Here is a 72,089-nt window from a genome sequence, read left to right as displayed (position 1 = left end):
CACCCCTTTTCTCTCTCTTTATAGCCATACTTCTTAGAAGGAGGCTGATGGCTCCCAGAGTGAATGTCCCAAGAAAAATTGGTTGAACTCGCATGGCTTTTTCAACCCATCCTTGGAAGTCACACAGAATCTCTGAAAATATTTTATTCCTTGAGATGATCACAAACACTGTTCAAGGAGAAGGGAGACCGACTCCACTTTGCAATGGAGGATGAATCAAAGAATACAAAAACTGGTTTGAAAACCACCATATCATGTGTGCAAACTATTGTGTAATTTTCTATCTTCTCTTTCTATAGAGAGTCCATTTTGATTTAATAATGATGAATTTATGAGGTACTGAAAACCATACCTCACTGTGTTTTATCAGTTATGATTACCACAGGTAACTGAAGGCACTTTTCATTCTGACCAATAATTCCACAAAACAATAGGAAAAAAGTTAAATTCAACAAAATGTGACTTTCAGTTAACTGATGGAATCAGTAAATAGGATAATTGATTTCCAATGTCTGTTCAGTAAATATTTGTTCAGCACCTGGTATATGCTCACTGATCAAGTGAGTGGAACTATCAAAAAAAAAAAAAAAAAAAAAGTACGCCCGAAACAACAGTGTTTTTTTTCTAGGAAAACACTATAAACTACATCAATTGTTAACCTCAGTTTGCATTTTAAAAACTGAGTATTATTGCTAAACTAAAACAAACAAACAAAAAACAACTAGAAATATGTAAATATATTAATAAAGGAAAGACAAGTACACTTTTTCAAGTCCATGAAAAGTTCTTTTACAGAGTAGAACTACTAATGACCGACAAATGGGTTGGTTAATAAAATATGAGCTCAGATAAGATAAGTGGGGAAACCTAATAAAGACTGATTTCAAATAAGAAATTGGAGTTGATTCTGCAAAGAAAAACGGACAAATGTGGATAGGCTGAAGAGATAAAAGAAATCAAAATCAGGGTAGTAAATCTAACACAGTCTCCATTGTGGCCCTTAGTTAACTCTTATTATTCCATTTCACATCAATCTTTCTCTTTTCTGAATTGTTAGCACATTCACCCTAAGTGCCAAATCCTTTAGCACATGTTTTCTAATTATTTTTGTTTCTTTTGTTTGTTAAATGGTTAGTACTCTAAGGACAAAAGCGATATCATTTTTTTTTTTTTTTGGAATGTCTTCTTTAGTATCTTTCATTGCATGGTGCTGGGTGCATGGGACCTGTAAATGTATATAATTTAAGAGTTTGTTGATTGAGCAAACACCTAACGAGGTTCAGTACATGAAATACTCCATTCGTATATAGGCAGCACATCCACACCAAAAAAAATTTTTTTATCTCACAGACTGCAAAATTGTCTACTTTTTTGCTCTTACTTTTTATTTTGCTTTTAATAGTCTGGTTAATATAAATTAAATTACAGATCATAAAAAAGCACTTAATAAAAATAAGCATTATTGCCTAAAAATGCATATTTTCCAATTTTCAGCATGGAACTGGGAAGACCTAATTTTAATATCCTAATATTAAGTATTTGTAAAACACTTCAAAAGTGAAAACTATTAAAGCAATATTTTGTTTGAATAATATTTCCTTTTTAGTCACACATACGAGATACAGAGAGAGAAGTCCTACTATTTGTCAGTCTATTTCCATATGTATATTTAAAATGATACTATGATTCATCGCACTATTAATGTTTAGAAATAACTTATTTGTCACATTTCCAGATGTGAGAAGATACCAAAAATCCCTATTTTTTAATTTTATAAACTGTCCAGAATAATTTTATGAACAAAGGAATCATAGTTATAACAACCAGTTGATTACAGTGGGTGAATCGTTTATCCACATTGTTTATTTCCTTTCATGTGTGAAAGTAATTGCTTCTTACTTTTACAGTATATATAAACTTATGATACAAAACCAGATACTCTCAGCAAGAAGGCAAGAACATTCGTTTTACGATGGGAAAGATTTACATTTTGTGGAAGGCAGTAGTGGGGGAAAAATGTGCATACCAGTTATATTAAAGAAAACAGAAAGTGGGACAGGTTTATGCACGTATTCAGTGCACCGTGGAAAAAGCTGCATATCCATATATTTTGCTTATTTAATCATTTGCATCTCATGTTACATTAGGAAATAGAGTGTCCTATGTGGATTCAGTACTAATCTCAGGAAGGACTTTTTCCTGCCACTTTGTATGGGGAAAGATGAAGAGCTCAATTAAAAGTCGATAAGGAAATGAAATTGTATTTCTGAATGGGAAACAAGCACTTGACACGCATCTACATTCTAGTTGTTTTCTTTGTTTTTTGTTTTTGCAATGAAATACAAAACCACTACGATGAGATGTAAGATAAATTAGAAACTAGTTTGGAGGAACAAATCTTGTCACAATTTCACTGAATTGCCCAGTAATTAAACATATCCAATAGTTTGTCAGAAACGTGTAAAGTAAAATAATCCAAAACATAAATTTCCATCTCATGGGAAATCTTCCTTCAACCTGAAGGAATAATCATTTTTTTTCTTCTCGGACACTAACAGAACAATAGTTTTCTCTACTGAACTCCGTCAGTTGGGCTAAATGAGCACAGAGCGAATAAGAAAGACTGCACAAATTAACAACTTCTAAAGCTATCCGTCCTGACAGGTGTGAGTTAATATCTCATTTTGGTTTTCATTTGCTTTTCTCTAATGATTAGTGATGTTGAGAAGTCACTTCCAGTTTGCCGTTTGTATGTTTTCTTTGGAGAAATGTCTCTTCAAGTCCTTACTCATTTTTTAATGGGGTAGAAGTGTGGGATTTATCAGGACCCTAAAATATTTCTTTAGAAAAATGAATGATTGGTTGCTACAAGAAGCTTTCAAAACATATATTTTATAATAGAATATTTTAGCGCTGTTTATGTTATAATTAAGGTACCTTGAAAAACACAGATATCCAACTATTTAATAACTATTAACTCTTTAATGATAACTATTTAATAACTATTTAATAATCAAACAAAAAAAACTATTTAATGATCCAACAAAAATTATACAGAAGCATAAGTGTATGGCATTTATAGAGAGAAATAGGTAAATCAAGAATTGTTAACACAAAAGATCCAGTCTTAGAAAAATCCTTTAATGTTTTAACATAGTGATTTGCTCCTAGATCATTGCTTAAAAATATTACTCATACATTTAGTGAGTTTTCAGGCATTTGGGAAATGTAGGTGGAAACAATAGATTCTCCAGTTTTCTGGGTGATGGAAAAATAACATAAACAAGTAAAATAGAGAAGCACACTAGACACATGCTCCTACAACAATCTCTTAAGTGTATTTGCCATATTTGCTGACTTGATATTCAAAAGTATGTGCTAGACCAAACCTTCTAGGCCATTCATTTGTTCTTTCATTCATTCAATGAACCTGTATCTAGTAGTTACTATGCGTAGGCATACACGGGAGACGGTATGATACAGAAATTAAGATAGAGGGGAACACCATTGAAGCAAATTAGGACAATATAATGCTCAATGTGCTACTGGTGTTGATAAACACAGCGGTGAAAACACAGAACCGGCTGTGCTTGATCTTGCCTGAGGAAGCTGGAGACAGATTTGCAAACGTGAGAGCTCCAAGGTGCTTTGCAAAGAAGGAGACTATTGGCAGCTATAGGCAGAAGGGGAAAATAGAAAAAAGTGTGAAAAATAGAGATTAGTCCAAGGCCACCATTGCTTTGGGCATGAAAACATCCAGAAACACTGTGGCACAAGGACCAAGAGCCATAGGACAGGAGAGGCCAATGGAGGAACATCTATGATGGACGGATGTAGGTAATTAGAGCCAAGAAAGTTGTCTTTGGGGTCTGCCATGGAAACAAGATGACAAAGGGGACGTTATCGTTCAGAAAGTGTAATAAGATGCTTGTGCCGCCGCTGTGGCTCTAAGGCCTACCACCTTCAGAAATCCACCTGCGGCAAGTGTGGCCACCCTGCCAAGCAAAAGAGAACGTATAACTGGAGTCCCAAGGCTGAAAGGCGAAATACCACTGGCCCCGGTCGAATGGGTCGAATGGGGCACCTGAAAATTGTACATTTTTTGCAGATTCAGGCGTGGATTCTGTGAAGGAACGACACTTAAGCCCAAGAGGGCAGCTGTTGCAGCATCCAGTTCCTAAAATCCTAAGGATTTCAACGATTAGTCAAAACAAACGTTCTGGTTTAAAAAAAAAAAAAAAAAAAAAAAAACCAAGAAAGTTATTTAAATAAATTATATTTGGGATTCTGAAAAAAAAAATCTGTCGGTTGTGTGTTCGGGAATGAGTGGGTTAGAGCTCGTGGCCAGAGGGGTTAGAGAGAGTGACAGAGAGCTTGCTGTTTCATGTAGGGTTTGGTCAGTTACAGAGAGAGCGTATCGGGCGGGAGGGTGAGAAGCCCAGATGGCCCTTGCTGGGGCAAGCAGCCCAGCTCAGTCCCAGCTCCCGGCAGCACGATATCGCTCTCCCTTGACCAGAAGAGCTTCTTCGTGCAAAATTACGTACCCTTAGTGCAGGCAGCTGGGTGGCCCACGTCAAACTGCCGGTGTGTTCAGGATTGCAGAGACACGGTCCTCTTGCCTCAATCCAGGACGACCTTTAAGGGCCAGCCCAGCTCCATGTATCTGGGCAATGAATAGGGTTATTTGGACATCTGAAATAGAAACGTCGGCCTTCATCTTCTAAGCCGCTACTCTGGCCAAACAGTGGTTTTTACATTCTCTGTGGCCATTATATCGGTGATTCGAGGGAAAATCCAGTGTTGGGGGGGGGGGGGGATGAGGAGGTGGGGGGGTTGGGGGGTGAGAATCACTCATGATTAGAATAATTGGGCACTTTTTTCTCTAGAGGACAACATATCTATAGAGGGAATAGACATAGGTTGACCTCGTTCATAGGAAGACAGGATAATTGCCTTGTTGGAGAGGAGAGACTGGAAGGCCATGGCCCGCGGTTCGGTCCAGTCCTATAGACCATGAGGCGGCCTCATAAGGCCATCGCTGAGGTTGCCGCTGGCGGGAGAGCCTCGGTCGCTCAGGAGAAACCCTACTATTTCAGGGCGTACAGATGGATTTGTGGGTCAAGGCAAGGGCTCTCAGAAGCTTGTCTCAGACTATTTTCATAGATGAGTTGTCACTCATCATCTTTTTGAAGGCATTAAAATAAAATATAGCCAAGTGCCCAACTGCTACAGTTATGCCCCCCTCCCCAGTGTGTACCTCAAAAATCACTCCCCTGTAAAATGATCATTGAAGTCTTGGAGGCGGGAAGGAAACCAGGGGAGCCAGCTGGCGTGACCCATGAAACTTGGAAGTGCTGCCTCGACAGCAGCAGGCCTGCCCGCGTCCACGTGGGGAGAGAGCACGCGCAGGACCAGGACCAGCCTAACTCTGCGAGATGCTAACTGGTCGCCGTGGAAGCAGCTCACCTCGCAGGCCTTACACGCTCGTGCACTGACAGGTTGAGCTGAGTGTGCGGCGGGGTCAGCTCCCTCAGTGACTAGATGGCATCAGTCGCAGGAAGCGGCATGAATGGAAACCAGTGAGTTCCCAGGACAGACAGCCGTAAGCACACATGTGCACACATGCACACGCACATGCACACGTTAAGAGCGTACTGAGCTCTTGCACCCTTAAGTCTTCCGTTTCCCTGTCCTCGTCCGTGTGGCCTGCTGTCCAGAACGCCAGCAGCCAAGCGGCTCCCGTCACAACACACATCCCGGGTGGGGACACCGGGATGCCCAAGACCAAGGTGCCAGCAGACTCTGGCTTCCTGATTCATACATCGTCACCTTAGTGCTGCGTCCCCACGTGGTAGGAGGCTCAAGAAGCTCGGTGACCTGGACGTGGGCTCCACCTCATGACCCGATCACCCCCAGGGCCCACGTCCTAGTAACATCACCCTGGATGTTAGCACCTCAGCAGAAGGGCTGGGACAGCACAAGCACCCAGCGCATGGTCCACCTCACTCGGGCTTCCTGTCATTTCCGACGGCAAATCCTCACTTTCCTGGCATTTGTGATGTTCTGACGTTTTCTTCTTTATTTATTCTAACAGTAGTGAGAGATGGTCTTCGTCTGTCTCTCATCAACAATCCTACCAATGTCTTGTACATAAACCATGGAGGCCTTAATCCAGCTGCATTTTAAAATTATTTTTTTATGTTGTTTCTATTTTTTTGTTTCTATTTTTTTAATAAATTTATGTTTTATTGGTGTTCAATTTACCAACATACAGAATAACACCCAGTGCTCATCCTGTCAAGTGCCCCCCTCAGTGCCCGCCACCCATTCACCCCCACCCCCCGCCCTCCTCCCCTTCCACCACCCCTAGTTCCTTTCCCAGAGTTTGCTTCAACGTGGATGGAACTGGAGGGTGAGTGAAGTGAGTCAATCGGAGAAGGACAAACATTAAAATTATTTTTAAATAATTTTACGCCCACGGATAATATTGGGCATATGTGGAGTGGGAAATACACAGATGCCCCGAGGAGAAAGTGCGATCCCTTACGGGCCGAGTCTGGGAGCAAAGGGAGCAAAGTACACATAACGTCTTTATATCCCAGGATGAGAGAGCGCATAGGCCCGAGATAGTTCATGCAAATCATTTACCTAATCTCTCTGACATTTCTCTACAACAGCTGTGTCCTCGGCATTTCCCAGTGTGACCCGCATAGGAAAAGGACAAACCGGGGAATATGGGGCTCATAGACGTGCTCTCTGAGTGCCCCAGTCCCGAGCACTGTCTTACGGGAACCACGCCACCCAACAAGCCCCATGTCCCTCCTTTCTCTGATTGGAGCTTCCCAGTCATCAAACCACAGCCACAGCCCTCCCCTGATCCCACGGATGCCTCCCTCCCCACCTCCCTGTGCCCTGTGCTGCCCTCTCTGCAGGTGTCACTGGCTCACCCTGATGCCAACCCCGATGGTGGCTCCAGACGTCTGGTCAATCATCCCGTTGACTCAGGGCCGACACCATATCATGAAAGCCTTTTTTTTTTTTTTAATTTACCATGCTATTATTCCTATTGAACTTCCAGTCTCTCTTCCATTTCTTGAGTCACTGCACTGAAGTCAGATAAAACCTCCCTCCATATCTATCCACAGCAAACAATTCTTTAATTAAATGCTCAAATAGGGATCATGATTTCTTTTCCTATGAGTAATCTACATTTTTTTGTGTGCTTTAATACTTTGATTTATTATTTCAATTTAATCATCCCGCTCTATCCTTTCTCGGACCTGCACAAAACCTCCAGGACATGAACAGAAAAATAATATAAAATGAATTCTCAGTGCAGTGTTCAAAATCATTCGGCCTCATGGTGAGCAGTGGGCCAACGTTCAGCGTGGGTCCCCACTCCGAGCAGCACCAGCAGGAGCGGGTCTTAGACACACGCTGCTCTGGGCCCTGGACTTACATCAGCATTGGCTCAGCACCAACACATCAATCCCTATTTGATAGATGAGGAAACAGAGGTGCAAATTGCTAACAACTTGCCCAAGTTCTCACAGCCCACGAGGGGCAGAGCTGTGATTCTCTAGCAGGCAGCATGCTCCCGAGTCTGGGCTCTGATTACCCTGCTCCTTCATACTGGAGGTCGGGGCAGTCGCACTTACCGGTAGGATGTCCTGAAAGTTGAGGAGAAGCCCTAGCAAATTTTCTAATTCCAACCCCCAGTGAGTCACCACCAGCTCCAACAACACATTATTCATAATTTGGGAAAAAAAACCCAAAGCCTTCCTTGACGCCCATGCTGGGAAGCAGGTAGTTCCAAAGGGAATGTGAAAATGAGAGGTCTCCCCCTGGAGACTCCACTACAGTGGAATTTGATTGAAAAACTCTTTAACACGCTTAATTAAAATGGCACTTTTTAATGCAGCGCTACACAAATCTTTGGCAGTATGCATGTTTCCATCGACCCAAACATTAGCAAATGTTAAATAACGTGGAGGCCACTTCTCAAGTCTTTAAGGTTTCTTTTTTTTTCTTTTTTTTTTTTTAAGTCTTTAAGTTTTCTTTACATACTTACAAGAGTAGCATTGATTAGACTGCCTTGAATAGATCTTCAGCTTTAGTTGTTCCTCCATATGACCATGAAACAGGACCGTTCTACGTGCCGCCTCCCGATCGGCTGCTGCTCCCCTCAGTCTTCCGTTATGCCGTCTGGGTCTGGAACCCCAGTTTGGATCATTCAGCAGCCAGTGTTTGCGTTACCACAACTCTGTTGTACCAAAGCCATGGATTAGACTACGGTTCCTCTTTCTTGCTTTCAACATGTTACCGGTTTCCCCTCTATATGCATTAATTATCTTTTTTTTTTCTTTTTTCTTGACTTCCATGTACTGTTTCTTAAATTAGTTCAACACTTTCTCCCAGAATTGCAGAATTCATTCAAACTCCTTATATACATTGTGTGAGTTTATCAATTTGCTCTGTGACTCCGCGTCTGCCTCTGCGGCCTTTCTAAGACTGTGGTCTAGAGTCATCCTAGGTTGCCAACATCCTGGGGGTGCTCTTCACCTCTTTCAGAACCCTTTTCTTCACTCCCATGTTTTCTTTTTCTTGGATTACTTATTTATTTATTTATTTATTTATTTATTTATTTATTTATTTATTTTACAATATATCTTCCAAAGATTTCCTGAAAAACAGCCTATGTAGGAAATGAATGTTGAGAATCTTTGTTGCTCCGTCACACCTGACTTGAAATGGGTTAGGTAATAATCACCAGTGGTTCTCACCTGTAATTTGGAAAGGTGTGCCCATTCTCCGTTACCTTTGGGAAACCACTTCCAGTCTGTTGGTTCTCTGGGCCTGAAATACCCATGTGCTCCTGCTCAGGTGCCAGGGGTAACCCCGCCGAGCAGGCTCGTCACTTAGGGTACTACACACCCGCGGTCACGGTGGCTGATTCTGCAATGAGCTTGCAGCCCCTCGGCACCTGGTCTGTATCAGTCTCTGTGTCCTGCATTTGTTTGTCTAGTTAACTGTCACGTTAGAGCATCAAATAATGGTGAAGGGCATACATATGCTGACCTCATACCAGGTGCTGGTCTACCTACATCTCCGTAGTCCTGATGAGCATAGTGCTCATCCTCAGACAACCTGAGGACGACTTCAGGCTCCCGCACCCCTGCCAGTTTCCACCTCACCGTCACTGTGCCAGGCACTCTGTGAGGTTTTCACATGCTCTTAGCTTTTGCACAACATCTTTCTTTGGTTTAGGTCAGGAAAAGTCATTTAAAAGTTTCAGATTTTATATATGTTTCGTAAATATTAAAAATAAATAATAGCATTTTGCAGTTGAACTCGACAAATTTCCTTAAGCTAAAATCCCGGTGGTTGTTTTTCATAGGCTTGTACCGAGTTTTTGTAAAATATTTATTTTGTAAGGTTATTAAGTACCTCGATAAATTTTAATAAAATGACAGTCAGAAACCTAAAATACTACATGACAATACTTACAACTTGCCCACTTCTTTATAGTTCCTGTAGACAATCTCAACTCTATGATCTTGTCCAAAGAGATAAAGCAGGACTGAACAGAGAAAGAAATCTGCTAAAACTGGCCAAAGAGGGGATAATTTGGTGTCAATGATGTCAAAGAATGTTTATTTTTGTATTCTTTGATGGATGCTTCTTCATCATTGTTGTCACCATCATGATTTCAACCTATAGTTTTGTTAAAATTACATAAAATATCTTATTTGAATTATCCAATGCATGACCGTAGTTTTCCATTTTCAAGTTGGAGATTGTCTCCTTAAATATGTAACAGTTTTGCTTACAAAGTATTTTCAAGTCCTGGAGTTGAAAGTCCCTTAAGAATCTTTTGTTTTATGGTCTAATATAGTGAATACTAACAATATCTGTAAGAACCGGCCTAAATTTTAGGCAGTGCTAATTCCACTGTCGACATATGTTTATTTGCAAATGAGACACTTTCAGTCTATAATGGATGTATATTACTAGATTCCAAATTTGTATAATCTTCCTCCACAGTCTGCTTCTCAGTTTTAAAAATAATCATCTCTATAATGCTATGAAGATATATAGCTTGGATTCCATCCTTTCTCTCCCTGCTGGTTGTTTGTACGGTAGGTCCCTGACATTCCCGGCATCGATGCTCTGAAATAAGGGAGCATCAGTAGTGTATACCATGCACTTAGCGAAGGAGTTTTGGGAAGGTAGAAACTCATACCAGGACATCTGCATTCTTTGGCCTGGGTTATCTTGGAATATTAGAATGGGTGGTTTATGATGGACTAAATGTTTGTATCCCTATGAAAATCATATGCTAAAGCCCTAACTCCCAAGGCAATTAGATTAGGAGGTGAGACCTTTGAGAGTTCATTAGGTTTAGATGAGGTCACGAGGGTGAGGTTCTCATTGATGGTGGTAGGGCCCTGTAAGAGGAGACCAGAGAGCTTTCTCTGTCCCCCTTTCTCTCTTCCTGCCTTGTGAGGTCGCAGCGAGAAGAGAGCCATCTGTTAGCCAAGGGCCTCCCCAGCCACTGAATCTTAACCTCAGTAGTCAGTCCTCACCTTAAAAGGCTCGTGATCAATAACACATTATCTGTGTGACTTTGCAAATGTTATTTAACCTATAGCTCATTGTCCTTATGTATGAAATAAGTATCATGATAATACAGTTGAGATCAGATGGCTTGAGGTTTGCAAAGTGCTTAAAAAACAGTGCTTGGCTCATCCTAAGTGTCAGTTGTGTCATTGCTGTAGTTGTAGAAAGGATTCTCATTTAAAATATTGAGTCTTAAAAAAAATAAAAATAATTAAAAAAATAAAATAAAATACTTAGTCTTATCACCCCCTTTATGTAACGCTGATGCTCTAAAAATATGACCCCTAGTTTTAAATTAAGAAAATAAGGGCATTGCTGTAAGCGAGACACTTTTGGCTGGAGGTGACGGTAATTAGCTCAATGGGTTGATTAGATAAATAGTTTATGATCTTATAAAACTGAGCCCTGCTGAATCCAGGGTCCAAAGATTCATGGGTTGGAGAATATCATCAGCCTATATCAGTCTTCCTCTGTTTCTCTCCTTTTCAATCTTGCTTTCTTTCATGTCGATTTTACTCAAGATAAGCATGTCCTGCTAAGACCTCCAGAACTGCACTGTCTTTTCCATTTGAGGTCCCAGCACTTGCCCCCACCAAGCCCATCCTGGTTCCTTGTCTGTCCCTGAACAGTCCCCAGGGGTGTTCCAATCCCCCTGCCTCAGTCATAGCCCTCCTCTGGAGCTGCCCCCAGTGTCAGCCTGGCCAGAATCCTGTGCAACAGGAAAAGAGCTTTATGCTTTCACAAAACATCTTTAAAAGGAAAGGAAATAAAAGAGCCTTAAGACACATAAAACCGTACAAGTGTGTGCACAGCCACACCGGGCATCCCCCAAAACGTCCGGGGCAAGTGACAAAGCCTGTCCGACTGTTGGGTTTCCTTGGCCTCCCCGCTGCTGCTGCCCCCCCAGCTTTACCTCTTGGAATAGCTGCTGTTTCTTCTGCAGTCCGTGCACTCACCCCTGGCTGCAGGAATTCTGGACTCCAGGGTCCAAGTTCCTGCTGCAGCACTACTGTGATGAATAAGTTCCACTTCTTTTTTTTTTCTTTTTTTTTTTTTAAGTTCCACTTCTATGACTTGAAAATGGGGATGGTTATAGGACCGTCTCAAAATTTGGTAAGGCGTGAATAGGCTAATCCGTGTAAGATCTCCCACTTTGCTAATTGTGATAAACTGATCACTTTTCCTGGGCTAGGGAGTCCGTGTGGATAAGTGGAACACCCGTTTCCTTACGATGAAGAGAAAACATTGAGGAGGAGTAGAATTTAGAGGGTGGTAGTGAGAGCAATTAACCGTGTTCACAGGAGCAAGAATAACTCCATGCCTTACGTTTCATCTTAGGACATAGTGTGATCACTGCCTGCATTTTTCTTTTTCTTTTTTTTTTTTTTAATTTTCTGTTATTCATGGCCAAGCTTAATATCTGATGTATTCCGAGCATGTAATTCTTGTTTGATTTCAGAGACTGTCAAATGAATAAATAATATGTTCATACTTCAGGCTTCATCTGGTTTTATTCAGTGTTGCTATTTTTGCTCATTTGCTGTACCTCTTTGTGTCCTACTTCCTCCTCTACCTTCTTACAGATAAAATCTTAGATGATTTCCTTTAATCTTAAAAAGCTTTTCATAATTTTATATATATATATATACAGCTCAGAGGCCAGGTGCACTTTTTAGTTCTCAATAGTGACAAAAATGCTTTCCCAAATGCTTTCATTGTGTTGAAATCCCTTCAGCAGCCCTGTTCTTGCTTTGGCAAACCCCACAGAGAGGTCACCCACTTCATTCAAATTCTCTGCCTTCTCTGAATTTGCAAAGTATGTTTAAAAGGCTTTACTCTAAAAAATAAAAATAAATAAAAATAAAGGCTTTACTCTCCCTCGTTCAAGTGAGTCTTGGTATAGAGATATTTTATCAAAACCTTTCGTGCGTTTTTGTTGTTGTTGTTATTCACCTCCTATTTTACCCGTATCTTCATTAATTTCTCATTCTGTCACGAGGTAAAAGATTTAAAATAGGCATCTACAAAGCATATAACCTAATATTGTAAATGTCTTTGACAATACTCCCTTCATTTTTATTAATGTGTTTTTTTTTTTCTTCAATATGTGCTTTTAGAGTAGGAGGGCAGGGTATCCACAGCAGCTGGTTGTTTATTATCTGTCTTTGCAAAAGCTGAGAGACAAGATCAGATAATTCTCCTTGAGAGGCAATTGCAGGAGTAATTATCAGGCGAAGCTGTCTGATTCACACGGGCACTCTGAATAGCCCTCTTACCACATGACATTGAGGGTCACCTTAAAAGTAGATGATAGTTGACCAAGGAAATAATGGCTCATGGTAAATATAAATTGTGGGTTTTCAAGCTAGAAACGCTGGCCTTGAAAAGGAAAGGACTCTGAGATTCTGTGAAGTTTTCTTTATCCCACATTTTGCAAGGTGAAGAGTGATAAAAGATAAAAATCTCAAGCTACAGGAGGCCTGAAGCCCATTCCCAGAATGGCTTTAATAAATCTCCAACTAGAGGGGCCTGAGTTTTGGGGGAGAGTGTGATTCATCCCCCCATTATTTAAGATAAAAGTATTAGCCCCAGGCCCCCATCTGCTGTGTTGTGAAGATGAAACATTAATTAGGATTTTTGAAGAGACTCAGTAAATACTATTTTTCCATCTATACATCTTCATTTTCTGTTATTTCAACATTTTTCAATGTCATATATATTAGTTGTAGGTCAGACCAAATGCATTCCATGCCTCACCTTTCTTCCACCATAAAAACCCTGACCTAGTATTCACTTTATAACTTAAAAATTGCAAGGTTTTCCAGAGAGGTTTCTAATATATATTCATGTGAATGGTCATGTTTCCTTTATCTTTGGGGAGGAAAACTGATGCATCAGAAAAATTGCTAGCTAATGGATTTGGGTGGTGACTACATGAAGTCATTCATCACATACTCTCATTCATAATGCACAGTGGTTCTCAAAGTGCGGTCTCTAGACCAGCAGTATCAGCATTGCTGGCAACTTGTTAGAAATGCAGATTTTCAAAACTTACCTTAACCCATTGATTTGGAGAATCTGACGGGTAGAGCCTGGCAACGAGGGAAGCAAGCTCTCCTGATAAACTCTACAGTTTGGGAATCCCTAGTCTAGTGGACCAGTAGTTCCTTAGCTTTAGTATCCTTGAGGTATTTGCAGATTGTTAAAAATGAAGATTCTGGCAACACTCAAAATATAATAATTCTGACTCAAGCTATGTGATTTGGGCCACAGATAATGGCATGATAAGGAGCAGGTCAGTAAACCTGGTGTTGATGGTCCTTGGGGTTGCCTGGGTTAGATAATACTGTTCAACATTACAGTTATTTAGCTTTCTACATGTGCAAAATCAAGACCTGTTCTTTGGATGGTACTTAAACTCCATATTGGGCTCGTGCAGACCAATTTATCCCATCCTCAAAAGTATAGTTTTCAAGTTAGCAGATGAATTTTTGCAGTGTGACTATAATAATCCATACTGACTGTTCAATGTTCTTTTTTTTTTTTTGGAACATTTACTGTTCTTTATGATGTACTTGCACTTCAAATATTTGCTATATGTGACCAACTAGTTGTGTTACATCAAGTCAGTCTAGTTTTCTTGCATTTGTTAAAGATCATTCTTTTAAGGTTTGAAGTCATGCTTTTTTAACCTAAGACAGAATTTTTGGTAATTCTGCTTTAGTTAGCTTTCAAAATCGGAGATTAGTTTATATAACTATGTTAATATTTTTATTTGATGGGTTGATGTTGGAAGACTATGAAGTGTTTGTTGCTTTATCATATAGGACTAGTCCACGGATGGTATTGCAAGTGTTTCATTAGTATGGTAGCTGCCAGCCGAAATGCCCGTTTTAATGAAGCTCTGCACAGGCTCTTATCTCTTGTTGTGACTGACTGTGTTATAAATAGCTCGGCCACTGACTCATCATTAGACTCAGATCAGGAATCAGCCTAAGCTCCTTTAGCTCCCTCAGAGGCCTGCCCTGCTTTATGGTTCGTAATTTTATATTCATATAGAGCAGATAATGCTCACTTCATGGTCTTATTTTTCTCTGCTACTTTATATTGTCAAGTAGAGGTGGGATCATTTTGTAATTTCTGGGTGGCTGAATTTTTGAGACATGCTTTTGCTGTGTGAGCTACTCACCAAGTGTAAGTGGTGTTTTTCTAGTCCCTGACCATCAGATAAGACTGCCTGAGACAATGAACAGCTCTGTGTGTGGACGTGTGTGTGGACGTGTGTGTGGACATGTCTGTGGACGTGTGTGTGGACGTGTGGAGGACAGAAGAGGAGAGGATAACTTGAATTTATCAGAGTTTTCCCAGCAGGGCGGGGTGGTTTGGGAGGAAATGCCAATGTCCTCTCACTGTAGATTTAGAGGAACTATTTTACCTGCCACTCGCTTTATATAAGCCTGACACCCTTTTCTTCTAGAACATTAAGGAATTGGCATTGGTCAATAACCATGAGCAAAAGAGCAAAAGTTTGGTAAATCATATCTGGATGTATGAGTCATATATGAAGTCTAGTAGTACTGATAACAGCCCTCAAATCAAAGTTCTTTAAGTGCATATTTTTTTTTCCCCATGTTATTAACACGGGTCCCTTGGAAATCTTTTTTTTTTTTTTTTTTTTTTTTTTTTAAGGAGTGACTTAAGGATTGAGGCTCCTTCTGTAGTGTGGCTCTACTCTCCTGAAGTCATTTGCTTGTAGTTATGGAGATAGGGGAGACACACATACACACACAGAGGAAAACCTGAAATTTTAGGGTTCACCCTTGAAAGTGGAGTGCCTCATTTCTTTCTGTATTTTATTGGCCCAAACTAACCCCAGTCACAGTGTCACTGCAAGAAAGACTGGTATAAAAAAAAAAAAAAGAAAGGCTGGTATATGTCCCAACATATGCTCCAAAACAGTGGGTAGAGTTGGCAAGAATGCACACAGTCCCTCTGGTTACCCATATCCTGTCCACCGCTCCTCCCATACAGAGGACATTCAGCCTTTCCCGACTGTCCATCCCCAAATTCCATCAGGCACTGAAGCCACCACAAAAACTAGGATATTTATGTGATATTCATTCTTCCTGATTGTGTCCAAATATTACTCTTTTTGGTCTAGAGACCTATTGTCAAAAAGATGTATTATTTGCACACCCTCCTCCTAACACCTACCCAGTTATTTAATGGTGAAACAAGGAAGAACATAAATGCAAAACATTGTTATTCTGAAAGTAAAAAAGAAACCCATTAATGGTCTGTAGTAATTCAAAGTCCTCCCAGTCAGACTATGTGAAAACCCTTTTCCTAGGATGGGGAAGTTGCTTGACTGGACATCAAGTAAGCTATCTGGGAGGAATTCCTTTCTTAATTTTTTCCCATATTCCTTTTGATCAGATTTCTGGGATGTTTCTCCTTATCCAAGCTGCCCGTAGCTGTAGTGAAAGCAGGCCTTTGGAGACTTGTTTCTTCTCATTGAAAGTTATGGGCCCAAGAATTCATCTTAAGTAATTTTCAAACCTCCCTCTCAATCAACTTTTTTTAAAACTTTTTTTATTTATTCATGAGAGACACACACACACACAGAGAAGCAGGCTCCATGCAGGAAGCCTGATGTGGGACTCGATTCCAGGTCTCCAGGATCACACTCTGGGCTGAAGGCAGCGCTAAACCACTGAGCCCCCCGGGCTGCCCTCAACTTTTTTTTAATAGTTAATTTTTTATGCTACATTTCCTTCAAAACTTCATAGATTTCTGCGCTGTTCTTTTTGAGCTGTTCCACGTGTTGGAAATCATGTCCAATGTTTTCCACTAGACATTATTCTCCAATCTGTTTTATTTCTTTTCTTTGCAGTCTCCATATCTTTCTGGATCTATTTGTGGTCAGGTTTTGCCAAAGTAAATGATAAAAATAAATCCAGACTATATGAACAATATTACTAAAAACTGAACAGAATATTTTTTCAGCTATGAATAGTTGACCAAAACACCTGCTTTTAATTGCTGTTCTCTTTACATAAAAAATTGAATTAATTTTAACCTAATGTTTTATCCAAGAAGTTTGGGTGAGACTCTGAGTATCATTGTTATGTCTGGTGATACTTAGCTTAGCCATCATTCTTTCTTATAGTCACTGACACCTATGTCTCCTGGACATATTACTCAATCTCTCTAAATCTTACCTCTAGGGCAGCCTGGGTGGCTCAGTGGTTTAGCACCGCCTTCAGCCCAGGGCCTGATCCTGGAGACCCAGAACAAGTCCCGCGTCGGGCTCCCTACATGGAGCCTGCTTTTCCCTCTGCCTGTGTCTCTGCCTCTCTCTCTCTCTCTCTCTCTCTGTCTCTCATGAATAAAGAAATAAAATCTTTTAAAAAAAATAAATCTTACCTCTAATATGAGGATAATAAGTATATTCTCTCCGTAATGTCACTTTGAAGATTGAGTAAATAACATTAAATTTCTTGTATAGTGTGTAAGATTTCAGCATATAATTATTATCATTATAATATTATATGATAATACTATTATATAGTAATAATAATGTCATAATAATATACTTTCATGACTGTTGTGTGGCTGCTTTTATTCCAACCGCCATCCATACTTTGGGTTTTACTTAAATACAGTATCAGTTGCATATTTCATACTACCAATGTTTATTGACCTGGATATAAAAGAATGATTAAGACATGACTCCAGAAAGTTCTGAGCTTTGCGATTCCTTTATGCGATTCCTTTATTCCTTTATAATCCACACAATTTGAGAAAATTCAATTCTTATGTTCAGCATTGCTTTCTTTCACCTGATCACTTACGAATGTCCACAGATTAAATCACTACTTACTAAAAAAAAAAAAAAAAAAAAAAAAAAATTAAATCACTACTTACTGATTCAATAAGCAGAATTTGGAATAGCAGATGGCTTTGAATTGTGTCCATATTATTTCTTTGGGCCTTAGTGATGTATTGAGCAATTGTTTGCTATGTAGTTGTTGTTTCAGGAAACAGCAAAATTCCAAAGTATGAGGCAGACACATGGTGCGTGGCACCATGGTGTACACAGATGCACGTGGTGATGACATGGGTACAGCCTAAGTACCGGCCATAGATTCTAACCACCGACCTGCCTTTGGGCTACAACAGACACCACCAATGTGATCATTCTCAATTTGTTTTAAGGAGATATATACTTTTATTTTTACTTCTTGCTATAGATTTAGGAAGCCGAGTCAAGGTACTGAATAGTGCGTTATAGTTAGCCTAATTCTCCAACTTCTATTCCACATGATGCTGGATTCACCAGACAATTCAAGTAAGAAAATATACCTTCTAATATATTTGTCACTCTGTATACAAGGCACACTTCTTTTCTAGATGAGACTCTGGACAGATACCAATAATAGAATCTACGTAAAATGTGTTTCCTGGAATATATCTGGCCCCGATATGGAAGCACAGTGCCCAGCATAGTGCTTGTAATTGCCAAATTTGCTGAGATTTCGGGTAGGTGTTTGGCATTGTCAGCACCTGACAGATCTACGGCTGTGATGTAATCCTATCCCCAACTCCAAAGCCCCTTTCTAACTACTTGCTGTTCTCAAAATAAACCTGGTCTCCGTCTCTTGACTTTCATGGGACCCAAGATTGTACAATTGCATAAAAAATACTGACAAGTTAAGAATAATGTCTTCTTCAATTACTGTGTTTCTCTCTTTTAATTCTTTTGATTTTAGTAAGTCAAGACACACCATTGTTGTGCTCCAGGAGAGGAACAAAAGCAATTCCAGCTCGAAAAGTGTATCTTGAATTATCTGTGGGACCAGGGTCAGAAATCACACTCTCACATTCATTATTCTGCTGGTATTTTTCCTTAATATTTAACCTGGCAACTTGTAATAACCTAAAAAGAAAGATTGAATGACATCAGAGGTGGTTTTTTAAAGTACTCACAAACTTTTTTTTTTTTTTTTTTGGTAAATTAAATCTTTTCATCTAGAGGCCAGTGTATGTTGTTGGGTGGGGAGAAGGAACAACAGACTTGCTCAGGGGTAAGAGGAGCTTGTAAACTTATCACTCAGATTGGATCAGTATTCTGATATTTTCCTAGGTTTGTAATTTGGTCTCAAGAAACTCCTACTATTATGGCTTTGGTGCTATTGTTTTATTAGCATCAAACATACTATATTTTTTTCTTTTTAAACATTCCCCTGCCCACTCATTTTCATCTCACCAATGATGTTGACATTAGGGCAAAACATTCTGGGGATTGGGGTCCTATCCTTGGCTTCCCCACATTGTGTCCTCTCTGGTGTTCATATATCCCTTTCCACCCGAGATTACTTTATGGGGATCACCGCTCACCTACCACTGTCTGAAAATCCGGTGGAGCGTGCCCTATCCTCCTCGCCTCTGGCTCTCAGAAACATCTGACACAAATAAGCTCTTTCTTCTTCTGAAAGAATTCTCTTTCTCAGTTTCTGAGAAGTCATATTCTCTAGTTTGCTTTTTCTTTCTAATTTCCCTCTCAGCTTTTTAGTTTTTCTTGATATTCCTCCACTATTCTTCCTCTTGTGCTAGAATAATCCCAGACTCACTTCTGTCCTTATTACCCTTTCCCCACTGTCATGGTCAAAGATGTAGCTTATGAAATCAGGCTTCCAGAATCTGTCTGAATCCCAGATTCATCAATTATTATCCACTGTCTTTAGTCACGTTATGAGGCTCTGGGTGGTTCAATTTCTTGAGTTGTAAAATGAGATAAAATCTGTCTTAAACTCAAGTTATTAGGATCAGATGAATTAATCTAAATAAAATGTAAAATAGTGTCTAAACCACTACTAGACATGTGTGTGCATAACACACATATGTAGACAATATGTTAATTTTTGTTATTATTATTATTGTAATCAGCACATGTAACGTCTGTATGTTTGTTTCTGTGATTCTACCCTTGAGTTTACCACTGACATCCAGAGTTGGCAACCACTTGACAACCTGATGCTTCTGCCTGAAGGTTCATATTCTAGTAGCAATAAGAAAATATGAGCCAACCAAAATTCTTGATTCCTTTCGTCCAATAGCGTTCTTCCCCCTTCAGTCTTTAGTTTCCTTAAATGATACCACTCATTTGGCTCAAGTTAAAAATTTAGGAAACATCCCTGAGCTCTCTCTCTCTCTTCCTTATCATCTAACCACGTATTCATCTATTTTTTTTACTCATCTATTTATTAATTAAACAAATAGTCGTTGAACAGTAACTACTGGCCTGTTTTTCTGAGCCCTACAGATACAGCAGCAAACATAATAATTAAGCCCTCTGCTTAAGTTTACATTTAAGTAGGAAAGACAAACAAATGGATAAAATATTCACTAGTAATAAGCACTATGAGCCTCATGGGAACACAGTTCTGTAGAAAGGCAAGCATGATTACATTGAACTAGAGTCTGAAGAGTTCTCCTTAAGAGATGACATTCAATCTTGGATCTAAATGACCGAAGAAGAGGGGCACCTGGGCGGCTCAGTTGGTTAGGCGCCTGACTCTTGGCTTCAGCTCAGGTCATGATCTCCCAGTCGCTTCAGATTCTCTCTCCCTTCCCCTTGCACCTCCCCCCACTCACATGCATGTGTGCGTGCTCACTATCTCTCAAATAAATAAAACCAATCTAAAATAATAAATGACAGAAGAAGAAGAGGGGGATGAAGAATAAATTTAGGATGCAGCTTGATTTGAGGAAAATAAAATGGCTGGATGGTTTTACAGTGGATGATGGTAAGAGTCATTTGAAATGAAGACAAAACAGGTAGTGAGTGGTCAGGTCATGTGGAAATAGATGAAAAAACAGCTTAAAGAGCTTGTAAATCATTCTAAATGCCACCAGAAACTGTTGGGTTCTGAGCAGGATGATGATATAGAATGATTATCTTATAAAAAGTTTAGAAGTCTCATATTTAATACAAATCCTGTTCCTTTTTTTTTTTTTGCTTAAAATCCTCTAAATGAAATTCGCCATTAATTAAATAACCAAGTGTTTTGCATATAGCAAATGCATGATGAAAACCATCGAATGAACAATTAAGCAAAATAAATTTTACATAACTTTATGTCTTTGTGAAATTAGCAATATTTTAAAATAAAACTGCTGAGTTTTCCGTTTTATCTAAATTAGTAAATCTTGGATAAATTTAATAAAATTCAACTCAACAAATACGTATTGGATGTTACACATCTTCTTTATAAACATGCTCCAACGAAACGAGGAAAGCATAGCACAGAGCTCAAACCCTCGTAAGACATGTTATAGTCTAATAGAAGAGTGAATCACAGCACTTTCTCAAGACAAAAACAAACATAGGTTTTGATGATTTTCTTTCTTCTGCTCTTTGTTCAGTCTCTCTTTCTATAGGAAGGCTATATTACACCAGTTGTAGAAGCTGGGAGGGAAAATGAGAAAACTTGTAAGTAGTCCAATAGAAGGTAAAGGACATTGATACTTTAAGGGCATCAGATGACTTTGGTTCTGTTGGCACCAGAGACTAATGTATCACTAAATGCAGCTACAAATTCTCCAGAGCTTGACTGTAGAACTGCTCGTTATTGGTCAGTTTGGGTTCCCATGACAAAATTCCACAGGCTGGGCTACCCAAGGAATGGAGAGTTATTTTCTCATAGTTCTGGAAGTTGGAAGTTCCAGATCAAGTATGAGCAGAACTGGTTGGCATACAGACGGCCAACTTCCTCCTGTGTCCTCACGGGATCTTTTCTCATCACATGCAGAGATTGAGACAGAGAGAGAGAGAGAGAGAGAGAAAGAGAGAGAAATTCTAGCATTTCTTTCTTCTCTTATAAGCACACCAACCTATCAGATCAGGGTCCTACCCTTATAACCTCATCCTTCACTACCCCCTTACAGGCCCCATCTCCAAAAACAGTCACACTGGGGGTTAGGGCTTCAATACATAAATTTTGGTGGTGGCGCACTTACAATTAGATGCTATGTCATCTATTAAATTTCCCCTGAATCTCACAGTTTAAAATAACAAAAGTTTCTGTGGTATAAGACTTGGGAAGAGGCTTCGTTAGGTGTTTGTGGCTCAGAGTCTCCGGTGAATTTGTGGCCAACACATCAGCTGGTGTCTGGTGTTCTGAAGGCGAGGCTAGTCCTGGAGGATTTACTTAAAAGATGGCTCACTCACGTGGTTATAATTCCAAACCATCACAGCCCCCTGATAGTATTCCTAGCTCTATGATCTTTATAGATACACAGCAGTGCCTTAAAACTTAAAGAAAAAAGAGAGGAGGATCAATAAGAAATAGATGAGTTGGATTATTTACTCTGAAATTCAGAAAGAAGTCTCAGAGGACTCAACTCCTGGTATAGTAGGGATGACAAAAAAGGGAAAAGACCAGCATTTTATCAGCATAACCTACAGAAGCCTGGTTCTTACTAGTTCACAACAGTTTGCATGTCAGCAAAGAAAAAATTCTGGTAATTGTTTGTATTTTAATGTCATATATTAAATAATTTATTTTTTTACCAGAATATCTCTTGAGTTATCGTGTAACAAAGACATTGGCCTTCACAGAAGATAGGCAGATATGATTACTGCAGTTCTTTTCCGGTGTATGTTCATTGGTCCAGAGAGTGTCATTTTCCGAGGCTGTGGATATGTGCTTCAGTTTGGGTCTTGCACAGCAAGATACAGCACATTGGTCTCCTTTCGCTTTAGCATAGTCAATGGATTTTTTTTTCCCTGTTGACTGGATAAGCTATTTCAAGAACCAAGAAGAAAACAACAGCTCAAAGACGTTTTAGATGCTGTCACAGGAAATGTTTCCTGAACAGATAGATATTCAGGGGCCAGAAAGACCTCTACCTTGCGATATTGAAGCCAGGATTATAATGGCTTTTAAAATGGTAGTGTGAAAAAAAAATGGTAGTGTGGTCGGCACGGAACTTTCACCAAGGATAGCGCTGCAACTTCTGGCCTTGCTTCAGAATTGCGAAGACTCTCTGGCCTTGTAACAGAATTCCAGGGGAAAGCCCTAAGGAAGAGACTGCACATCCGAGTCCCAGAAACTTGAGCAGGGGTCAGCCCTCTGACTCCTTTTCCTCTACTACAACATGAGAAGTTAGGGTTCGTTGCTTTCTGAGGCCTCCTGAAGCTCCACAGTTCTGTGATTATTATTTTGAGGTAGAAAATATAGAATGTCACTTACTTGATTGGAATGTGCACATCAATGAAAGCAATGAGCTGTAAAAGATGCAAGTTAATCTCCTACACGACCAAACCAATTTAACATTTAATATTTACAAGAACTTTTTAATGAAATGAAAACTACCTGGGGTATAATGTACATCAATGTTAACATTCTGTGATAACAGTGAGGAAAGCCTAGAGCTTTACAGGCACTGCGATGACCAAAGAAGTTGCCTATGTTTAACGAAAAATTCAGGAATCCTCCAATATACAACACTTTCTCTATAACATCTGGTATCAGCAAATTAGATAAGACCAGACATATGATCTTAGGATAAATGTCATCATGTTCATCGTCTCCAATGGGGTGATGATAGATAAAACATTTCTAAGCACATTATCACACCGGAGAGATTAGGGCAGGGAGGGAACTAGAATATTTTGAGTAATCTAGGTTGAAGCCACAGTGCTCAGCTATTTATAGATTTCATTTAATAAAGCTGTTTTTTTAAAAAATTACTTAAACAAAGATGAGACATTGTTAGCCCAGGTAAAGTCTTGCTGTAGGCCCAGGGACCTGAGAGTGACCTTTGGCTAATCATCTAATGTGGATTCACCGTGATGCTCTCATCTGCAAAATTAAGGGTTTGGAGTGCTGGGTCTCCCTGTGCAGATTTAAAGACACACCTGTAATTGATTATCTCTCTTTCTTCTACTAATTAAAAAAAATATATTCATGAGAGACACACACACACACACACACACACACACACACACAGAGGCAGAGACATAGGCAGAGGGAGAAGCAGGCTCTATGCAGGGAGCCTGAGGCAGGACTCGATCCTGGGACCCCAGATCACGATCTGAGCAGATGCTCAACCTCTGAGCCCCCCAGGCACCACTTTCTTACTAACATTAATCAAATTAAACATATTTAGTTTCTTTAGCTGCAAAATGAGAAATGCATCTTCCATGGTTGCTTTAAGGGTCACATGAAACACTGAGCATCAACTCTCTCACACAGGCCCAGCAGGTGGCAGGTATCTTATGTACTAGACCTCATCCGTACATTCTCTTAGCCTCCATGTTCTTTCTTTTTTCTTTTTAAACTAATTTTTGTCTAGGTTTTCCATTAACAGGGCCAATAAGGTTGTAATAATAATACATTTTAAGTTTCTTTGCGCAGATGAACCTAGATGGAATCAAATGTTATCTCCATCAGTGTACATTGTTGATAGTGGTAAAAGAATTGTATATTTGTATTTTTATGATAGTATGAAAAGTTCATAAATATGTATGTATAAATAGAACTCTTACATCCTGTGAACCCGTCACCTTAAACTCTCAGTACTTGGAGGAGATGTGAGGTCATAGGCATAGAGTGACACTTAAGATGCGGAATTGGTGCTTTGGTTAAGTAAATGCCAAATCATTTTCACTAAAATTAAAATTAAAAAAAAAAACTACATTAAGAGAATGTACTTGTTTTGCCAGTGGTCCCTTTCCTCCTTCATTCCCTTCTAGTCCAGGATCTTAGGCTGGCTTCTTGGGGACAGGTGTGATAGCACTGGGGCACACAGAGGCAAATCCTAGAAATCCATCCAGAGGGAATTCATGCCTGAATATATACTATGTAAGCTTTTGCCAGAGAGCTCAAATCCACAAAGTGAAATGTTGGATGTGTCATGGTCTGTTCCTCCAGGGAGGACAGGCCTGGCACAGGTCAGACTAAAGGATATTTGGTGAGTGATAAAATGCAAAGAGAGAAAAAAAAAAAGGTGTATTAATAGCAAACAAAATGGCATGAATGTTAAGGCAAATTAAATATGATCCCGGTAGTTCACGTAGGTGGTAAGATGTTCCAGTTTCTGAAGGATGCTGCAGTTCTTTCAAGGGCCTGCAGTGGAGGCCCCTGCCAGCTTGTTTCGTGGGCTCACCTTGTCAGGACGCCCATCTGGCTCCCTGGCTCACCTTCTGGGGTGAAGCTGCCTGGCTGGCCATCCGTAGCATCTGGAGCCCAGGTGCTTACATTGTGGATCAGCGAAGTGCTCACGGCCACCTGCTGTGTCCACAGTGGGGAATGTAGTAGCTTGATTTTAACCCTAAAAAACGAAATATGCGAAGGCTGCTGAATGGTTTTACTCTCAATCTCTGTCTCACGTCCGTGTAACGCTATTTCGACACAGCTCATCGCCCCATGTCCGTGCAAGTTGTGGGGAGACATAAAAACATTACCTCAAAAAAAAAAAAAAACCCAAAAAACAAAAAACAGCATACTTCCAAAGCTTGCCTGGAAACCCTTTTCTTGAACGCTGAGTCATCAGGTAACCTATACACCCCAGCTGACCTTTGATGCCCTCAGTGTAGGTCTGTTGTTGTCCCATAACTACTGAAAACACCCTCTTTAATTCCTGAAAAGCCCAGGTTTGGACACTACATTACACGGTTATTCGGTAACCTCCTCTACAATGACATTAAGAACCCAACATTCTTCCTAAGACTCTACTCCTTTCTACTTTTAAGCATTGAATTCAAAGCTGGATAAATAAACTTCCTGCCTATAGCTCAAAATCTAGGCGGATGATTCTAGAGCAACCTTCTAGGAGGAGATGCTGGTCCATGCAAGTGCTGACAGAAATCGCCCGACGTTTAGGGCCAATGCGGTCATTGCTAAGGCAAGCGACGGTAGAGGACTGCAACGGCAGAGTTGTGAGCTCATATTCACGGTAAGTTTGTCGCCATAGGGTTATGGGCCCATCTCTGGGTTCTCTGTTCTGTTCCATGGGTCTATGTGTCTGTTTTGGGGCCAGGACCACACTGTCTTGATGACCACAGCTTTGTAGTACAGCTTGAGGCCCGGCATTGTGATGCTTCCCACTTTCCTTTTCTTTTTCTTTTTCCAGGCTTGCTTTGGGGTCTTTTGTGGTTCCAGACAAATTTTAGGATCGTTTGCTCCAGCTCTGTGAACAATGCTGGTGTACTGTGATAGAGATTGCCTCAAAAGTCTGGATGGGGGAGGAGGGGCAAGATGGGGGAAGAGTAGGGTCCCCAAATCACCTGTCCCCACGAAATTACCTAGATAACCTTCAAATCATCCTGAAAATCTAAGAATTCGGCCTGAGGTTTAAAGACAGAACAGCTGAAACGCTACAGTGAGAAGAGTTCACGCTTCTATCAAGGTAGGAAGATGGGGGAAAAAGAAATAAACAAAAGGCCTCCAAGGGGGAGGGGCCCGGCGAGGAGCCGGGCTAAGGCCAGGGCGAGTGTCCCCAGGACAGGAGAGCCCTGTCCTGGAGAGCAGGAGCTGCACCAATCTTCATGGGCGGAAAGGGGCTCGCAGGGTGTTAGAGCAGGACCCAGGAGGGCGGGGATGCCCTCGGGCTCCCCGGGACACTAACAGGCACCTGCGCCCCGGGAGAGTGCGCCGAGCTCCCTAAGGGCTGCAGCGCGCACGGCGGGACCGGAGCAGCTCGGAGGGGCTCGGGCAGGGGAAGAGGCTCCACAGAGGGGGCTGCGGGGCGGGAGCAGCTCGGGGGGCTCGGGCGGCGGCTCCGCGGAGGGGGCTGCGGGGCGGGAGCGCGAATCCACCAGCGCAGGCTCCGGAGCACAGGGCGCCGGGACACAGCCCAGGATCCGGCCTCCCCCGGGACAGGCAGAGGCAGGGAGGGCCCAGGACAGCAAGGACGCTCCTGCCCCAGCTGAGCAGATCAGCGGCCCCGCCCGGAGCCTCCAGGCCCTGCAGACGGAGATCTCCAGAGTTCCTGCGGGGGCTGAATCCAGGTTTCCAGAGCTGCCCCGCCACTGGGGCTGTTGCTCCTGCGGCCTCACGGGGTAAACAACCCCCACTGAGCCCTGCACCAGGCAGGGGCAGAGCAGCTCCCCCAACTGCTAACACCTGAAAATCAGCACAGCAGGCCCCTCCCCCAGAACACCAGCTAGACGGACAAGTTCCAGGGGAAGTCAAGGGACTTAAAGTTTACAGAAACAGAAGATACTCCCCCGTGTTTTTTTTTTTTTTTTTTTTTTCGTTTTTTTTTTCTTTTTTGATTTCTGATTGCTTTCCCCACCGCTTTTTCCCCTTTCTTTCTTTTTCTTTCTCTTTTTCTTCTTTTTCCCTTTTTTCTTCCTTTTTTCTTTTTTTCTTTTTCTCTTTTCTTTCCTTCTTTCTCTCTTCTCTTTTTCTCCTTTTCCCAATACAACTTGTTTTTGGCCACGCTGCACTAAGCAAAATGACTAGAAGGAAAACCTCACCTCAAAAGAAAGAATCAGAAACAGTCCTTTCTCCCACAGAGTTACAAAATCTGGATTACAATTCAATGTCAGAAAGCCAGTTCAGAAGCACTATTATACAGCTACTGCTGGCTCTAGAAAAAAGCATAAAGGACTCAAGAGACTTCATGACTGCAGAATTTAGATCCAATCAGGCAGAAATTAAAAATCAATTGAATGAGATGCAATCCAAACTAGAAGTCCTAACGAACAGGGTTAACGAGGTGGAAGAACGAGTGAGTGACATAGAACACAAGTTGATGGCAAAGAAAGAAACTGAGGAAAAAAGAGACAGATAATTAAAAGACCACGAAGAGGGATCCCTGGGTGGCGCAGCGGTTTGGCGCCTGCCTTTGGCCCAGGGCTCGATCCCTGGAGACCGGGAATCGAATCCCACGTCGGGCTCCTGGTGCATGGAGCCTGCTTCTCCCTCTGCCTATGTCTCTGCCTCTCTCTCTCTCTCTCTGTGTGACTATCATAAATAAATAAAAAAAAATAAAAAAAAATAAGACCATGAAGACAGACTAAGGGAAATAAACGAAAGCCTGAGGAAGAAAAACCTATGTTTAATTGGGGTTCCCGAGGACGCCGAAAGGGACAGAGGGCCAGAATATGTATTTGAACAAATCATAGCTGAAAACTTTCCTAATCTGGGAAGGGAAACACACATTCAAATCCAGGAAATAGAGAGATCCCCCCTTGAAATCAATAAAAACCGTTCAACACCTCGACATTTAATAGTGAAGCTTGCAAATTCCAAAGATAAAGAGAAGATCCTTAAAGCAACAAGAGACAAGAAATCCCTGACTTTTATGGGGAGGAATATTAGGGTAACAGCAGACCTCTCCACAGAGACCTGGCAGGCCAGAAAGTGCTGGCAGGATATATTCAGGGTCCCAAATGAGAAGAACATGCAACCAAGAATACTTTATCCAGCAAGGCTCTCATTCAAAATAAAGAGCTTCCAAGACAGGAAGGAACTGAAAGAATATGTGACCTCCAAACCAGCTCTGCAAGAAATTTTAAGGGGGACTCTTAAAATTCCCCTTTAAGAAGAAGTTCAGTGGAAGAATTCACAAAAACAAGGACTGAATAGATATCATGATGGCACTAAACTCATATCTGTCAATAGTAACTCTAAACGTGAACGGGCTTAATGACCCCATCAAAAGGCGCAGGGTTTCAGACTGGATAAAAAAACAAGACCATCTATTTGCTGACTACAAGAGACTCATTTTAGACAGAAGGACACCTATAGCCTGAAAATGAAAGGTTGAAGAACCATTTACCATTCAAATGGTCCTCAAAAGAAAGAAGGGGTAGCCATCCTTATATCAGATAAACTAAAATTTACCCCAAAGACTGTAGTGAGAAATGAAGAGGGACACTATCTCATACTTAAAGGATCTATCCAACAAGAGGACATAACAATCCTGAATATATATGCCCCGAATGTGAGAGCTGCCAAATATTTAAACCAATTAATAACCAAAGTGAAGAAATACTTAGATAGTAATACACTTATACTTGGTGACTTCAATCTAGCTCTTTCTACCCTCGATAGGTCTTCTAAGCACAACATCTCCAAAGAAACGAGAGCTTTAAATGATACACTGGACCAGATGGATTTCACAGATATCTACAGAACTTTACATCCAAACTCAACTGAATACACATTCTCCTCAAGTGCACATGGAACTTTCTCCAGAATAGACCACATACAGACAAATTGGGTCTGAACCGATACCAAAAGATTGGGATCGTCCCCTGCATATTCTCAGACCATAATGCCTTGAAATTAGAACTAAATCACAACAAGAAGTTTGGGAGGACCTCAAACACGTGGAGGTTAAGGACCATCCTGCTAAAAGATGAAAGGGTAAACCAGGAAATTAAGGAAGAATTAAAAAGATTCATGGAAACTAATGAGAATGAAGATACAACCATTCAAAATCTTTGGAATGCAGCAAAAGCAGTCCTAAGGGGGAAATACATCGCAATACAAGCATCCATTCAAAAACTGGAAAGAACTCAAATACAAAAGGTAACCTTACGCATAAAGGAGGTAGAAAAAACAGCAGATGGACCCTACACCCAGCAGAAGAAGAGAGTTAATTAAAATTCGAGCAGAACTCAACGAAATCGAGACCAGAAGAACTGTGGAACAGATCAACAGAACCAGGAGTTGGTTCTTTGAAAGAATTAGTAAGATAGATAAACCATTAGCCAACCTTATTAAAAAGAAGAGAGAGAAGACTCAAATTAATAAAATCGTGAATGAGAAAGGAGAGATCACTACCAACACCAAGGAAATACAAACGATTTTAAAAACATATTATGAATAGCTATACGCCGATAAATTAGGCAATCTAGAAGAAATGGACACATTCCTGGAAAGCCACAAACTTACAAAACTGGAACAGGAAGAAATAGAAAACCTGAACAAGCCAATAACCAGGGAGGAAATTGAAGCAGTCATCAAAAACCTCCCAAGACACAAGAGTCCAGGGCCAGATGACTTCCCAGGGGAATTCTATCAAACGTTTAAAGAAGAAATCATACCTATTCTACTAAAGCTGTTTGGAAAGATAGAAAGAGATGGAGTACTTCCAAATTCGTTCTATGAGGCCAGCATCACCCTAATTCCAAAACCAGACAAAGACCCCACCAAAAAGGAGAATTACAGACCAATATCCCTGATGAACATGGATGCAAAAATTCTCAACAAGATACTAGCCAATAGGATCCAACAGTACATTAAGAAAATTATTCACCATGACCAAGTAGGATTTATCCCCGGGACACAAGGCTGGTTCAACACCTGTAAAACAATCAATGTGATTCATCATATCAGCAAGAGAAAAATCAAGAACCATATGATCCTCTCATTAGATGCAGAGAAAGCATTTGACAAAATACAGCATCCATTCCTGATCAAAACTCTTCAGAGTGTAGGGATAGAGGGAACTTTCCTCGACATCTTAAAAGACATCTACAAAAAGCCCACAGCAAATATCATTCTCAATGGGGAAGCACTGGGAGCCTTTCCCCTAAGATCAGGAACAAGACAGGGATGTCCACTCTCACCACTGCTATTCAACATAGTACTAGAAGTCCTAGCCTCAGCAATCAGACAACAAAAAGACATTAAAGGCATTCAAATTGGCAAAGAAAAAGTCAAACTCTCCCTCTTTGCTGATGACATGATACTCTACATAGAAAACCCAAAAGCCTCCACCCCAAGATTGCTAGAACTCATACAGCAATTTGGTAGCGTGGCAGGATACAAAATCAATGCCCAGAAATCAATGGCATTTCTATACACTAACAATGAGGCTGAAGAAAGAGAAATTAAGGAGTCAATCCCATTTACAATTGCACCCAAAAGCATAAGATACCTAGGAATAAACCTCACCAAAGAGGTAAAGGATCTATACCCTCAAAACTATAGAACACTTCTGAAAGAAATTGAGGAAGACACAAAGAGATGGAAAAATATTCCATGCTCATGGATTGGCAGAATTAATATTGTGAAAATGTCAGTGTTACCCAGGGCAATATACACGTTTAATGCAATCCCTATCAAAATACCATGGACTTTCTTCAGAGAGTTAGAACAAATTATTTTAAGATTTGTGTGGAATCAGAAAAGACCCCGAATAGCCAGGGGAATTTTAAAAAAGAAAACCATATCTGGGGGCATCACAATGCCAGATTTCAGGTTGTACTACAAAGCTGTGGTCATCAAGACAGTGTGGTACTGGCACAAAAACAGACACATAGATCAATGGAACAGAACAGAGAACCCAGAAGTGGACCCTGAACTTTATGGTCAACTAATATTTGATAAAGGAGGAAAGACTATCCATTGGAAGAAAGACAGTCTCTTCAATAAATGGTGCTGGGAAAATTGGACATCCACATGCAGAAGAATGAAACTAGACCACTCTCTTTCACCATACACAAAGATCAACTCAAAATGGATGAAAGATCTATATGTGAGACAAGATTCCATCAAAATCCTAGAGAAGAACACAGGCAACACCCTTTTTGAACTTGGCCACAGTAACTTCTGCAAGATACATCCACGAAGGCAAAAGAAACAAAAGCAAAAATGAACTATTGGGACTGGATCAAGATAAGAAGTTTTGCACAGCAAAGGATACAGTCAACAAAACTAAAAGACAACCTACAGAATGGGAGAAGATATTTGCAAATGACATATCAGATAAAGGGCTAGTTTCCAAGATCTATAAAGAACTTATTAAACTCAACACCAAAGAAACAAACAATCCAATCATGAAATGGGCAAAAGACATGAACAGAAATCTCACAGAGGAAGACATAGACATGGCCAACATGCATATGAGAAAATGCTCTGCATCACTTGCCATCAGGGAAATACAAATCAAAACCACAATGAGATCCCACCTCACACCAGTGAGAATGGGGAAAATTAACAAGGCAGGAAACAACAAATGTTGGAGGGGATGCGGAGAAAAGGGAACCCTCTTACACTGTTGGTGGGAATGTGAACTGGTGCAGCCACTCTGGAAAACTGTGTGGAGGTTCCTCAAAGAGTTAAAAATATACCTGCCCTACGACCCAGCAATTGCACTGTTGGGGATTTACCCCAAAGATACAGATGCAGTGAAACGCCGGGACACCTGCACCCCGATGTTTATAGCAGCAATGACCACGATAGCCAAACTGTGGAAGGAGCCTCGGTGTCCAACGAAAGATGAATGGATAAAGAAGATGTGGTTTATGTATACAATGAAATATTACTCAGCTATTAGAAATGACAAATACCCACCTTTTGCTTCAACGTGGATGGAACTGGAGGGTATTATGCTGAGTGAAGTAAGTCAGTCGGAGAAGGACAAACATTATATGTTCTCATTCATTTGGGGAATATAAATAATAGTGAAAGGGAATATAAGGGAAGGGAGAAGAAATGTGTGGGAAATATCAGAAAGGGAGACAGAACGTAAAGACTGCTAACTCTGGGAAACGAACTAGGGGTGGTAGAAGGGGAGGAGGGTGGGGGGTGGGAGTGAATGGGTGACGGGCACTGGGGGTTATTCTGTATGTTAGTAAATTGAACACCAATAAAAAATTTAAAAAAAATTCACACTCTCAAAAAAATAAATAAATAAAGAACTATTAGTTTATGTTTTGGGACACACGATGTATAAAGATGTAACTTTGTGTAATAAACAACCAAATGGAGTGGGAAAAAAAAAAAACAAATAAAAGACAACCTACGGAATGGGAGAAGATATTTGCAAATGACATATCAGATAAAGGGCTAGTTTCCAAGATCTATAAAGAACTTCTTAAACTGAACACCAAAGAAACAAACAATCCAATCATGAAATGGGCAAAAGACATGAACAGAAATCTCACAGAGGAAGACATAGACATGGCCAACATGCATATGAGAAAATGCTCTGCATCACTTGCCATCAGGGAAATACAAATCAAAACCACAATGAGATCCCACCTCACCCCAGTGAGAATGGGGAAAATTCACAAGGCAGGAAACCACAAATGTTGGAGAGGATGCGGAGAAAAGGGAACCCTCTTACACTGTTGGTGGGAATGTGAACTGGTGCGGCCACTCTGGAAAACTGTGTGGAGGTTCCTCAAAGAGTTAAAAATAGACCTGCCCTACGACCCAGCAATTGCACTGTTGGGGATTTACCCCAAAGATTCAGATGCGATGAAACGCCGGGACACCTGCACCCCGATGTTTCTATCAGCAATGTCCACAATAGCCAAATTGTGGAAGGAGCCTCGGTGTCCATCAAAAGATGAATGGATAAAGAAGATGTGGTTTATGTATACAATTGACTATTAGCCATTAGAAATGACAAATACCCACCATTTGCTTCAACGTGGATGGAATTGGAGGGTATTATGCTGAGTGAAATAAGTCAATTGGAGAAGGACAAACATTATATGTTCTCATTCATTTGGGGAATATAAATAACAGTGAAAGGGAATATAAGGGAAGGGAGAATAAAAAGACTCCTAACTCAGGGAAACGAACTAGGGGTGGTGGAAGGGGAGGAGGGCAGGGGGTGGGGGTGAATGGGTGACGGCACTGAGGGGGTCACTTGACGGGATGAGCACTGGGTGTTATTCTGTATGTTGGTAAATTGAACACCAATGAAAAATTAATTTATTTAAAAAAAAATTCTGGATGACTTTGGATAGAATAGACATGTTAACAATATTTGTTCTCCTAACCCATGAGCATATGGGATGTTTTTCCATTTCTTTGTGTCTCCTTCAATTTATTTCGTAAGTGCTTTGTTCTATAGTTTTCAGCGTACAGATCCTTTACCTCTTCAGTTAGGTTTATTCCTAAGTATCTTATAGTTTGGTGCAGTTGCAAACAAGATGGATTCCTTGGTTTCTTTTTCTGCTACTTCAACATTGGTGTATCGAAATGCAGCGGATTTCTGTGTGTTGATTTTATATTCTGTGACTTTGCTGAATTTATGATATCAGCTCTAGCAACTTTTTGGTGGAGTCTTTTAGGTTTCCTACATAGAGTATCATGTTGTCTGTGAATAGTAACAGTTTAACTTCTTCCTTGCTGATCTGGATGCCTTTTATTTCTTTTTGTTGCCTGATTACTGAGGCCAGGACTTCTAGGATTATGTTAAATAACAGTGATGACAGTGGACATCCTGCCGTGTTCCTGACCTCAGGGGAAAAGCTCTCAGTTTTTCCCCATTGAGGACGGTATTTCCTATGGGTCTTTCATACATGGCCTTTGTGAAGTTGAGGTATGTTGCCTCTATACCTACTTTGTTGAGGGTTTTTATCAAAAATGACTGTTGTATTTCATCAATGCTTTTTCTGCATCTATTGAGAGGATCATATGGTTCTCATCCTTTCTTTTATTAATGTCCTGTATCACATTGATGGATTTGCAGATATTGAACCACCCTTGCAGCCCATGAATAAAATCTACTTGATCATGGTAAATAATTCTTTTAATATACTGTTATGTTTGATTTGCTAGTATCTTGTTGAGAATTTTCTGCATTCTTTTTCATCAGGAATATTGGCCTGTAATTCTCCTTTTTTAGTGGGTCTTTGTCTCGTTTTGGTATCAAGGTGTGGAATGAGAGGATATTCCTAAATTCAAGCCATAGTGGGGCAGAAACACTACCCATTATGCAAAGATTGGTGTCTTGGTGATTAAACATTTGATATTACCCTTGGGAACACATCAGGTCCTGATTTTATCACTTAGAAATTTTTTTCTTGTTTGCTATTTTGACTTTAACAGATGCAAAGTACAGTAGGTATATGTCCAAATTTATGTATTAAAAATTGGAACTTGAAAAATACTACATTAGGTATTCAAAGTCACAGAGTGAGCCAGTAGTAATACATAGAGGGAGTAGATCACAGGTTTTCTAAATTCTTACTTGCTGCTCAGTTTATTAGCATATGCATTGAAAATCTGTGGATTAGGGGCCTGCACCTGGGTGGCTCAGTCGGTTCAGCATCTGACTTTTGGTTTCTGCTCATGTCATGATCTCATGGGTCACGGGATCAAGTCTCAAGTTAGGTTCTGTGCTCAGTGGGGAGTCTGCATGAAGATTCTCTCCCTCCACCCCTCCACCCACTCTCTTTCAAAATATATAAATAAATCTTAAAAAAAATAAATCCGTGGATTAAATTACTGGGAAAAATCCATTTTATAACTTTTCATAATGGACATAAAAGTCCTTCCTTAGGCATACTAGTTATGATTTTATTTAAAGATATACTTACCTTGATTCTGTCTTGGTATTTACAAGGCAGTCAGAACCATTAACCTGAGATGACATTATTTTCAGTTGACATTAAACTACATATGCTTATTTTAGGTAACATTTAGAATCCTAAGCTTGGTTTAACAATTGGTTACATCTTTCCATCAATGAATGCTTTTTCTATCTTTGAATTCTCTTAAGTATAACCTGTTTTTTGTTGTTGTTTTTGTTTGTTTTGCAAAGGTTATACATTCATACAATAAAAATTCAGAAGGAATTTAAAAAAATAACTTTAAGACTAAATCCTCTCTTCTTCATCTCCACATAGGTCAGTATCCTTCCCCAGGATACTGTCCACCATTCCTACTTTCTGGTATATTCCTCCCTCTAATTTATTGTTTGAGAGATGCACATGTACACATGCATAATTTTGTTGTTTTTACACAGAAAGGTACTGTACTAAATCTAATAGTCTATGCCTTGCTTTAAAATAAATCCCTATGTGACATAGCATTCTTTTTTATATCAGTTTATTTATTTTTAAAGGTTTTATTTATTTATTCATGAGAGACACAGAGAGAAGAAGGCAGAGACACAGGCAGAGGGAGAAGCAGGCTCCCTGCAGGGATCCTGACGTGGGACTCGATCCCAGGACTCCAGGATCACACCCTGGGCTGAAGGTGGTGCTAAACCACTGAGCCACCCAGGCTGCCCTTTTATATCAGTTTAAATAGAACTGTCATACTCTTCTTAATGGTGCACAGTATTTCACTGCATGTATAAGCATGATTGATTTGAATCAGCCCTAGTTAATAAACATATGTCTTGTATTTCTAGTGCTGCTCTAAATGTCCTTGCACATCTATTATTTTCCTCAAATGTAAGGAAGCTAAATAACAATGAATCGGCTAACTGGGTAAAAGGATATATGAATTCAAAAATTTTGTAAATATTGTCAAATTGTGACAGTATTTCAGTTTACATTTCCTCCAAGAGAAATCAGGAGATTGGAGAATGGTTCTTTCCTCAATCCTCCCTCACAATGTGTGGAATCAAACTTTTAGTTCTTTGTCCTTATGCTATGTGAAAAAATAGTATCTATTTGTAGTTAAAATTTATAATTTTTGTTAGAAAATTAATTTTGTCATTTTACTCTGTTTAACACTCAATTTCTATGAAATGTTTATATCTCTTTCCCTGGAGGAAGGGAACACTAGTGGCTTCAATATATCCGTATAAGATGAAGAGATAAATCAGTGATTTTAAATCATGGATAGAAGTTACATTTTGGGGGGAGGCTGAGCAACAATATAATGCCTGGACTTGTTATACACATACAATCTTATGATACAGAAAAAAATATCTAGTTTTAAAGCTATCTTGTTTTACCTGTTGTTATATTGGCATTTTTTTTTTTTTACAGAAGCTTTATTTGTGTCTTAACAAATATGACAAATTATATATTTGGTCATCAGTATTTTTCTTATTGATTTGTGTTTTTTATTATATACAAACAATGAAAAATTGAATAATTCATACAAAACATCCCCTTACAATTTTTGTTCTTTGACTTACTTTATGATTATTTTTTCCTAAGGTGATTTTTTTGTGTGCCTGTGTTGTCAAATTTATCATAAACATTTTCTTCTGTGGAATCTAGATTTTGAGTAATTTTGTGAAAAATTTGTCCCATGGAGTGCTTTTTTAAAAATTACTTTGTAAGTATATATATATATATATATTTAAAAAGCCATCTTGACACTTCACACTATACATAAAGAGCAAAGCAAGATTGGTTACAGATATAAAAGTGATAGGTAAAACATAAAAGTCTTAGAAGAAAACATAGGAAAATATTTTTTGCCAGTAAAGTGTGCAATTTTTTACTAAGAAATTAGAAGTGCTAACCTAGGGGCTGGGTGGCTCAGTCAGTTAAGCATCCAGCTCTTGGTCTCAGAGTCATGAGTTCAAGCTCCACACTGGGCTCTACACTGGGTATAGAGCCCACTTAAAAAAAAAAAAAGAAAAAAGAAAGTGCTGACCTAAAGAAAAAAAAAACAGATAAAATAGATATTATTAAGATTAAAAACTTTTATTTATCAGATAAAGTGAGTAAAATAAGCAAGCACAGACCAAGAGAAGATATTCAGAAGATATATTTGGGAAGGTATTTACATTCAGAATATCTAAAATCCTAAAACAATATCCTTTAAAAAGATAAAAACAGACAACCCAACAGATAAATGATCAGAGACATTCATTTCACAAAAGAAGAAAATTAAATATGCAATAGGTATATGAAATTTCATCAAAGAAATACAAATTAAAGTTACAATGACATACTACCATATTTTCATCAAAATTATTAATGTTTTAAGATGCTGACAATATAAAAGTATTGGTGAGAATTAGAGCAACTAAAATTTTCGAAAACTTCTTATGGGAATGTCAATTGGAAATTTGGCAAAATTACAGCTAAACACGTGAATATCCAAGTACACTATTCCCAACAGAATTACTTACATATGTTACCAATAAAAAGTACAAGAATATATGTAATATTCAAAAATTGGAAATGTTTACATTTTCATCAATAGAAGAATAAATGTGGTATGTCACACAATTGGTATAAATGATATTGCATTCAACAACCACATTAAAAAATATGAATGAATTTGACAAACCCATAAAGCTATGCACCCTTAATGAGAGTATACTCCCAACAGGGTGAAGATTGATTCTTGGAAAAAATGATCTTATTCTTTTTATATGCACAAAATCACAGATATAACAGGATTGGAGAATGCTTCTTGAATGCTGTCTCAAACCTACTTGCTACTAGCTCCTCTCTTTTCAAGCTGTCTTACCTCCCTGGTTGCAGGAGAAATTCTGGTGCAGGAGCCCTTGTTCTCCTGAGTTTTCAATACTGCGCCATGAAGCAGAGTTTTCCATATTGCAGTACATGATACTACACCCACTTACTTGCCATAAGACCCATCTGTGTGAGTACAAATTTCTGATGGGTGGCTATGGCCTTCTACTTATTGCTGAGGATGCCTGAAGTCACGATGCTGACTTAGCCAGACCTAACCCAAATGCAGCCACGGCTGGTCAATGCAGTTCCATGCTGGAGTCCAACCCATAGAGGGTAGTCCGTATTATCCTGTCGGCTTGGTTTTTGAAAACTGTACAGACTAAGGGCCTGCAGCTGGTTTTTGTTTTGTTATCGTGGTTCCTCTTCAGCCTGGTTTGAATAAGTAACCTGACGGGATACAAAAGACCTCTCGTTGAATGAGACTGACTTCTGGCAAACCAAGGTTTTACACATATTTTGGTGGTTTGTGATCCAATAGTGAAGCATGTCTTGTGTGACCAAAACCAGTCTCTGGAAGCAGAGGCTGGATACTTCATATTTTCATGATGTTTGCCTATTTTTTCCCTTTCTCTTGTGCTCTCTCATTTTCATCAGTTACTTGTGATAATATTTTTCATATCATTAACCTCCAAAGTTATAATTAAGACATCATTTTACCATTCAAACGAGTCACTGCTGCTTCTAAAGAGTAGAGCAAAAGACGGCTACAGAGAAAGAAGAGGCTTTCTCCGGAACTGTTCCTAAAGTCAGAGTTCCTGCGTTATGGACCATGTTGGAATAATACGGAGGAAAAGAAACTATAGTTGGCATTCTGTTCTCTTAACTTGAAGCCACCCAGGAACGTAGCTGACCTGTCAGGCAAGAGAACAGATTCCCAGATAAATACTTCTCCCACCTTGGTGGTAACTTTCTGGATAGAAACTATTGTTCTTTTCTGTATCTTTCTGGGAACCTTGTGAGAAGCTAATCTTGAGCCTTCTAAAGCTTCAGAGATGGGCTAAAAAAAATCCAATCATATTATATGGTCTTGGCTGATAATTCTTTTCCTATTTTTCCAAATTCAAACAAGACTCAGTAATGTTGTCCAAAATTTTTTAAATCACAAAAAAGAGCACACACTCTCAGATTACAGTATAAACATGGCTAAATAATATAACCTCAGGATCATAAAAATGTCCTAAATGTGAGCATCTAAGCACCTGCTTGGAAAGGACTCAATGAAATTGGCTGTGTCTCTTCAATATGGAAAACATCATTTTCAAGAAACAGCCTTGTTACCCAGTACTTTAAATGAAAAAATATTGACATTTCCCATATTTTATTCTGATTTTTTTATAATAAACAAAATAACATATTATGGATAAATTTGGAATCTTTTATATACCTCTACAATTTTACATTATTATTTATATCCCCCAGAAAACCATTGCCTAGAATTTAGTATGACTTCTTCCACTACCCCATACTTTAATAATTTTTCTAAATATATATTTATCCATAAACACTAAGTAGCAATATATCTTGTGCTTTAATTTATACAATTAGTATAATGCAGTTTACATCATTCAATTATTGTGGACTTTTTTCCCCATGTCACACATTTTTGAGATCTACACATGTTGAAATATATATGTCTGTTCATTGACATTCATTATCCATCCCCCAGGAGAAATTAAAGTCCCAAATAAAGCCTTTTTAAGAGTAGTAAGTGATTTGAGCCCATAATTCTCCCCAATTTTATGTCTTATTATTCTTAATCTGCAAAAAAAATGTCAATTGCTCTTGATCACTTTTGATAAAATCATTGGTAGTATCATCATATATTTTATAAATTCCGTACCTGCTAGTTTTTCCTATTCCCTCCCCCTCCCTCCCTCCTTCTCCCATTCCACCCTCTCTCCCTTCTATTTATCCTTCACTTTAACTTCTGAAGCAGGACAATTAACTATCAATCATGTTATAGTCTTGTTTTCATAGAATAGAGCTGCCACTGGGAAAAGAGGCATGTGGGGCCAATAAGACTATTGTAAGCGGAAGCCATTTATGTCATTTCTGGGCCAAACAGTTAAGTAAAGGAGTTTTGGGGTTTCTTTTTTTGTTTTGTTTTGTTTTTGTTTCTGTTTTACCCTACTTACCTTCATGTTTCAGCTGGAAGCAGAGAACTCAGGGAGTCCTTAGGAATAGGAGAAACCTTGGTCCTTGAGTCACCGTGTGTAGAAAAGTTGTATACTTGCCACCCAGTCACCCCCACCCCCACCCACCTCCCCTTCCACCACCCCTAGTTCGTTTCCCAGAGTCAGGAGTCTTTCATGTTCTGTCTCCCTTTCTGATATTTCCCACTTATTTTTTCTCCTTTCCCCTTCATTCCCTTTCACTATTTTTTTATATTCCCCAAATGAATGAGACCATATACTGTTTGTGCATCTCCGATTGACTTATTTCACTCAGCATAATACCCTCCAGTTCCATCCACATTGAAGCAAATGGTGGGTATTTGTCATTTCTAATGGCTGAGGAATATTCCACTGTATACATAGACCACAGCTTCTTTATTTATCATCTGTCGATGGACACCAAGGCTCCTTCCACAGTGTGGCTACTGTGGACATTGCTGCTATAAACATCGGGGTGGGGTGCAGGTGTCCAGGCGTTTCATCACATCTGTATCTTTGGGGTAAATCCCCAGCAGTGCAATTGCTGGGTCGTAAGGCAGGTCTATTTTTAACTCTTGGAGGAACCTCCACACAGTTTTCCAGAGTGGCTGCACCAGTTCACATTCCCACCAACAGTGTAAGAGGGTTCCGGGCACTGAGGTGGGCACTTGACGGGATGAGCACTGGGTGTTATTCTGTATGCTGACAAATTGAACACCAATAAAAATTAAATTTATTTAAAAAAATAAAGAAGACATGCATGTGGCCAACAAACACATGAGAAACTGCTCTTCGTCACTGGCCATCAGGGAAATACAAATCAAAACCACCATGAGATCCCACCTCACGCCAGTGAGAATGGGGAAAATTAACAAGGCAGGAAACCACAAATGTTGGAGAGGATGTGGAGAAAGGGAATCCTCTTGCACTGATGGTGGGAATGTGACCTGGTGCAGCCACTCTGGAAAACTGTGTGGAGGTTCCTCAAAGAGTTAAAAATAGATCCGCCCTATGACCCAGCAATTGCACTGCTGGGGATTTACCCCAAAGATACAGATGCAGTGAAATGCCAGGACACCTGCACCCCGATGTTTCTAGCAGCAACGTCCACAATAGCCAAACTATGGAAGGAGCCTCGGTGTCCATCGACAGATGATGGATAAAGAAGCTGTGGTCTCTGTATACAATGGAATATTCCTCAGCCATTAGAAACGACAAATACCCACCATTTGCTTCGACGTGGATGGACCTGGAGGGTATTATGCTGAGTGAAATAAGTCAATCGGAGAAGGACAAACATTATATGGTCTCATTCATTTGGGGAATATAAAAAATAGTGAAAAAAAAAAAAAGAAAAGTTGTGTACTGATGCAACATACCCACATTCAAGCACTAATTGAGTGAGAAATAAACTTATCTCAAAACACATAGCTGTGGGGATGTTTGTTACAATAGCTTGCATTATTGTAACCACTGTACTTGTGTATGGAAAACACCCCAGGGAGACAAGGAGTTGATTTTAGCCTGCCCATTATCCCAATCATGTTAACATTCCCCATATACTCCCACAGCATCTTCGACTTGAAACGTCCAGTTGTAAGAGAAATATGTTCTGCGGATGTAATGCACGACACGGTGAGTATAGTTAACAATATCGTACAGTCTATTTTTTTTTAATTTTTTTAAATTTATTTATGATAGGCACTCAGTGAGAGAGAGAGAGGCAGAGACACAGGCAGAGGGAGAAGCAGGCTCCATGCACCGGGAGCCTGACGTGGGATTCGATCCCGGGTCTCCAGGATCGCGCCCTGGGCCAAAGGCAGGCGCCAAACTGCTGCGCCACCCAGGGATCCCTCGTACAGTCTATTTAAAAGTTACTAAGAGAGTGGATCTTGAACGTTGTCATCACAAGAAAAAATTGTGAATATGTGAGGCACTGGGTGTTATCTAAACTTACTATGATAATCATTCTGCAATATATACATACATTAAGTCATGATGTTGTAAACCTTAACGTCATGTAATGCTATATGTCAATTATTTTTCAATAGAGCTGGAAAGAAGACACCATATAGACCTATAGCCTACCTTACTTGACAAACATCACCAGATTGTCTCAGGCAGACGTAAGTGTTTCTTCTATATATTTCTCAAAGCGGGTAAAGGGGCATTTGTTGAAAATGCCCCTACTTCCTTCCATATGAGACTTTAAGCTTCATAAGTGGTAGAAGTTTATTGGTATCTTCCCAGTGTCTTGGCTGTTGGATAAGTATTTGCAAAAATAATAATAATAATAACAAAATAAAATAATAAATGAATAAATGTGTGGTCTTTAAGAGTTGGTTTAGAACTATTTTCTTACAGAGACAATTAGATAACATGGAGGGATATTTTTAACAGACTTCATTGAAAATAGGACAGCGTTGCTAGGAAATAACTGCATTGGATATTTTGATAAACACTTAGGATCAAAAGGCTACATTTAGCCTAATTAGAATGATTATTTCAATTATTTTAAAGGTAAAACCTAACATACAGGTTTATTAGCCATTTGAGATCTAGACAAATCCTTTCAGACACTAGGAGAGAAATGTTATTTCATTAATTATGAAAAGTGTCAGACTTCCAACCAATTCTAATGATGACACAGCCCAAAAGAAGAAATTGCGCATCAGTTAATGTATTTTTCATCCTCTATTACGTTTTTATATACATTCAGAAATATTTCTAAATTTTGGAATTTCTTAGAAGTTATTAGAAATAACACATGGTTTGTTTAAAATCAACTGAAAACATTCTCCAGTATTTGGAAATTTTGGCAAGACATTGAATCTATCCAGGTTTACCCAGTGACAAGCCCTAGGTCTGTGCTCTGGAGTAGACAGTTGTGCTGGTTGGTTTCCTAGTCACTGTCTGCTCTCACTTCTAGTAGAAGACTCTCAAGTGACCATTTCTTCTTCCTACTTGTTTGCATCCTTGAGAAAGTACCATTAATTTTCATCGCCTGCCCCTACAAGATGTGGGCACGCAAACCCAGCTGAGCCTGTTAGACTCTCTGGTACATTGATGGGGAGTTGAGTGACCCAGGTCTTGGGGACGGGGAGGAACCCTGACTGGTCAGAGCAGCCGCCTGACTCTGTCATTTTATTCTTGCTCCCTCAACCTTTGGGGCTGTTAGTTCTTGCTTTGTCCCAGCCGAGGTTTCCAGTTCTTCGTTCAGCAAATTCCCCTTGGTCTCAGACAGCCAGGGAGGGACCCGTTGCAACCTAAGCACCATCAGAAGACCTGTTATCATGATCTGGTTTCAGCATTACTTGAATGTCATCTGATCATTTCCTTCGTCCAATTTGGATACCACGATTGACATTTGTCAAACTTTTTTCAAATCTGAAAGAAGCAAACGAACATGGCAGCTAATTGACCCCAAGCCTCCAGGGCATGGACTTCAGAAGTGATTTGCCAGACATGACAAATTAAAACCATGACTAGAATGCTCTGTGTTTCTAGAAGTTTACATTTTTAAAGGGTTTTCATGCTATCATCTTATTAAATCCTCATAAAAGCTCTCAAGTGGATAAAAAGGGAAATATTACTCCCATCTTCAAGAGAGGAAATTAAGTTTGGAAAAGAAAGACACCAGTGAACCCTTGAGTTAAAGGGAAATGTCATTTCAGTAAAAACATTTTGCATAACAAGTCCAAGACTACAATGCAAAAGCACGCCTAGGGAAATCCTTTATTATTTTATTTTATTTTATTTTATTTTATTTTATTTTATTTTATTTTATTTATTTTATTTTATTTATTTTATATTTTATTTTTTTATTATTTATTTTATTTTATTATTTTATTTTGTTTTCATATCTCATTGATTTCATTTTAATCATTGCAATCTGTGTATGTTGTTGCTGTAACAGTTAGTCTCTAGGTGGTTGGCCGTTTCTGCACAGACTCCTCTGGAGACTTTGCAGATGGTTTTAGGTCTCCAGGTGTCTCTACACACAGCATGTTACTTGGATCAGCAGAATTCCTCTGGGCCTCTTGGTTCTGCTCTAGATGAAGCTTATTTTGTTCACTGTCTTTATCAGCTGTTGATAACAGACAAATCTGTGGGTCCTGTTTCTCTCATGTGCTTCTTGAATAGGTGGTAGAGATGTCAGAGGGTCTTTGGCTGCACCAGCTCACAGGGGCATCTCTACCTGCCTAGTGGTCTTGTCCACCTTGGCACTGTCCCTCCACTTGCATTGACAGGGGACCAGCCTCTCCTTCCTTTCTTCTCTTGTGATTAGTTATTAACCCCTGATGATCAGTTGTGGGTGGTTGTTTCCCACTTGTATTTGGTGGTTCAATATATCTGTTAGGTTCTCATCCACGTTGAAGCCAAACCGTTGAGAAGTTATTTATTTTTAATGTAATTATATTATGGAAAAGAAACTATCTTGCTTTACTTATTATTTATTTTTTTACCATCTTGCTTTAAAATAAAAATAAAAGACTTGGATTTCAGTTCAATATTTATCCTTCAATCTCCATTCCTCAGTAGTGCTATTCATACTAGCCTGGTTAACAATCTTTAATTGTGTAAAATCTAATAGTGACTTTTTATTCAAATAATATATACAGACGTATGGCATTATTATGACTCAATGAAGCTGATGATTTTCACTTTCAGTGGGGTCATGAGAGTCTGCACTCAAGGCCCTGGCAAAAACAAAAACAAAACAAAAACAAAAAAAAACCTTCTTTTCTTTCTTTCTTTTTTATTTTTTTACATTTTGTTTACCTATTCATGAGAGACACACAGAAAGGCAGAGACACAGGCAGAGGGAGAAGAAGGCTCCCTGCAGGGACCTAATGTGGGACTTGATCCCGGGACCCCAGGATCATGACCTGGGCCGAAGGCAGGCGTTCAACCAGTGAGCCCCCCCGGTGCCCCAGAATCCATCTATTTTTAAGAAATGTTTGCAAATTACTCCACACAAATTACATACACGGGGATGTATTATAAGCATACATACTTATATCTCAAAAATAGATTTAGTCTCTATTAGTAAATGTCTGGAAAATAATATTTGATTACTTGTAACTATTGCTACAATAGTTTCATTACTATTATATTCATAACTATTATATTTCATTACTTGTAACTATTGCAAGTTAAAATATTCCCTTTTTATGGCTTACAATACATTGACTCTATTTCTTTCTGTTCTTTTCTTGTTGGAAAAAAGAAACAACCAGCCACCACCATTTCTAAAATAGACTTCATATCTCTGATGACTATTTTTAAATTACTTCTCAATTTTTCTACCAGGCTAAATTACCTCTTTTATTTTAACATTTTTTTTTCCTAATAGGTCTTGTTTTTCAACCTTTGCTCATCCCCTTTGCTTAACCCTTTCTAAACTTACTACCCATATTAAATTGCAATTGATTCATTCATTTGGGTGCCTAGTGGACATACAGAACTCTACAAAGTGTCTTTCATCCATATTCTTGTGATTTCAGCCAAGTACAGAAATTTTGATATAAATTTAAACAGCATTCTCTATAATGCATTAGAGGTTAAAAGATGAAGCCTGTGAAGGTTTGACTTCATCAGATAAAACCTGCCCTCACTATGGATTTTTAGGTGAATGGAGGACTGTAATTCACAGTGTCATTGATCATTCAGAAAAGTATTTTTCTTTCTCATCAGATCGCCCATGCATCTACAACTTCTAGGTTTCTGTGACAATATTTAAACATCTCCCTTTCACAAGTGTAAGAATGAGAGAAGAAACAAACTCTACAATTCAGATCTGTTCTGTATATACCAGTTTGTCTGTTTTCGTTGGCAAGGTAAGAAAAAAAGAAGGAAAGAAGAAAGAGAAAGAAAGAAAGAAAGAAAGAAAGAAAGAAAGAAAGAAAGAAAGAAGAAAGAAAGAAAGTTAAGCAACTAGCCTGTTGTTTTGTTTTAACTGACAACTTTTTTTTTTCCTTAATGGCCTGAAGCATTTTGACTAAACTTTAGTTAAAAATAGTCACGTTTGTATCAGTGGACATAGACTTTAATTTTTTTTTTTTTTATTTGAAGCAAGAAAGTCAAGAGTTCACATTTTAGCTTTCAAAGTTGTCTATCCTTCCTTCAACCTCTTTTCCCTTCTCATTCTCAATCCAAGATCATTAACTAATGCTACTAGTCAACTAGTTGCTAGTAAAACCACCTTCCATATACTTCACAGGAATGGCTATTCAACACTTTTCCCCACTATAGCTACTTTTTGGTACCTGTTATAGAACTGTAACTGCTCACCCTCTGGAGCCCACTAATGAGTCTGCTCCCAACAAGCTATGTGACCTGTTTAAGTCAAATTGCCATTTTGTTTCTCAGTTTCCCCATCATCTCTATTTAGCTTCCAAATTGGTCTAGTGCATAAATTAAAGGCAGACTATTGCATATAAGATTCGTTGCACATTGTCTAGCGTGTAATGAGTACTGCTAAAATAAATTCTATTAAAATACATAATATTCATCAATGTTATTAATTCATAAAATGAAAAAAAAAATCATAAAATGGAGACACCCAAGCATAGTGAGGCAAGGCTAGTTACTATAAATGATAATCCCCAACATCCTCAACAAGTTTGTCATGGTTTTAAAAGTTTAAAACTTATCTGAATATTAATCTAAATGAACTCTTTTTTTTCTTTAAAAGTAATACCATAGAGCCATAGAGGAAAGTACAAAAATATCAAAAAGCACATGGATCCCTTCTGATGAAACAGCAGTCTTTTTGGTTGTTAGACATGAAATTTACTGTTGCATAATTGAAAGGAACTGCTTCAGACAAAGAAACATGAAAATAAAATAGAATTTTTAGAAGTTCAAAACCTTAAATCTAATAATAAATTTATCTACCCTGCAGGTGACCCAACAGTCATGATTAATTAGATTCCTAATACATTAAAATTTCAAACTGCATTTTCAGAGTTTGAGGAAACATATCAAAAGTAGGTGGAAACATACTATAATTGCATCAGATTTAGAAAAGTATTGTGTGCTTTCTCTAATTGCCCCCTCCTTTGTAACAACATCAAGTTAAACATCATTTCTAAATTATCCTTATTTTACAAAAATGCCCACAATAAAAGATAAAGTATATCTTCAGAAAGAAAGATCTTTCTCCTGCTAGGGTAATTGTCTATTTAAGGTAGTTTATTATAGACGTGTTTCCAGCTGTAAACTAAGGATTTGGGCAAATGGTTTTGTCCAGTTCCTTGAAAAGCCAACATTTGTTCTTTTTTGCTTTTAAAGCCTTCATGCATTTTTGCTATTCTAAAGTAATGACGTGAAATGCACAAAAGTCAGAACTACGGGTGTGTAATTGAGAAATTTATTCATATAATGGCAAGTCAACTAAAATTTGGTGGCTAAGTGTTAATAATAATTTGGGTATAGATGTCATGGAACTGATAAAACACAAGATTTTATAACATTTATGAATACTACATTATGTTATCCCTTCTAAGAAAATATCTGTACTTTCAATCTGGTCGTGACCTCCTGCTATATTGGAATGCATGCTGAATGGAGCACCAGGAGGACTAGCTTCTGGCCTTGGTGTTCCCGAGCAGCTCCTGAGACATCAGACAGGTGTCCATTCTGAACCTCCATGTCCTCACTAAGAAAGCTGTAGCATTTAAATAGAGAAAATAACTTAACGTGTGGCGTTTTGTTGGCTGTTAGATGAGAAATGGTATATGAAAACACCAAGTGTAAAGTGAGGCTCATGGTAATCATTCAGCAAGTATAAATTGCCCTTTGTCTGTTTGAATTCCCTTTCCTCTCTTTCCTCCCTTTACTCCATTCCCTTTTCTAACGTCTGGCCTATAGGTTAAACTATTTACAGATTATCTCGTTAGTCTCTAGGTTAGTTTCTCTATAGTCTCTCTAGAGCTCAAGAGAATATAACTTTGAATGTACTTCTGGTTTCCCTTCAAAATGACTCTGTAGAAGGCCAATAATGCAGTTGTCTTTTTATATTCTAGACATTTTTGTACATTATCTTGTTTTGTGCTTATATAACTGCAAAAAGAGACTTTACTAGGAGAAAGTAGGTGTACAAATTATGCAGAGTGTAAATGATATTTGATATTAGAACATATGCTAATGGAGCCCTGGAGCCTTGATACAGATAGAAGTAATGTGAGACAAGGATCAGTCTGAGATATTTTAAAAATATAAATATTCTTTTTCAAAGAAGAATAATTATAATTGTGTTGACTTCTTGAATTCTTTTAAAAAACAGTTAAATGCAAATCACTTCAAACATTACTAGTTTTTATAAAATACAGGTATTTAAAATATAATAAAGTGTTTATAATTTTATGAAATGTTTTCATATTTGCACCTGCAAACAATGTCTAAATAGCAATTAGTGTTGGCTGAGCCTGAACATTTTATGAGCGCAATAAAACTTTAGATCCCCAAATTAAAGCAGATTTTAAAGTTATATTTAGTATTAATTTTCAAACTCAAAATCAGCAATTCCCTCATTGTAATAAAACATAACACTAATGAGATGATAACTCTTAGACAAGATTACACTAATTTGAATAACAAAAATGCTATGTTTAAATTTTGATTATATTAATTTGACATAAGATTTGTCCTTTTTATTTATTTATTTTTTAGATTTGTCCTTTTTTGAAGGAATAAGTTTGTATACAATCCCTCCTCTTTACATGTCCCATCCTGCCCTATGACAATTTCATTTCTTTATATCTTATATGCTTCTTGTAAAGTGCATCTATTTTTTATAATTTCATAAACAATTGGTAATTTATTTTGGTTTACTGAACCTTATATATATAATTTCTACATGCTATTCCTTTAATTTGTCCATTCATGTATTCATATTTAACTGATTGTCTCCCATATGCTGATAGTGGGCCAATTGCAGGAAAGTCAATATGATGAGAGATGATTTAAAACCTTAGGAGCCCTTACTCTATTGAGGAAAGAACACAATATGCTATTCTGTATAAGAAATGACAAAGGAGAATTATAGCAATGAAAATAGTGTGGTGATGTTATAAGACTTGTCTAACTGAAAAGAAGAGGGAAGTAACACATCAACCATTTGTGTGCAAGCACTTAATAAGCATACAGTACACATTACATAGTAGATGGTGTTACAAAAACTGGCTCACAACATGAAGAGAAATAAAATTACCCATGAAACTTGAATTTCAGATAGAATAAAAATCTCAATGTGAAAGGAAAAACTACAAGGTAATTATATTAATATATGAGAGAACATTTTACTGACATGCTAGAAAAGGACAGATTTAAAAATTTTTCAAAAATATAAACCAGAAAAAAATTGATGAATATGCTTACATAAAAATAAAGGAAATCTAGTTGACAAACGTTACCATTATGAAAATTAATAGATGACGGATTGTGAGAATTTTCAGTAGCTAAACCCAATACAGGCATATATCTAGACGTATATAGATAATACTTCTGTAAACTCGAGTCCACAACAAAAAGAAACCCAATGTCACTACATATTCTGGAAGTATGGCATAACATCCTCCCTACAAATCCAGATGTATGAGTCATTTTTAAATAGCTTTTGCTAAGTTATAATTCACATACCATAAAATCCATCTACTTCAAGTATACAGTTCAGTTTACAACACTGTGGACGGGACTAGAAGGTATTACGCTAAGTGAAATAAGTCAATCAGAGAAATACAATTATCATATGATCTCAATCATGTGGAATTTAAGAAATAAAACAGAGGAGCATAGGGGAAGGGAAGGAAAAATAAAACAAGACAAAATCAGATAAGGAGACAAACCACAAGACTCTTAATCCTAGGAAACTGAGTGTTGCCGGAGGAGACGGGGGTAGGGAGATGGGGTAACTGGGTGATGGACATGAAGGAGGGAATGTGATGTGATGAGCACTGGGTGTTACATAAGACTGATGAATCACCGACCTCGGCCTCTGAAACCAATAATATATTATATGTTAATTAACTGAATTTAAATATAAATGAATAAATTATAAATAAAGTTTTTAGTTTTAAGATATTTTTATCAGCCCAAAAAGAAACCGATAGTGGTCATTCCACATGCTTCCTCTCGTCCTAGGCAACCACTAATGTATTTTCTGTCTCTACAGATTTGCCTATTCTAGACTTTTTGTAATCGTGGCGTCACATAACATGTAGCATTTTGTGTCTGACTTCTTTCTTCTTTTTTGTTTTTTTTCTGACTTCTTTCAATTAGCATGAGCCTCAGGGTTCATCCATGTGGTAACGTGTGTCGTTCACTGCTTCATTCCTTTGGATTGCCAAATAAAAGTACATTGTACGGATGGATATACATTTTGTTTATCTATTCATCATTTGATGAATATTTATTTATTTATTTATTTATTTATTTATTTATTTATTTATTTATTTTAAAGATTCTATTTATTCATGAGAGACACAGAAATAGACAGAGGGAGAAGTAGGCTCCCTGCAGGGAGCCCGATGTGGGACTCGATCCCGGGATCATGCCCTGAGCCAAAGGCTGACGCTCAACTGCTGAGCCACCCAGCCAGGCATCCCAATGAACACTTAGGTTGTATCTTGGTCCAACAGTTGCCCCACCCGCTTCCTCAAAAAAAAAAAAAAAAAAAAAAAAATTCCAAATCCACCCAGAAACTCAGAATTGACTTCAGTTGGATATAAACTTTGCAGATATATTTAGTTGAGATGAGGTCATGCTAGAATGAGTTTTAAACCCAAAGACTTGTGTCCTTATAAGAAAAAGAGAGGGCACACAGAAACATAAAAAAGAAAGAAGGCCATGTGAAGGTGAAGGTAGAGACTGAGAGAGGTGATTTTAAGCCAATAAATGCCAAGAACTGCCAGAAACGATCAGAAACTAGAAGATACCAAGAAGGATCCTTTTCCTGCGTCTTTCAGAGGGAGCATGACCTTGCAGACACCTTGATTTCAGACTTCTGTCCTCAGTAACTGTGAGATACTACAGGTCAATAGTTTGAACCCACCCTCTAGTGGGTTGTGCTGAGTGTGCATTTTTCAAAGCAGTATTATTTTTATGCTCTTTATTCAGTTTGTGCTGCTTTATTACAGAAGCCCTAGGAAATTGATAGAGATTGTTTCACCACTTAGCTGTTATGAATAAAAAAAAAAGTACAAAAAAGAGCAGACAAAGTATGGAAATAACCTAAAATGCTACGTATAGAACAGTTGTTAAAGTCCCTTAGTAATCAAAGAGAGAAGGTGTCGCTCACTCCACAGCTAACAGACCCAAGAGTTGAAAATGCTAAGGGTTTGTGTGGAGGTGTCCATATTTGAGCGCCCAGTCACCGTAGACTGCTGTAGTCACTCTGGAAGACAATATGATTGTACTTAGTTAAATTAAATGAAAATATACTCCATAACCCAGAAATTCCTCTCCTAAGGATGTATCTCAGGAAAACTTGTGCACATATCCACAAAGGGCCATGTCGGCACCAGTCACTGAGGTGTCCTTTGCAGAGCTGAGGAATGGTTGGCAGTTTCAAAGGGTCTTGCTGGAGAATTCTGAAGTTCCATGGTTTGTCCAACACACAACCCAGTGTCCAACACACAACCCATACCCCGTCTGACAACACGGAGATGCAGACGTGCAAAGGGATTCGCCCGAAGCTGTCCAGCAGGGTAGAACCAGACCCTTCTACATCAAACTACTCCTTGGGTGATTATAAAGTTGTGCTAAAAGGGTAAATATTTAAATAGTCCTCTTACTTTTAAAATACCTTGTTCATCATTTTGCTTATTGATCCTGAGCATAAAAATAATACTGCTTTGAAAAATGCACACGTGAAGAAACATAAAAAATGCTGTACATCATTGTTACTCTCACAGCTGTAGCTACATAAAAATATCTGATTTAGAAAAAATAAGTGACAATGCATTACAAGCACGTTACAAAAGGGCATGAACCGGATAAAGGCTTGGGATGAGGTCTGATTAGCTGCCGGTGTCCTGAAGAAAAGTGCTTGGGACAAAGGACACAGTGGGAAAATGTTGTAAAGGAAAGGAGACTACATAATACACGGCAAACAGTGTTAAGCAAAACATCTGGAGGGAGAAAATAAGAATAATGGTGAGTAATGGTGTGGAATTCCATGGGCACATGAGAGGCCAAGATCAGATGTCTTGAAGAGAGGCTTCTCTGAAACCGATGTGGAGAAGAAATCGACGAAGTTGCAGCATAATTAATATAAAAAAGGTTAGAAGACTAATTGGATTTGTTTGGATTTACAGCCAGGAGGCGTGGCCAGCAATGAGGCATTCAGGAGAAGCCGAAGTCTAAGGAATGACTCCAGGCAGATTGCAAGTTTGGTGGAAGTGCCGTGTTTTCCAGTAATTGTTCTATGGACTCAATCCTAAGATGTGTGTGATGTCATTACCTTCCCTTACAGACAAGGACATTAAGACAGAGAATTTTGGAAAATTCTCCAAAGTCGTTCAGCTAATATATGGAAGACCCTAGCTGTGCTTCAGGCAGTCCAGCTTTTGAACCCACTCTTAAAGGCCGTGCTAAATTGTCCCATTTCAGGACACCCGGGAGGCTCAGAGGTTGAGAGTCTGCCTTCGGCCCAGGGTGTGACCCCAGGTCCTGGGATCGAGTCCCACATCGATCTGTGCCTGTGTCTCTGCCTCTCTGTGTGTGTCTCTCATGAATAAGTACATAAAATCTTTTTTAAAAAGCATTTAAAAAAATAGGGCACCTGGGTAGCTCGGCGGTTGAGCATCTGCCTTTGGCTCAGGTCATGATCCCGGAGTCCCAGGATCAAGTCCCACATCAGGGTCCCTGCGGGGAGCCTGCTTCTCCCTCTGCCTGTGTCTCTGCCTGTGTCTCTGTCTTTCATGAATGAATGAATAAATACATAAATAAATAAATAAACAAACAAACAAATAAATAAATTCTTTTAAAAAATAAATAAAAAATAAAATAAATTGTCTCATTTCTGGTTACCTAATTCCTGTGCATGTCAGGAGATCTGCTATTTTTACATTTCCTATACATAATGGTTCAAAATTCATGAACTGATCATTTCAAATATTACCTCCCTTTTCACTAAGATGATAGTTTCTGTATATAATTTTTATTAAACAGTTGTCCCACATCCTGTCTTTAGTTTTTCCTCTATGCGGTTTCTCAGCAATTAGAATATTTATATTCAATAGAATGTAATTGCAGTCTGGCAGATGTTTATTAATTGAGGAAAATGTAACAACTCGATCTTAATTCACCTTAGAGGCCATGAATGTGTATTGCCACACTAACAAAAAAGGCAGATAAAAGGGAAAGAAGGAAGGATGGAAAGAGAGGAAGGGAAGAAGGGAGGAAAAAAGAAAAGAAAATTTGTTGAAGATGAAAATTTCCACAAAGAAAATCATTAATAAAGATCTATACCAAAATTGTAAATTCTGTTCCTCAAAGGACATATTTAAGATATCGACTTGAGTGAGAAACAATATTTGCAACTTGCAAGTATCTCCTGTATTTGCTCTTTAATCCAGAAATTCCACTGCCAAGTATATATACACACACAAAGTCATGTACAAGAAAAATAGATAACTTTTTTTCTACATTTATTGAGATGATATATTTTATCTCCTTCAAATTTAATCTGGTAACATTATGTTAATTGATACACCAATTTAAAAAAACTTGAATTTCTGAAATAAATCCAATAAGATAGGTTACATTATCTTTTTTATTCATTGTTGAGTTTGGTCTGTTCATATTTGGGTTTGCATTTTTCATCTATGTTCATGGGTGATATTTGTATGGAAATCTATTTTCATGCATTATCTTTGTTTTTTATATCAAGGCCATGCTAATCTTATAAAACAGTTGATATACATATGTTCTTTTCCCATTTCTTAGAACAGTCGGTGTTGTATTAGAATCATATGCCCCTGGAAGTTATAATATTACCAATGCCATATAGACTAAGAATTTTCTTCAAATAAAATTTTTGACTATTGATTTAATTCAATGATTTAGAATATATAGTTCTTCCTTTGTCAATGTATAACTTGTATTCTTCTAAAGATTTGTCTATTTTGTATGAATTTTCAGGTTTATTAGTATAAAGTTGTTCATTATATCCTATATTAATTTATCAAATCTCACTGAAGGTTAGTCTATTTTATAGTAATATAAATATATTACTAAAATATATAAATTTATATATTAATATATTAATATATTATATTATATATAACTTATATATAATTAATATATTTATATATATAAATATATATATTTAATATATATATAATATATATTTATATATTTATATAATATATATTATATATATATAATTTATATATAATATAAAAATATAATAGTAATATCTATTACTGTCATGAACCAACTTTAGACTTTGTTGATTACATTTGGTAAGTTTTTCATTTCATTAATTTTACTTTTTACCCCTAGCATTTCCAGTCACCTACTCTTTGGACTTGTTCATTTCCTTTTTCTAACTTTTGAGTTTGTTATTCTTTAGCTTTTCTGCCTTCAGATTTTCTCCCTTAGGCAAATCCTGGACATTTTCTTCTAACACTTAAACCCAAGCTTAAATTCACTGTATTTTTCAACTGTCTTCAAGATAGAGGGAGTGACGTTTCTATTCCATATTTCCACATCCACTAGATCTTGGCTAGGTCATGCATTATTTCCTTAGTATCTTATCAAATTCTTGATGTTAAAAAAGATTTTATTATTTTTTAGTAGTCTCTAATATCTAAATTGTTCTTAACTTGATTGATGACTCTGATGCTCAGCCCAAAATATTATTGTAGACACAAAATTGTATTCTTTCCATAGGCAAAATCCATTCTTTACGATTTTCTCTTAAGACTGGAGCTCTATTCCTATCTTTATCCGTGTTGCTCCTTTCCACACTCTCCCCAGTTTTTACTTTATTCTTAACAATGAAGCAAATATTAGATGCAATCTGCAGTGATTGTTTAACTGATGTAAAAATGTGAAGGCTTCTTTTTCTGCATGTGCCCAGCCAGTGGTTCATTATATTTAAAATTGAAGCTTTTATCATCCAAAATATTATACCTTTTTTCATGGTATCATAGCATGCCAGTGCTGAAACAGACAACCTTGAAACCTCTTTGCTCTAAAATTAAAAGATTTATTTCTCACTCAGAGGTCAGTCCAATCCACCCTTGACAGCCAGGTTCCACGTGGTGATTCAGGAATCCTTGCACCTTCCATCTAGTAAATTCTCAAATCTTCCCACTGGATCCTTTGCAACTGTCTGAGAAACAAATGGGGATTAGAGGATTCTCAAGGGATTAATTAGTGTTTTGCTTCCTTTTGAACTAACTGACCATGAGCTTTTCATCTTTCTTCCTATTTTTGAGATATCTTACATTAAAGATGTCATTCTGGCAATAAGCACTGATTTCAGCTTCCAAATTAGTACAAGTTGTTCTTCATTTATTATTTAAATTCACCTACCTCTATATATTCAGATTTTTGGTAGTATATGCATCCAATAATTCCTGATAGAATGTTTATTATTCATAGCAATACAATTTTTTTTAAATTATAACATTTGACTCCACTAGAGTTTGTAGGTTCCTGCAAAGAAGACTTATGTGGTCTCTACTCTTACTTGCTGTTGATCTTACCTCTATTCCCACACATTGTGTGCTGATCATTTAAAATGAATAGAAGAACATTATAATTATTTTCCAGAATAATTATTTTTTATTTCATCTGTGAGATCGTTAAATTAATTTTACTAAAGTAGCGTTGGGGCAATGTTTTTAAATTTGCTTTTAAAAAATGATGTACCATATTCTACCATTTATCTTTCTTATTAGTCTTGTTTTTTTAATATTTTATTTATTTATTCATGAGAGACACAGAGGGAGAGGAAGAGACACAGGCAGAGGGAGAAGCAGGCCCCATGCGGGGAGCTCGATGTGGGACTTGATCCCGGGACTCCAGGATCACGCTCTGGGCTGAAGGCAGGCGCTCAACCGCTGAGCCACCCAGGGATCCCCTAGTCTTGTTTTTCTTACCTTTTCCATGCTGTTCCCTAAACTGTTTTATTCAAGTGTAATTTTGTCATATCGGTCCATGTCCGGGTTAATAGAGCTCTGGAAATATGTATTTTAAAAACATAGTGTTGTGTATAATCTCATGTGATATTATCTGTTTTTTCAAAATTTTATTCTTCAAAGACTCAACATCCATGACATCACCCTGAAGTCATCTCCTACTTCGCCATTTGAATCGACTGTACAGTCTCTGCCTTCACAGAGAGATTATTTGTATTTTTATAATTGCACTTATTTCACTCTGCCCTGTATTATAACTAAGGTTTACATGAGTGTGCTCTGTTACTCTCCTCACTACTCTCTCAAATGGTCCATTCTATTAAAAGGGGCAGGATATAGACTTAAATTCTTAATGAAACTATGGTGAATCTGAGGAAAAAAAAATATTTCTGCTACTCCTAATTTATCTCCTTCTGTCTTTCATAGGACCTAGCATTCAGTTTTTGTGCATTTAGAAGTTACTCTAATAAGAAAAACAAATTCTTATTAAATAAATAAAATAATGAAAGATAAAAATAAGCTATAATATCAATGTTTTTAAAGATTTTTTTATTTTAGAGAGAGAGTGAGATTTGAGAGAGAGAATGAGGGTGTGTGCAGTTGTACAAGTTGAGGGAGGAGCAGAGGGAGAGAATTTCAAGCAGACTCCCAGAGTGTGGTGCCTTTTGGGGCTGGATCTCTCATGACCCATGAGATCATGAATTGAGCCAAAATCAAGAGTTGGTTGCTTAACTGACTCTGCCACCCAGATACCCCCACAAAGGTTTTTTGTTTTGTTTTGTTTTTAAAAAGTGATGGCAAAAACATGTAACAAAATACCTTGACAATGCTATTATCACATATTTTTGTATAGTTTCAACTGTGACATATATAAATGTGTATTGTCATAATAAGAATCTTAAGACAAAATGGGAAGCAAAAAACAAAAGTAATATTGGGCATTAATTTAATTCAAACATGCTTATCGCTTCAAAGCCATACTTCACTTTGACAAGATTTTTCTGACAAGGTTTTGGTGTAAACTGAGTGAAAAAATGACATCAACTTACTAAGTACACATTTATTTCAACCTTCTACTTAGACACAGAATTACAATAACTGCAAGATGGGGCAGAGAAATCCTGACACAGCACAGATGACTTGCTGATGAGAGTAGACATGAAGAGTTGGGGAAGTTGAGGCAGATAAATTTCAGAACTGGGTATTTGTGAAAAGGGATCCATACAGAGAAATACTTCAGAAATATACATAATGGCACCGGAGATCTGTAGCTAATAGCAGTCTGCAAAGGTATAGGGTGAGACTCTGTAAGGTTGGTTAAACAACAACAACAACAACAACAAAAATGCTGCAGAGAAAGTTGTAAGCTAAACAATCTCAAGACTCACAAAGGTCTGGGAAATGTTTGAGTTTCTACTAGCCGGGGTGGAGTACCTGGCACTTAGAAGAAAGACTGGAAAGGAAACATTTCAGTAGAAGTTCCAAACTACCCTTGGAGCCCACCAGAGTGGAACTTAAAAACAAGTTATTGTTTGAATTCAAAGGGTTAAATGGCTTACATAAAATGAACTTCAACACTCTTTCAAAGAAGATAATAAATCTAAACATTCAAAAAATGTAATAGTGTGAAACCTCTGATTAAAAATTACTAAACTTGTATAGCCAATAGCAACATGTTACACATCATCAGGTGAAAAGTCAGTAATACAGCATTGCCTCATTAAGCAGACAAGACCTTCAAATAACTATTATTAAAAATGCATATCAATTTACAGGTAAATATAAACATAATGAGAAAAAAAGGTGGATATAAAAAAAGAACCAAATAGAACTTCTGGAGATTAAAAAAAATCCAACATCTGAAAAATAATTTCACTTAGTGGGCTTAACAGTACTGCTGAAATTGGAAAATGGAAAAACCACTTGGGAAAGCAGGTCAAGAGTTTATTATAAAATTAAGCTTTTACTTCCAACAGATAGTATAAGGATGTGTGAAATAAAATTTTTAATGCACAAAATTCTAAAATTTGAAGAAGAAATAAATAACCTGGATAGCTCTTTATCTACTAAATTAATTGAATTTCTGAAAACTTTGCAAACAGAATTACAGACACAACTGATATCATTAGAAAATTCTCTTAACATTGAAAGAAGAAATAATACATATTAAAAAATCTTTACCAAAAATTAAAGAATAGAGACCACTTTCTAATACATTTTATGATGTTAACATTACATTGTTATCAAATCAAAAGTATTACAAGAAAAAAGATCATCTTCATGAACATACATGCAATAATCCATAATGAAACATTAAAACATCAAATCAGTAATCTAGTAAAAAATATAACGTATTATTACCTTGGGCTGACCTCTGGGCTGCTCTCTGCCCCTTCAGGCTCAGGCTGCCCAGCGGGCGTGGTGACTGCAGATACGAGGCCCGGGCAATGCAAAGACTGCGGGAAGGGGGCCTGCAGCCTTTAGACCTGTGCAGTGCCTGCCTCTGAGCTCCCTGCCCCCGAAGGCCGCGGCCCACCTGTGGTCTGCAGGAGACCGGCCCAGGCCTGCGGAGTAGACACAGCCCAGGTCTGCAGAGTAGACGCGGCCCAGCCCGGCAGATCAGCCACCGCCCAGGTCTGTGGAGTAGACGAGGCCTAGGCCCTGTGGCCCGCAGTAGACACGGCCCAGCCCTGCGGAGTAGACGTGGCCCAGGTCTGCAGAGTGGACCCGGCCCAGCCTTGCAGATCAGACATGGCCTAGGTCTGTGGAGTAGACGAGGCCAAGGCCCTGCGTCCCACAGTAGACGCGGCCTAGGTCTGCAGAGTAGACGTGGTCCAGGTCTGCGGAGTAGACGCGGCCCAGCCCTGTGGAGTAGACACGGCCCAGGTCTGTGGAATAGACCGGCCTAGGCCCTGTGGCCCACAGTAGACACGGCCCAGCCCTGTGGAGTAGATGCGGCCCAGGTCTGCAGAGTAGCTGTGGCCCAGCCCTGTGGAGTAGACACAGCCCAGGTCTGTGGAGTAGATGAGGCCTAGGCCCTGGGCCCGCAGTAGACCTGGCCCACCCCTGTGGAGTAGATGCGGCCTAGGCCTTGTGGCCCTGCAGTAGACGTGGCCCAGCCCTGTGGAGTAGACCCGGCCTAGGCCCTGCAGAGTAGACGCGCTAAGGCCCTGCAGCCCTGCGGTAGACATGGCCCAGCCCTCCAGAGCAGACACGACCAGGGCTCTGCGGAGTAGACGCGGCCCAGGCCTCAGGCTGCAGTCCATGGCTTGCGCTCCTCACTGACGCCTCATCAAGTCAGCGAGCAGCTCTCTAAGCCGAACCAAAGGCAGCAATCATTAACAGGGACTGTTTTCATCTATCAGAATATAGCGGAGGACTTGTGAACTTTGCAAAATACAGTCTGTGAAATGCTAAAAAGGAGTCTTCCCGAAGATTGGAAAAATTAAGACTTGCTATTAAAGTGCCTTGTGCTTTAATTTCCTTAATGGTTGCGAAAGATCAGTGATTTTTTATCATTAATTTTGGAATTCTGATGCTTTTTTTCTCTAGTTGTTTCAACTGCTTGTGGTGGATAAACGGAGAGACAAATAGCTACTAAGTTGTCATAATGCTGGGTATCAATGTTCCTCATTGACTTAAATTCTCCAGTATATAGTGATAAATTTTATTCTAAAATTTCTTATTTATTTATTTATTTATTTATTTATTTATTTATTTATTTATTTATTTATTCAGAGAGAGAGGCAGAGACACAGGCAGAGGGAGAAGCAGGCTCCATGCAGGGAGCCGGACATGGGACTCGATCCCGGGCCTCCAGGATCACACCCCGGGCTGCAGGTGGTGCTAAACCACTGTGCCACCAGGGCTGCCCTATTCTAAAATTTCTATTCTAAAATTTCTATTCTAAAATTTTTATTCTAAAATGTTAAAAGCCTGAAAATGCCTACTAATTTAAGTCATTTTTACAAGTGGTCCATTATAAAATCAATAACAAAGATCTAACCCAAGCAAGTTTGTTTCAATTCCTGTCTGTCTGGACTTCATTGTTTTAAGCATCTTCTCAATTGTTTAAAAAAAAAAAAGTTAAACATAGCAAATTATGATAAAAATACTTTTTGTTCGTTAGAATGTGTTGCTTCAATTACATTTTGTACTGAATTTCATTTTCCTAAATCCTTATCTCCTCTAACCTCAGTTGAAAATAAATCTCATTGCTTTCTCCTAGGAGACCAACCAGAAAACATGTTTTTAGTTTACAATTATATCATGGATAGAAAAGGAGAGGAATATCTCCTCATTTGAACATTCTTGGGCAGAAAGACCAATGTTTGCTGATATAAACCAAGAATGTCTGTGCTTTTTTGTGTCTTTAAATTCATTACACTGCAGGTTTCAGGAATGCAAGGAACATGCTCTGCTATATTCCCCTGTCTAGCATGAATGAATAAATAAATAATGAAATAAAATTGTGCAGATCTCACTGCCTTTAAATATTCATCTCTCCTATTTCTCAAGCTGCTGTCAGAGTTTCACTTTTAACTGTTTTCTCAAAAATGTAAATGCTTGCCAAAGGCCTACAAAATAAAGTGAAAATAAAAGGATGAGGAGCAGACATATTAGCAAATACAGATAACAGAAGGGCTGTTAGAGTGGACTGCCTGCAACGATCCTGGTCCCCACACGGATGCTTATTTATGTGAGTGAGAAAAATCTCCCAGACTCCATATTCTGTTTGTTTCTCTATTGATACAAAAATAGTGCATCATCCCCTTGGGTTATTGTGAAGCCGTGGCATATGGTGATTAATTAATGTCAGGTAGTAGTATTTTTGTTATTATCTACCTTAGAATCCAGATACCTCCTTACGCTGCCACCAAACTCCTTTCCTAGCTTTAGCTCCCAGTAGATTCTCTTGTTTTCTAAGCAAAACTTAGTTACCATTCATTGGCAAATGCTATTCTGCATGTTTTATATTGCTAGGTCTGTTTATGCTAGTTTAGACTCTCTCTAAAGGTACGAACTAAGCATCTTTTAGGACAAATTGCTGATCTCCAAGTCAACTGCTCCAAGACCACAGAGTTTCTGCGTCTGGAATATAACAATTTGAGTTTTGTGACACAAAGGGAAGAATTATGCATACATGGACCTCTTCACAATGTACCTCAGATGGAAGATAGATGTTCTCTGGATCTTGCTTCACTTCCCTTTGCTCTTCTCTAAAGCAGAAGCTTTGAGCTCAAACTCCAGCAGCTGCCTTACATCATGAGCAAAGGCTTGTATTGAGGATGGAGTGGCAGAAAGATAGAACTATGTTCCTGACGATCTCTGAATTTCTTTTATACAAGATAAAAACCAATCTCTTGACTTGCTGAAATAGACATGGTTTCCATTTTCTTTTACACCTAAGTAAGGTATTTTTAACCTTCATTAAGGTGCTAATTAAACTGATAATAAATTCATTTGATTGCATATAATAAAATTGTTTATTAAGAATACATTCATTACTTCAACTACAAAAAAACCGTGATGATTTTCAGATCAAATTTCATTAACCTTTCAAGAATAAGGAGATATATTGCTAAAACCAATATTTGAAAAGTTGCATAGAGATAGTAGGAGTAGTGGTAGTAATAGTAAGCATCCAGTTTACAAATATCAGCTTATTTAGTCTTTATTGCACCCTTTGAGGTAGTTATTGCTGTAATCCCCAATTTACGGATGATGAAACGAAAGTTCAGATAGTCTAGGCGATTTTATCAATGTGAAATTTGCAGTGGCAGTCAGAAATTAAAAGCTGTAGCAACTAGGCTTCAGTGATTATACTCAATACTTTAATGTCAAAGACACTCCACTGTCAATTATTACACTGCTTAACCTTGGCTATTCCTTTAGAGGTCTTTTTTTTTTTTTTAAAGATTTCATTTATTTATTTATTTGAGAGAGTGCACGTGCACAGGAGCAGGGGGAGGAGGAGAGAGGGAGAGAGCAAGAAGCAGAGGAGCACAGAGCTGGATGCAGGGCTCCATCGCAGGACCCTGGGACCATGACCTGAGCCCAAGGCAGATACTTAATGGACTGAGCCAGGTGCCCCTTCTTTAGACGTCTCAATGAAGTTTCTGTGTAGAAATCTCAGGAGACATTTAGTGGAAGGAAGTATAAGAAATGTTTGGCTGGGACAGTACTTAAGATTTCAGAAATGGTTTAAATCAGGTGATTTCAAGGTCCAATGTCCTTAAGTGGGCTGGCTGGTGTTGAGTGGGCACAGCACTGTTAGAATAAAGGAGGAAAATAACCTTTTAGTTTGCATTATCCGTTCAACTCAAATCTCTTTAATGAAGGCTTTTTATGGCCATCCAGATCTTAGTAAGTACTTTCTTCTTAATAATAATGTTGATTTAAATACCTTTAGGGACAGAAACTATGTCATCTTCACGCCCCCAGGATCAAACAGCCAGCGTCCTGATGATATGTGAACTTACACATGACACAAGTCTTTCTCTCTCGCTCTCCCTCTTGCTGTGCTAAAAACTTAAAGAGTATTTTTGCTATCATAAAACGTATTTTATCAAGTTGGTTTTCTCTTTGTCACAGTATACCCACATATATATTGAAATATGTTAGCAGCAAAGACTTTGTAATCCTGTTATCTCATGACAAAAAAAAATGGCTGTCATGGAAATGAAACTTTTGAATTTATGTGAGAAAAGGTATTGACCTATTTGTATGAATTACTGTGTGCTTCACCAGTTCAGAACAACAGTTTGATCTGTTGACTGTAGCCTATAAACAAAAATGAAATAAATTAAACTAATAGGAAATTGATCCAAGAAAAGACAACAGTGTGATATGTTGATTTCAACTCCTTCTTAGGTAGGCGTGACAGGGACGTTAGAGCTCTGACTCATGTAATAAACACCAGGACTGCCTAGGAAAGGTTAATTCTCCTTTCTAATAAACATAATTTCCTCTACACTTATTGATCAAAAAGTATGCCTCTGATAGACCTTTGTGACTTGAATTGTTCCTTTTTTTGTCTGACATTGATGGAATTTTTTAAATTTTACTCTGATGAAAATTTATAATATCACTGTGTTTGACTGATACTAATTCAACTGGCCTATTTTGCATCATTTCTGTGTTAGAGACTAAGTTATAATGCTAAGTGTAGTCCTGATTTGTAAGTGAAAGCACCATGTTCTCACCATGTATCTATTCCTAGACAAATTCAGATAATATGAAGAAAACTGTGGATCCTAGGTAGGTTAGACAATTCATTAGGAATTTTGGAGGCATCTGAATAAGTACAAAGATAGGCATATCAAAATATTTTGCAAAATGGTAAAATACTTTGTATGATATACTTGAAATATTATGTAGGCAATTAGATTTAAACCAAATTAAAGGAAGTACAAATGCAAACCTGAATAGGCAGGTATTTCTTGAGTATCTTAATAAAAGTAACAATATTTTATTGACATAATTGAATTATTTACCATTATGGTTATTTGTTATTCATTAAAGAGATGCCAAGTTTCGTAAAAGAAATGTTTTCTAATTTTCCATGATATGTTTCATTTATAAACTGTTTAATTATTCAATGCTAATAAAGTACACAGTTAAACCTTAATCAAGTTGCACTTTCCTCTTATTTCTTATTGCTGCCTGTTAGAGTTCACAGTCCTTCCCTCTGTAACGTTTGCTATGCTTTGGGTTCAGTTACCTTTTGTTCCTCATGCTGACATGTCTATTTCCCCTCAACTCTTATTCCTCTACTTCTGTCTACAAACATAGTCATATAGCTCACTAAAAAAAATCAAAACAAAAACAAAAACAAAACTAGAAAAATATATCTTTGAGATAGATAGATATATTGTACACATGTCCACCACTATCAAAGAAAATGTGAAATGTCCCCATATCTCATCTTACTTACACACTATGCCCTAGATGTCCACTGGGACATCAGAGTGTCACGTTCCGAGCATATGTTCAACTTTTGGGTCATATCAACACAATTTCTAGTGTGTTTGCCTGCCTTGCTTGGCCCTCCCTTCAAGAGTTATTAGTGATTAGTTATCATCGGATTCTAAAAATGGTGTTTGCGTCAGGGTATATGATGACCTCTTGTGTCTGAATTTTCTTTTTTTTTTTTTTTAATTTTATTTATTTATGATAGTCACAGACAGAGAGAGAGAGGCGCAGAGACAGGCAGAGGGAGAAGCAGGCTCCATGCACCGGGAGCCCGATGTGGGATTCGATCCCCCGTCTCCAGGATCGCGCCCTGGGCCAAAGGCAGGCGCCAAACCGCTGCGCCACCCAGGGATCCCTGAATTTTCATTCATTTTCCGAGTCCTCGCTTCCCCTTGTTACACGTGCTCCTGTATGGACTACGTATCTTATCCAGTCTGAATGGATAAGAATGGTCCGAAGGCTTGTTTTCCTTCCCAAATCCATAAGATGAAATCTTAACCCAGAAAGTCAAAGGTGTTATGAGACAGAGTTCTTTGAGAGGTGATCCTGAGGAAAAAGTCCTCAGAATGTAACTTGTGGTTTTATAAAAGAGGCTCCAGAGACAGAAGTTGCTCCTTTCACCGTCTGAGGACATAACAAGAGGTTGGTGGTCTGCAATCCGGGTCTTCACCAGAATCCGATCGTGCTGGTGAAGACTTCAGCTCCACGACTGTGAAAAATAGATTTCTTTTGCTTGTAAGCCATCCAGTCCGCAGTATCTTATAGGAGCCTAAATGGACTAAGACAAATAAATCTCTTTCTTGAAACTTTTCTTACTTAGATTTCATTGCATTGGAATATTTCCAGTCCTTGTGTTAGGACATTGCATTCTTCCTCCCCCATGTGCACTTTCCCAAAGATTCCAGCTTTAAGCTTTTTCACCCTCGTATCCCTCCCTACTTAATATTCTCGTTCACTTCTGTTATTTCAATGGTGTAGAAAAATAAAGACTCTCAGGATGAGACTTAGGAGACCTGGGAACGGATCTTGCTTTGACGCAAACTAGTTTGTGACTTTGAAATTGTCATTCCATTTATTTGTGCCTCATGGTGCATAATAATTCTCCACATTAGAGATTCACAGTGTTCATTAGTAAGTTAAGGCTTTGAGAAGTCTTGCAATATGCAGGAAAAAAATAGGGAAGGAAAAGAAAACTGAGTTCTTTAACTCAGAGATTCGAAAAGATTCCACAGTATTAAATAACACTGAGCTGATAATTCACTCAGTTCTACCCACTTCATGTCTACAACCAACAAAAATGTAATTCAAACTGTCACAATTTTAAAGTCATATTTGATTCCACCCACAACTTTGCTAGCCACACAGAATCGTTTACCAGATTGTTTGGTTTGCTTTCTTAACTGGTTCTAGCAATTCTTCTTTTCTTGGTTTATCCTTGTTGTCATCATTATTCAGGGCTTTTGTTTTCATGGGTTTCAGGGGAGAGTGTTTAGTGATTCCCTTCTATCTTTCTATCCTTGCAACCCGTTAACTTTAGTAAAGTGCTATTTTATTAGAAAACTCTTCAATGACTCCCCAACGCTTGAAGTACAAACTTTGCCAAATTAGGGTCCCTCATAGTCTTTCTTTAGTGTCTGTGCTTGGCTTCCATATGCAGGCAAACGTCCATTTGGCTTTTTGAGGATAGGTCTGGTTTACATCTCTTTCGTCAGCAAAATTATTAATTTCTCTGTTCCTCTCAAAAAGTACTCCATTTTGGACAATAAATTATATATTTATCTTACCAAATGCTATTTATTTCTGGTCATTTGCATCAGTTACTTGCCCCAAATCAAACATCACTATTTCCTGTTTTCCTTTATCTGCATTAAATTCATTTCCACCAAATAAATAAATAAATAAATAAATAATGAATTCATTTCCACCTATGAAAATTCTACCAGGATCCAGAGCCTAAATCGATTTCCATCTACTCTGGATGGTCTTGTGTTACATAGTTTTTAATTCTTTGTTTTTTCTATTTTGCAGAAGCTGAGATCCATTTTATTAATAATGCATCTCTCAAGATATATTTCCTAAAATTTAATTTGGATTCCAGCTGTTGATTGATTAAAATAAATGTATCAGACATTCAGTGTTTTTCAAAGTGAAAAGCTCATAATATGACTTTGACTCTTTTTTTTTTTTTTTTAATGACTTTGATTCTTAACAGCTTTCAGGAGATCCTCTGCCACAAAATATAGACCAAATTCTAAAGATGGAATACAAAGTCCTACCTAACTCTCTAGCTGCATCTCCTCAGCATTCCTTACCATATCCTTTTATTTCTAGTTATTCCAAATTATTTACTGTCCTTGGAATATACCATGCTCTCTTATACTTGTGTTTTTTGCATATGTAAATCACCTGTTTTGGAGTAATCTCAATTAATTCGGAGAATGAAGATGAAATTCATTATATTTCTTCCAACGATTGCCCTGAACTAAAGTAGGTCAAATTCTACTTTCTCATCCCAGCTGGGCAGCTTACATAAATGCACAGTCACTTCCTGCTTTTAAAATTAGTTTATTATGGTTAAACTCCCGTCTCCCATTCCATTCTAAACTGGTCCCCAACCCAGTGCAAACCAGACCTGTGCTTGGGGAAGAGAGCAATTCACTGTTTTCCTGCCTTCCCCTCTTCCCTCTTCCAAACTCTACATCTTCCGTGTTGGAAGACAGGAAGGGAAAGTGTGGAGTGGAGCTGGGGACATTTCTCTTTACTTAATTAGGCTAGAATTTGCAATTTTCCCCTGTAGGCATCAAAGTTCGTTTTCTATCTGAGGTGTGCTGGTAGTTTCTTCCTAGAGCATCTACTCTGTCCCTGAGAATCTCTCACATTCTTGCTTCTCCGAGAAGGAGAAGGTAGAGAAGGGAATCACTCCCACCAATTCTGGAGCGTAGGGGGAAAGTCCTGTTCAATAGCCCATAACTCATTTGCTCTTCTTGGCTTGGCACGCCCCTCTTTCCCCAGGAGGCTATGAATTCCCACTCATTCTTTAGATTCAGCTCCCTTGCTGTTTTCCCTGTGATTTTTTTTTCTAATTCTTTTAGACTAATTTAAGTGTCCTTATGTCAGAGCTTCCCTTCATACTCTTCCCACAATTATGCATCATATCTGTCTATATTGTTTATGCTCCCCTGGCCCCTTAATGGAAACCTGGTATCATCAAACAGCCTCAACCACATCAGACGACCAAACAAAAATCCAATTCTGCATACCCAGGTTCCATTTCCAAAATGATACCACTCCATCTTGAAATTCCCTGATCTGAAGCTCCTTGGCTTCTATCTACTCTTATGATTTTTTTTCCCTACCATAAATGTTCGAAGCACTAAGAATATATCATTATAAACATAACATCTCTATTATCATGCAGGTTGCATCCTAATACTTTCCGTTTGTTATTTAAAGTATTAACTACTTTCATTAAATTGATAATACAGATGGCCCTCAAATTTGATTAGTATGACACTAAACTCATTTTCAAGCATGGAAAACAGTTGAATCAAAAAGGTCCAAGGACAGAACTTTTAACAGAAGGCAGGTTTTCCCTCAGATAAAGCAGCATATGTTTGCAAAAATGAATGAATGAGGAAGAAAAGAATGAATATTTTTTTAAATGGTTAAAGAAAGAGGAAGTAAAAAGATGTAAAAGAATAAAGGAGAAACAGGTGTTAAATAGAGGTTAGAGGAGAGAAGAAGAGCAGAATGGATGAAGTCAATCTGTCTATCCCTCCAAGCCAGGCCTGTTCAAGGGACACAAATTTATATTAGTAATAGTCTAAAAATGTAATTAAACAATAGGTATGGAATGAGGAGAATGAGATCTGTAATGCATTGCAAGTCCAATAATTTAGATCATCTGTCTCAGAGATTATCTTCACGTTCTCAGGCAATGGCAAGTTTTCTTGCTGTGTTTCCTTAAAGTATTCCTGCTTAGAGTACATATTTGGGAGTTGTAAATCAACTTTTAATCCATTTTTATAAATTTAGGATGTGATTTTTTGTTGTGACGTTTCAAAGATTTTAAAATCAGCTCATTGAGCCATGGTAAGACCATGTTCCCAAAATAGCAGTAAATTATCTCTAGAATGGCATGGTGCAGAATGGATTCTGGGGCTGTGGCCTGCTTGTGATTGATGAAGCAAAATTTATCAATTGTGAGTCTTAGCAGAGCCCAGAAATACCCACAGCTCCTACTGAGCCTTTCTTACTCTAAAAACTAATCAGGCCTGAGGGTTGCCAACATAGGGACTCACTATGACTTGGAATAAAAAGCAGGAGAAACAGTACTTTTACAAATACATTACTCTTATAAAACAACTAGAGGGTTGGGGTGCCTAATTTAGTCCATAGAGCAAGGGACTCTGAATCCTGGGGTTGTGGGTTTGAGTCACATGTTGGGTATAGAGATTCCTTTTAAGTAATAAATAATAAAATCTTTAAGAAAAAAGCAACTAGAGAGTTATTATAAAAACCATGTTTTTGGTTACAGTATCTCAAGTTCTAGAAAGAAGTGAAATATTTAAAGGGTTTTATTTACCTAACAGGCTTTCTGTTATAGTCCAAATTGTCTCTAAATCTGGTACCATCAAAGGGACAGCCGAGTCCGAAGGTTTAGCATAGAGTAGTGAAGTCAGAACCAGATCTCTAACTCACTGGGAAAAAGCCATTTTATTTTTTTATTTATTTATTTTTTTTGAAAAAGCCATTTTAAATCCTAGGGCTGGCAGACAGTCTGGAAAGTCTAACTACTTCAAATAATAAGGAAATAATACATGAGGGAATTTTTGTTACATTAAATTAAATTACATTAAATTTCTCCATAAATATGAAAGCCGATCCTGCAGGCTGTTTTCAAGAACTACATTACATTTTTGAAAGATAACAACTGGCCAGAGGCTGAAGGTACATATTCCTTTTCTACTTTTTTGCATTTCCAGTTTGAAGTACTTGCTTTGTGAACTCCCTGCAATTGGTTCATTTTCATTCTTCATGCTTCTGAGTCCCTTGGAGTCTACTCAAGACCTTCATATATATATATATATATATATATATATATATATATATATATATATATATATATGATTTCTTAAGACTAATCTTTTTAAATATGTAGAAGCATGCCTTAATTTATGCAAAACCTAATCAGAAGGCCTGGATAATTTGAATTATGTACAATGGATTATATTTTTATTATACTAAAACCTCTGTTATATTTAAGTAATTGATTTACTTTTTAAATGGTCATTTCCAAAAAAATTTTTAAAAAATTAAAAACGAACAACAAAAAAACAAAAAATAAATGGTCAGTTCCTCAATTTGTCTTCCAAACTATTTAGTGATATTAATACCAAAAACTGAGTGGTTACAGGATGTTTTCTTCATATAGGAAGGCAAAACTGAATTCCTTCTTAAAGAATAGGGTTGGGTTTTTTTTCTAATTATGAAAGTAAGACATTTTTGGCAGAAAAATGCATAAAAGAAAATGTATGAGAAAATAATATTCATTATAAGATTATTATAACTCAATGTTTTTAATATTCTCCTTATCTCCGTAAACAAAGCAACGGAAATCAGGCATCTAAGACCTATATTTAAAAGGTATTATTAATTAAAGACTATAAAGTATAGCTAATATAAGTGTTAGATATTAAACATAACTCGTAATTGAGATCACATAAAGTGCTGTGGTCTGGATATCTGTGTCTTCCCAGAATTCAAATGTTGGTATTATTATGCCCTAAGCAATGGTGTTAAGAAGGGGGTGCCTCATGAGAGTGAAGTCAATTGGAAAAGGACAGACATTATATGGTCTCATTCATTTGGGGAATATAAAAAATAGTGAAAAGGAATAAAGGGGAAAAGAGAAAAAATGAGTAGGAAAAATCAGAAAGGGAGAGAGAACATGAGAGACTCGTATCTCTGGGAAACGAACTAGGGGTGGTGGAAGGGGAAGAGGGCGGGGGGTGGGGGTAACTGGGTGACGGGCACTGAGGGGGGCACTTGATGGGATGAGCACTGGGTGTTATGCTATATGTTGGCAAATTGAACTCTAATAAAAAATAAATTAAAAAAAAAGCCTTCATGAATGAACCTCCTGCTCTTACTAACGAGATCCCACAGAGGTCCCTAGGCCCCTTTCGCCGGGTAAGGACACAGTGGGAAGGGTGCAGTCCAGGAGCAGAACTTGACCTGACCTTGCGGGCACCCTGATCTCAGACTTTGAGCCTCCAGAACTGTAAGACATTAAATTCCTGGTGTTTATATATAGGGCCGCTTGGTCTATGGCAGTTTGTTACAGCTGCTAAGATTAAGACATAAAGCAACTTGAGATAACGACATTTTTTAAAAACAAAATCTATAAGCTAGCAAGTCATCACAAAGTAATATAGGATCTTTCATTCAACTTTATGAAATAGAATGAAACTTTGAAATATATATAAGCAGCCTTAAAATTTTTATATTCCTTATCACATATTTCCACTTTTAAGGATTTTTGCTAAAACAATCCTTACAGATACATGACTGTTCATTACATCCTTTTACAGTAGTCCAGGATCGGATCCAGGTATGTGACTGGGATGGTAGATTTGTTCATGCCCTTATAGTGCCTTACAGATCCGTATGCTGGAATTTATTAGCAGATAAATGTTCATAATACACCGTTAATTGGAAAGCAGCGTGTGCCGTTGCATGATCCATCGCTGTGGGTGCTGAGAAACACGAGTGTCCCCACCCCAACGTGTGCGTTATTTTCTCCAGTAACACTCAGTGGCTCCCTTGAAGTTGGGTTTTCTGAGTTCACAGTCATACCCGGAGTTAAGATGAGGAGAAAACAACCAGAGAATTAAGGACGTTTGTGAGGTGATTGTCGGAACAACGGAGAACGTTCCTTAGGTCTACAGGAGCTAAAGAGCTACAGGCCAATAAAGTAACTAAAGATAAACAATGGCCAGATCCATAGCCTAAGGCCCCAAGGCCTGTTAAACAAGTAAATTGGAAGCTCTTCCTCTAACTGAGGAAACTAACGCTTCATTAACACTTGTAAGAGGTTGACCTTTACCTTTTAATTCTCAGTATTTTGGAGTCTTTGCAATCTCTGTGCCGATTGGTTCCTTTATTATTGTCTTTCTGCTGAGAAAGTCTCTCAACCCCAGATCAGTGTTAATGCACCCATATTTCCACCCATGTCTTTTATAATGTTACGCTTTATATTTTAATGCTTAATCCATCTGTAATTTGCTTAAATTCAAATTTTACCCTCTGTCAAGATAAACATGTTAATATCCCAATCTCGTATTTTCACTAAATTATTCATTTTCTATTAGTTGATTGCTATTTTCTATAGGAAATATCTTCAAAATGCATAAGAATATGCCTTCCTCTGGCAATCTCCACAGCCGCAAACGGCCTCCAAGCTGCCATCATCTGGAACACCGAAATACCTCCTAAAGAGCTCCCACTTTACCCCTGCACCGCAACAGAATCTTCCTGGAGACAGCGCACAGTGGTCGCTGAAAACAGATGTCACATCCCGAAGCTCCTCTGCTCAAAATACTCAAGTGGATTTTTTAAAAAAATTTTTTAGATATATTTATTTTTTATTGGTGTTCAATTTGCCAACATACAGAATAACACCCAGTGCTCATCCCGTCAAGTGCCCCCCTCAGTGCTCGCCACCCAGTCACTCCCACCCCCCGCCCTCCTCCCCTTCCACCACCCCTAGTTCGTTTCCCAGAGTCAGGAGTCTCTCATGTTCTGTCTCCCGTTCTGGTATTTCCCACTCATTTTTTCTCCTATCTTACTTACCACTTTTTGGTCACATTTCTCTTCCTCTACTCCCTAAAGTAGCCTATTTTCTAAAAATTTGATGATTATTCTTTCCATACTTTTATGACATACTTTTATGTAATACTTTTATTACATATGACTAAGCAGTCTATAATGGCTAACGTACAACTTATAAAGTATAAGGTA

At 38.3% G+C, this 72,089-nt stretch overlaps 1 long non-coding RNA gene and 1 pseudogene across 1 annotated transcript; both read left to right on the top strand.

The window, feature by feature from the left end:
• The first annotated feature begins 3,885 nt into the window (after window positions 1-3,885).
• LOC144322964 (large ribosomal subunit protein eL37-like) lies at window positions 3,886-4,181 on the top strand (annotated as a pseudogene).
• Window positions 4,182-14,602: 10,421 nt separating this feature from the next.
• Window positions 14,603-53,936, top strand: LOC144322963 (uncharacterized). Its single transcript, XR_013388538.1, has 4 exons — window positions 14,603-14,655; window positions 41,508-41,571; window positions 41,988-42,062; window positions 52,257-53,936. It is a non-coding gene; the product is annotated as an uncharacterized LOC144322963 (long non-coding RNA).
• Window positions 53,937-72,089: the final 18,153 nt, after the last annotated feature.

The sequence above is a fragment of the Canis aureus genome, chromosome 11 (genome assembly GCF_053574225.1).
Source record: "Canis aureus isolate CA01 chromosome 11, VMU_Caureus_v.1.0, whole genome shotgun sequence".
Lineage (NCBI taxonomy): Eukaryota > Metazoa > Chordata > Mammalia > Carnivora > Canidae > Canis > Canis aureus.
This window is presented reverse-complemented; position numbering and strand designations above follow the sequence as displayed.